Below are 72,089 nucleotides of genomic sequence, written 5' to 3' on the forward strand. Positions count from 1 at the left end.
CTGGACCAGCACGGGGCGCTGTGGGACTGCCCTGTGGTCCCTAAGCAGCTCATTAGTGAGAAGCATTCAAACAGCCTGGGCCTTGAGGCCTGGCACAGTGCTCCCTGATGGGACTCAGCAGTTGTGTCCCCTCTGTCTGGCAGAGACTCCCCAGGGGACTTGTGTGTTGTCTCAGCAGGTGCTTCCTCCCAGAGCTCTCCCCAGGGCTGAAGCCACCTCCATCCTCCTCAGTGTGTGGTGTGAGCCAAGCTCCAGCACCAGGGCCCAGGGAGGGGCTGGACAGTCAGTGGGTGGAGCGTATTTACATGGGCAGCCCCTCCTGTGGCAGAGGGTGGAGGAGAAAAGGAGGCATGTGGCAGCCCAGTCCACTGTGGGGACCTTGGGGCTCTGGCACCATGGTCTGAAAGCCTGTTCTCTTTGTGTTCCTCTCTTACTGCACAGGTAGGGTCAGACCTCGGGGATTATACTGAATCACCTCTGTTTCAGAACCTAGAGAAAATTTACTCTATCTCTATATAAAGGGGATCCCTGGGTGACTCAGCAGTTGAGCGCCTGCCTGCAGCCCAGGGACTGATCCTGGAGTTCTGGGATCAAGTCCCACGTCACGCTCCCTGCATGCAGCCTCCTTCTTCTCCTTCTGCTGTGTCTCTGCCTCTCTCTGTGTGTCTCTCATGAATAAATAAATAAAATCTTAAAGAAAATAAACCTATGTAAAATCCCATGTGTGTCTGTATCTGCAGGTTCCTGGTCCCAGCCAGTGCTGACCCAGCTGCCCTCCTTCTCTGTATCTCTGGGAACAACAGCCAGACTCACCTGCACCCTGAGCAGTGTTGGCAGCTACTAAACATCCTTTTCAAGGAGAAACCAAGGAGCCCCCCACCCCGGTATCTCCTATACTACTATTCAGACTCAGATAAACCCCAGGTCTCTGGGGTCCCCAGCCACTTCTCTGCATCCAAAGACTCCTAGGCCAATGCAGGGCTCCTGCTCGCCTCTGGGCTGCAGCCTGAGGATGAGGCTGACTATCACTGTGCTATAAATCATGACAGTGGAAGTAGTTCCTGATACTCACAGTGTCTCAGATAAGTTTAGAAGTGAAGGATCTTGTCTCTTAGCCTCTGTTCAGTAAAAAATAGTAATATAATTATCTGGAGATACAGAGCAGAGTTTTCTCTTCCCCGTGATGATCTATCCTTCCACAGGAAAGAAAAGCAGTCCTGTAATGCACTTAGAGTGAGTGAGTGAAAATGGGACATCGTAGGAGACAAAGAGATGAGGTAACAGCCCAGGGGCACATCGCCACTCACTGCGGAGAAGATGAATGGGAATACCTACCGTGTCTCCAGCTGAACCTGAGGCCCAGCAAATGTTCATCCCCACATCAGTTTTACCATCTCATTCCATAAAACGGGACCTTTGTAGTGACCCAGTTGTGTCACTACTGATGTATCCACAGCTGGTACATTGACCATAGCCCTGGTCACAGACACAGTCTCCTCTGTGAACCACCTCCACGTGACCTTGGACCAGGTACTGCAGACTTCCTGACAACAGCCCCACCCCGTCCCGCATCTTCTCCCCTCTGCTCCCATCCCTTAGGCTTTGGTCTGTCTCTGGTTTTTCAGTTCTGAACCCTGTCTCCACCTGAGGATTTCAGAAAAAAAAAAACAACAAAAACAAAAACAGAATTATCTTGCTGTAGGTGCCAGTCCCCAGGATCCACCTATGGAGAGCTGAATGACCAGAAATTCAGGCTGCAGGAGAAACCCTCAGGGTCTCCCTCCTGTTTCTGTCACCCGACAAGACCTGCACGTCTGATTTAGGGACGTGCTTACAGATCTGCTCTCATATGAGTCCTCACAACCTGAATCAATCCTGCCCCAGGGAGAAAGTCTTTGAAATACTGACCTTGAAATCTGAGGTTCAGGTCCTGAGATAAAGCGCAATCCCTCAGTGTGTGGAGAAGGCATAGAAGGGACTGAGGGTCACCGGGTCTCGTTTTGGGACACACACACACACACACACACACACACACACACACAGCTCTCTCCTCTCTGAAGGTAAAGTGCTTCACTCTGTAGTTTCTATGTTTCCTGTCCCTTCAGAGGCGAGGCTCAATCTCAGCTCACCCAGCTGTCCTCCAGGTCAAAGTCTCAGAGACAGAATGCCCATTAGAAGAGACCCCCCAGGACGTCGAATGTGACTGCATTCCTGTCACCAGAGTGGCCAGGATGTGCCCTGAGCACCTGCTCCCCTGGAAGGAGGCTGATGCTCAGGATTCCCCAGGGGAAGTCTCTGTCCCCATGGACAGCTCAGCTCCCGACCATCTCTGGGCTCCAGTCACTGCCTGAGGCTGATCAGTACATTGACTCTGGGACCCCAGCCTCAGCGCTGCTCAAACAGAGCTCAAGGCTCCTGGTGACGTGGGACACCCCCTCCCTGTGCTCTCAGGCTGGATGTCACTCCTTCAGTTCACTCCAGGGAAGCCTCGAGCCAGGCTGAAACTCTGCTAAATATTCTGTCTCAAGTAAGAGCCACAGGATCTGTGACCTCAGGGACTGGGTCCCCTCATCTCCACCTTTCTACAACTCAGAGGTAACCTTTGACAGAAAAATCTTGGTTTAGGTGTCTTTTGCCAATAGAACTTCATTCTCCTACTCATGGTTGTCTAAATGAGCAATTGCTCTGTCCTCAACATACTGGGCATATGTGCCTGGACCTCAGCTGTGCCCACCTCAGGTATGAGCGGGACCTTGAATTGCTCATCCTGGAAGCTCGTCTATCTATGGGAATTCCAACACTCAGATGGCTCTGAAATTCATACAACAGGGTCCTCATGGGGCCTCATGGGCACCACTTCAGGCTTTCCTACCTGCATGATCAGACCCATGATACAATCTTAAGGAAAAAAATAAGACAAGGAATTTTATTTTATTCATTTTTGTGGTGTTTTTTTTATTGTTGTTTTTATAATAAATTTATTTTTTATTGGTGTTCAATTTCCCAACATACAGAATAACACCCAGTGTTCATCCTGTCAAGTGCCCCCCTCAGTGCCCATAAACCATTCACCCCTCACCCCCCACCCTCCTCCCTTCCACCACCCCTAGTTCTTTTCCCAGAGTTAGGAGTCTTTATGTTCTGTCTCCTTTTCTGATATTTCCTACCCATTTCTTCTCCCTTCCCTTCTATTCCCTTTCACTATTATTTAATGAATGAGAATGAATGAATGAGAACATATAATGTTTATCCTTCTCCAATTGTCTCATTTCACTCAGCATAATACCCTCCAGTTCCATCCACGTGGAAGCAAAAGGTGGGTATTTGTCATTTCTAATGGCTGAGGAATATTCCATTGTATACATAAACCACATCTTCTTTATCCATTCATCTTTCGAGTTAAAAATAGACCTGCCTCCTGACCCAGCAATTGCACTGTTGGGGATTTACCCCAAAGATACAGATGCAATGAAATGCCAGGACACCAGCACCCCAGTGTTTCTAGCAGCAATGTCCACAATAGCCAAACTGTGGAAGGAGCCTCGGTGTCCATTGAAAGACAAGGAATTTGGGATCCCTGGGTGGCGCAGTGGTTTGGCGCCCGCCTTTGGTCCAGGGCGCGATTCTGGAGACCCAGGATCGAGTCCCACGTCGGGCCCCCGGTGCATGGAGCCTGCTTCTCCCTCTGCCTGTGTCTCTGCCTCTCTCTCTCTCTCTCTGTGACTATCATAAATAAATAAAAAAAATTAAAAGAAAAGACATTCTTTAAAAAAAAAAGAAAGACAAGGAATTTTAGTAAATGTTTTTAAATATCTATTCAAATGAGAGCCGAAGTCATTCCATTTTCCTTGTTCTGTGCTGATGTTTTAGCCAAAACTCCCATGCACAATCTCCCTCCAATAGTCAAAGATCAATATACTAGTGATTCTACCTGCATCTTTACAGTGGCATCATCATTGAGTGTTAATCAGTGTGATTGAGAAGCATTTATAGAAAAAAACATTCATCCAAGTGCACAAATGGCCAAGGAGGTGACCTATACGGAAAGTCCTCTACTGGAATCTTGTCAGAACTTCTGCAGCTGTGACACTGTCCTTCCTATAACTGCCAGCAGGTCTGCCCCTTGTGCTCTGAGGTCAGTGGCACATACAGACTCACATGGCAGGGTTTCTGCAGACTTGTGTCCATGTGCTGGGAGGACAGATCCTAGGAAGGAGTCACTGCCCATAGGATAGGGAGAATTATTATTTTAAATAGTATAAAACAATGAGAGATGACAACGATGTTCAGTGTGTAATCTTTCCAGGAATGCACACAAGGGCTTCTACCCACAACCTGGAGAATCTCACACTCTGGCTCTTCAGGATTTCAGGAAACTCAGAGAAGGGGAAGGGCTGGAAGCAGAGGGATCATATAGGAGGAAGGTCTCAGCATCTCGTGCAGAAGAGGCAACGTGTACATGGGTACCAGTCACTTCTCTGGATGTGACAGTGATGTCAGAAGAGTTGGTATATAGACATATCTCTGTCCTGAATGGCCCATGATCAGCCAAGGGAACTGTGGATGGTTTCACACCGAGCAATTAGAGTGAAGCCTAAAGTCAACACTGTGTGATAGGAGGCCACATGATGGTCACATGTCTTGATCACAAAGGAGGAGGAGAGTGGATAGAGGTCTGCAGGCAGTACCTGTGTCCTCTGGCCATTTATCCCCATGTCATGCATGCTGAAGTGGTTTCTAGATGCCACATGAAGCTGGAGGCTTATTCCTGAGGGATCAGGTTTTCTTAGAGTTAGGAACACCACATGGCATTGCCTGTGCCCTCTGATCAGTGTTCACAGCTGAGACCTCTCCAACCCCTGGTCCCACACAGCCTCTCCCCTGCCCATGCCAGGTCAGCCTCAAGCAGATGGACCTGGCCCAGAGCCAGGGAGGGTCAGAGAGCAGGGGGGTGTCTCATTTGCATGGACCACCCCTTCCTCTTCCAGAGGATGAAGAGTGGAAGGGAGAGATGAGGGGAGGCTCTGCTCAGCTGTGGGGCCACAGAGGCAGGATCAGTGATGACCTCCACCATGGCCTGGTGCCCTCTTCTCCTCACCCTCCTTACTCACTGCACAGGTGACTGGATTTGGGGATAGTGGAAGGGGCCCTGGGCTGCCACATGGGATCCTGCATTCTCCTCTTGTCTCCAGACCCCAGCATGACCCTCTCTGTGTCTCTCTCCCTTGCAGGGTCCTGGGCCCAGTCTGTCCTGACTCAGCCGGCCTCAGTGTCTGGGGTTCTGGGCCAGAGGGTCACCATCTCCTGCACTGGAAGCAGCTCCAACATCGGTGGAAATTATGTGAGCTGGCACCAGCAGGTCCCAGAAACAGGCCCCAGAAACATCATCTATGCTGATAACTACCGAGCCTCGGGGGTTCCTGATCGATTCTCTGGCTCCAAGTCAGGCAGCACAGCCACCCTGACCATCTCTGTGCTCCAGGCTGAGGATGAGGCTGATTATTACTGCTCAGTGGGGGATGATAGTCTCAAAGCACCCACAGTGCCCCAGGCCTGTGGGGAAGTGAGACAAAAACCTATTTAGTCGTCTACAAAGTGAGTGAGCACCTCAGCAGCTGCCAGCTTAGGCTACCCATGGAATTCATTTTTTAAAAGTTTTAATTAATTTATTCATGAGAGAGAAAGAGAGAGAGAGAGGTAGAGACATAGGCAGAGGGAGAAGCAGGCTCCATGCAGGGAGCCCGATGTGGGACTTGATCCCAGGACCCCAGGATCATGCCTGAGCTGAAGGCAGACGCCCAACCCTTGAGCCACCAAGGCCTCCCAACCCTGTGGGATTTTATTTATTCCTTGGCTGATGCCTTAGGCCCAGATCCAGGTCAATCTTGGGGACCCTTCTGGAAATGTAAGCTCCTTCATCGTTTCTGAACGATAGTCACAGAGAGAGAGAGAGAGAGAGAGAGAGAGGCAGAGACACAGGCAGAGGGAGAAGCAGGCTCCATGCACCGGGAGCCCGACGTGGGATTCGATCCCGGGTCTCCAGGATCGCGCCCTGGGCCAAAGGCAGGTGCCAAACTGCTGCGCCACCCAGAGATCCCAAATCTACTGATTTAATTCTTTTTTTTTTAATTTTTATTTATTTATGATAGTCACAGAGAGAGAGAGAGAGGCAGAGACACAGGCAGAGGGAGAAGCAGGCTCCATGCACCGGGAGCCCGACGTGGGATTCGATCCTGGGTCTCCAGGATCGCGCCCTGGGCCAAAGGCAGGCGCTAAACCACTGCGCCACCCAGGGATCCCTACTGATTTAATTCTTAATCTAATTTGAAATATATATTCACAGAAACTCTGAGAATCATGTGTGACCAAACATTTATCTCTGTGTATGTACGTGTATATTTATATATTATATATTATATATATTATATATATATTTGAGAGATAGAGGAAATGCATCTGTGTTTATATATTATCATGCATAGTATTTATGAATATACATATATATTCATATATATATATATATATATATATAATCAAGAATCAAACATCTTCACACACACAAGATCCAAGCCAAGAGGAATCATGAGAGGTTCTAACAAATATGCTAGAAAAAATTTCTGAAATGTTATATAGTGTGTGGCCAAATTTCATTTCCTGTCCTAGAAAATCCATGTCACACAACCCAACATGAACAGTATGGCATGGAAAAATTTAGAATCACTTTATTTGTTTTTTTGTTTTGTTATGTTTCATTTTGTTTAGGCTCCTACTTTTTTTATTGGAGTTCAATTTGCCAACATATAGAATAACACCCAATGCTCATCCCATCAAGTGCCCCCCTCAGTGTCCATAACCCAGTCACCCCAACCCCCGCCCACCTCCCCTTCCACGACCCCTAGTTCGTTTCCCAGAGTAAGGAGTCTCTCATGTTTTGTCTCCCTTTCTGATATTTCCCACTCATTTTTTCTCCTTTCCCCTTTATTCCCTTTCACTATTTTTTATATTCCCCAAATGAATGAGATGAAAATTCTTGAGCATATAAGAAAGAAGTATTCTTTTTTAAGATTTTATTTATTTATTCACGGGAGACAGAGAGAGGGAGAGAGGCAGAGACACAGGCAGAGGGAAAAGCAGGCTTTCTGCAGGGAGCCCAAAGTGGGACTCGATGCCAGGACTCAGGATCATGCCGCGGGCTGGAGGCAGGTGCTAAACCACTACGCCACCCAGGGATCCCCATATAGAAGTATTCCTAATCTACATGAGACTCCCTTTGATGTCAGGAAGGAACTGGACTAGAAGCAGGAGCTTTGACTCTGGAGGAGAGCTTACATGGATGGGAGCAGCTCCAGAAGGGAAGACATGTTGAATCATATGCAGGTGCCCCAAGGACAGTCTTGGACACTGTTCAGGCAAGAGTTCCTGAACACACTTTGGGAGAGAAGGATGGAGTTACTGGAAACACTGCAATGGGACCCATGATATGTCAGCCCATGGAGGTAGCATCCACCTGTATCATTGTTGTGGGATAGAAAGCACATCCCAGGGACAACTGGGTGGTCAGTGTTTGGGCATCTGCCTTTGGCTCAGGGAGAGATCTTGGAATCCGGGAATCCACATCAGGCTCTCTGCATGGAGCCTGCTTCTCCTCTGTCGGCCTATGTCTCTGTCTCTGTCTCTGTGTTTATGTGTCCCTTGTGAATAAATAAATGAAATATTAAAAACAAAGGACATAAAAAAAAAACAAAGAACATCCCAAAATATGCTCTTATCCAAGTCAGACTACACTTGCAAGAGCCACTAGGGAAGGTGCTTTTACTCTGTGCTTCTCCCTGCATTTCCATGGGAACCTGAATCCCTAAGTTCCTCAGCAATATCCAGTTTAGTTCTTAGTCCATTACCAGGGTGGTGAGGAAGGGAAGAGGTGTTTATCTTGGTACACAGTTTCTGTTTGGGATCATGGAAAATTTAAGACAAGTGTTAGCAGTAATGGTTTCATAACATTTTAAATTTGCTTAATGCCATGGAATCCAACACTAAACAATGATTCAAAAGGGACCCCTCTTACAATGTTGGTGGGAATGTGAAAAGGTGCAGCCACTCTGGAAAACTGTGTGGAGGTTCTTCAAAGAGTTAAAAATAGATCTGCCCTACGACCCAGTAATTGCACTGTTAGGGATTTACCCAAAAGATACAGATGCAATGAAATGCCGGGACACCTGCACCCCGATGTTCATAGCACCTATGTCCACAATAGCCAAACTGTGGAAGGAGCCTCGGTGCCATCGAAAGATGAATGGATAAAGAAGATGTGGTTTATGTATACAATGGAATTTTACTCAGCCATTAGAAATGACAAATACCCAACATTTGCTTCAATGTGGATGGAAATGGACGGTATTATGCTGAGTGAAATAAGTCAATTGGAGAAGGACAAACATTATATGTTCTCATTCATTTGGGGAATATAAATAATAGTGAAAGGGAAGAGAAGCAAAGGGAGAAGAAATGTGGGAAATATCAGAAAGGGACACAGAACATAAAGACTCCTAACTCTGGGAAATGAACTAGGGGTGGTGGAAGAGGAGGAAGGCGAGGTGGGGGTGAATGGGTACAGGCACTGAGGCACTTGACAGGATGAGCACTGGGTGTTATTCTGTATGTTGGCAAATTGAACACCAATAAAAAATAAATTTATTATAAAAAAACCAAATGATCCATTTTAGGTATGTCTATCTTGCTATAACTACAGAATCACTTGTCCAAACTTCAGAACTATATAAACAAGTTATACTGCCAAAATGTCCTTTCCGTCTTTTTATATATACTGTATTTTAACTTACCTTTATCAGAACAATTTATGCTAATTCTTGGTGCTATCGACTGAATTATGTCCTGCAAATAATTAATGCAATGATCTCTCACCTCAGTGTGACTATATTTAGAGACAGAATTCAAGGATGTGTGGTAATTAAGGGTCAGTGAGGTCACAATTGTGGGATCCGACTCCCATGAGATGGAGACCACATAAGAAGAGGAGAGTCTGTAGAGTGTGTGTGAGGGGAGAAGAGGTCATAGGAGGGAAAGGTGAGGAGCTGGCCATCTGCCAGCAAGGAGAACTGACTTGGAAGAAGCCAACCTGCTGCTACCATGACCTTGGACTTCCAGCCTCCAGAGCTGTGAGAAAACACATTTCTGTTGTTTTAGCCACTTATTCTGTACAATTTTCTTATGGCTGCTGCCAGGTTGCTACACCATTTGTCCTTCTGTATTATTATTATTATTATTATTATTATTATTATTATTTTCAAGCATAAGCATAGATAGCGACTCTTCTTTTGTAAGAATAGTGTCACCTGCAGTGACAGTGATATTTTCCCTTTAGTGGAATTCATGTGCTTTCCTTTCTCTCTGAATCCCAGGACACTTAACAACTTCCCCTCACCTACCTCTGCCACCATTTCTTACTGCCATATTTCCAGACCAAATCCATGGGACTCCCCACATTGGAAACTGAGACCAAAGCTCTGGAGAGGCCAGGGATGTTTCCAGAAAGCAGCACCAGGCTCTGGCTTCAGGGAAGGTGTCCTCACAATCTGATTTGACATGTTTCCGAACTCCAGGGGCCTGTGGTGGCTTAGGAGGGTTAATAACCTGAGGGATGCTGGCAATGTCAATGTTCCCACAGGCCTGTGTGGGGCAGGACCCTGCTCAGATCTGTCATGTGTGTAATCTGACATCTGTGACCAGTCGTGTTTGGTGCTTTCCTGACTGGAGAGCACAGGGACAGTGAGTAGGAACTACATCCCTGCTTCATAGTGTCAACAGTCATACCTGACACCTGTGATGTTCCACGCCATGGCCTGTCTTGAGAGGCACAGAGCTGGGGGTCTGCTCTGTGACCAGAAGTGTCTCCTCTCCCTGAGGAGGGCAACTCTCCACATGAATAGCTAGTTGTAGGGAGTGAGTCTTGGGAAGGACTGAGTGTCAATGGGGTAGAACTGGGTCATCTGCTTCCCTTCTTACCCTAGAGCAAGGTTGGGGATGGCCCGAGGGAGGCATATCATAGGTGTCTGCTAAGTGAGAATTGAAGTACTCTGCCATGGAAGATGAGAGCTGCAACAGGGCCTGGGACAAGCTCCAGGGTAGTGGATCATGGGGGAACACAGGAGGGCAGGAGTCCTGTGGGGACACCTGAGAAATATGAAGTGGGGCTTTTCAAAGACTTGCATGTGAGTCACATAAACAGGCTGTGGTCCAAGCACCACAGGACCTAGGGAAGCCTTGTCTGTGTGTGAGAGATAAAGTTCATGTGCAGCCATGAGAGAGAAGCACAGGCTGTGAATCCCAGAGAACTTACTTCTCAGTCTGTACTTCCATCGCTATCAAATACCAACCTTGGAGGGAGCAGACGTGCATGAATGTGCCAGCGCATCTCAACACTGTGCTGAGGGTATGAGACCTGGGATCTCAGCCTCAGTATGGGACCTGAGAGACTTTGTGCTTGTGTCTCCACTATCCTTGGAGTCCTCTTCTCCCTCCTCCATATAGACACAGGTTACATCAGGAGATTGGGCACTGTGTCCACAAGGAACTCTCAACTCCCAATCCTTTCCCCTGGCCAATCCCCTCCAGCAGTTTATCACCTGCCTCTTAACTGGAACCCTAATAATAAAATCTTTCCTTTTAAAATTTTATTTATTTAGGGATCCCTGGGTGGCGCAGCGGTTTGGCGCCTGCCTTTGGCTCAGGGCGCGATCCTGGACACCCGGGGTCGGGTCCCACGTCGGGCTCCCGGTGCATGGAGCCTGCTTCTCTCTCTGCCTGTGTCTCTGCCTCTCTCTCTCTCTCTCTCTGAGTGTGACTATCGTAAATAAATAAATTAAAAAAAATGTTTAAAATTTTATTTATTTATTTATTTATTTATTTATTTATTTATTTATTTATGAGAAGATGAGGTGGGGATTAGCAGACTTTGCTCAGTGGGGAGGCAAACACAGGGCTCTATCTCTGGATACCAGGAACCTGACCTGAGCTGAAGGCAGATGATTAACTGACTGAGCTACCCAGACACAGCCCTCCACCCCACCCGTGCAATTGAAAATCCTTCATCCAGATTAAAAATGAGAAAATTTTTGGATAGGACACAGGAGTAACTCTGTATTCCTATTGCTGTGGAATGTCAAAAATATGTGTAATCACAGATTCACCCAAGAGCTGGGCTCAGGCCCTATGAGGCTCTTCACCTCTGTCCTTGTCTGTGGATCGTGGGTTCTGCTTGCCTTGCTCCTCCCAGACTTTGCCCCAAGGGTGTGTTCTTGAGATAGTGATGTGGTGTACACATGCCTCAACCTAGTAAAGATGTCTTCATAAACTAAGATTTAGTGGATGTGTGTGAGGATCTATTCATCTTGCTGCTGATACAAAGACTTGTATGCATGTCCCCTTTGCTTATTAGTCATCTACTGACCTAGTGTGGCCTTCCTCTTTCTGTCTTTCCCAGCTCTTTGAGAACTGGGGCCAGTTTCAGCTCACATGTAGGAGCTTCCAAAAGTGTTCAAAACCAACACCAGGTGGGCAGGGCTGGGCACCTGTACTGAGGAACCTAGAATGGAGCAGGGAGGTGTGAAGCGCAAGGGCATGCTGTGGAGAGAGCATGGAAAAGGTTACTGTTGAAGTTCTGTAGGAGGTGAGGGAGTCTCCATAGGCAGTGGCTCCAGATAGCCAGGGTGATCTCATGTTGGGTAGCATCAGCAACATGGAGACACTTCTCTGAGTCTGTCTTCACTGTGTGTCCCACATTTGAGATTTTTCCTTTTGTGTATGTGTTATTACTGAAGACACATAGAAGAAAACCCACTGTGATACGAAAGACAAATTCAACACCAGCTTGTTGAATACATTTGTAAATTCATCTCAATAGGAAATCCCTGAAGAGGAATAGATCTGTGGCAAAAAAAAAAAAAAAAAGATTTATTCCTGTGGACCTTTCTATATTTGGAGGTCTGATTTGATTGGAGAGGAGTTGTGAACTAAGGAATTGATATTAGGACAGAGGACAAGAGAAATACATAGACTTCAGTCTTGGGGAGGGTGACATACCCATGGACTGGATTCCATTTGTTCATGTGGGGAAGAAGAAAGGACCTGAATAGCCTCCAGCTACTGGTTGAAGAAAAAAGAGAGAACGGCTGAATTGTGGAGAACATTCTGAGCACAGAAGACAGAGTCCTTGAGAAAATGAACTGCAGTGTGCGGGTCAGCTGTATGAAAATCTGCTAACATTTCACTTAACTCAGTACCTGTAAGATTGGCATTTGTCTACATAAGGATGAACTTTGTAAAACACATTATAGGATTACAAAATTGTCGTATTTACCTCCTCATCCAAAATTGCTTGAAGAGACCTCATGGTCTAGTGGCAAATCTATTGAAGAATGATGGTGTGTGAGTTCAGTATTCACAGAAGAGAAGGTTCTTCACATAGAGAAGGGGAGGACGGAAGCCAGTAAATAAATGCTTGAGAATTTATACCCCCATTGCTTTTTATTTTTCGACAGTGTGACATGCTGTAAACATAGAATCTGCAAAATGACATACATGATGCTACTGTCACAATACCAATTAGAGCAAACTTTCATTTATGACAACATGAAGCTGTGCAACACAATGTAATTTTTTTACAGTAGGTAAAAAACTCTTTTTTAAATAATAAATTTATTTTTTATTGTTGTTCAATTTGCCAACATACAGATTAACACCCAGTTCTCATCCCGTCAAGTGCCCCTCTCAGTGCCCATCACCCATTAACCCCCAACCCCGCCTTCCTCCCCTTCCACCACCCCTAGTTCGTTTCCCAGAGTTTGGTTAAAAACTCTTATTTTGATGCATAATAATTGGAAAATTAACAATGAACTTGTAACCAAAATCACAGGCCAATGAAATGATACAATGTGTGCAGTGTCTTCTCTGGAGGAAAAATATCTTAAGGGCAGGCCCTGTTGCCCAGCGGTTTAGCGCCACCTTCCGCCCAGGGTGTGATTCTGGAGACCTGGGATCGAGTCTCAGGTGGGGTTTCCTGCATGGAGTCTGCTTCTCCCTCTGCCTGTGTCTTTGCCTCTCTCTCACTCAGAAATAAAAAAAAAAATCTTTTAAAAAATATCTTAAGTTGCCATTGATGTACATTCCTGAAACTCCAAAAGATTGGGACACCTCCCAAGAGGTAGATAGAACAGAATCAAGTACAATATATTAGTTATACCATCTTTAGAAATCAGATCAGAAATCGGTGAATAGACAGGGACCTGGAAATTTGCAGAAACTAGCTGGACTCAGGTCTTTTTGCCAGGGTGAGTGTGTGCTTTGCAATCAGCAGGGGGCGATGAGGGACTTCCCTATGGTCCCTACTCAACTGTTTACTGAGAACTATTGACACTATGGAGCCTAGTCCTTGGGTCTGGGACCCGTGCTCCCTGCTGGGGACTCAGGCCTGGCAGAGATTTCTGTGGGATGTCCAGTGTATAATCCTCTACAATGCACATGACAGCTTCTACCCACAGCCTGGAAAGAGTGCTCCCTTGTCCTCAGTGCTGAAGGAACTTCTGGGAGAGGAGAACTGTGGAAACCAGAGAAGATTCAGGTAAGTGGAAAGAAATCAGTCCCCTTCAAAAAACCGGCCATGGGTCCATGTGGACTCCTCATTACTCTGGACTTGATCCTCATCTATGTGCTTCTACAAGAGACATCATCTCAGTCTTGTCCCATGAATAGCCCAAAGATCTGTGGACAGAGTCACTATGTGGAGTGTGAATACAGTAAAAATGTGTCCTGTGGGGATGGGAGGCCACAAAAGGGGACACCAGGCCTGGCCCAAGGAAGTTGACAGTGGACAGTGTAGTGGGGGGGGAGGAGTTATCTCTAATGGATGAATTGTGTCACCACGTCGTACAATGCTGTGTCTAGGCCTGGACCCAGGGAGCACCCTTCCCCTGTTTCCGAAGGGGGGGGACCTGCACCCCGATGTTTATAGCAACAATGGCCACGATAGCCAAACTGTGGAAGGAGCCTCGGTGTCCAACGAAAGATGAATGGATAAAGAAGATGTGGTTTATGTATACAATGGAATATTACTCAGCTATTAGAAATGACAAGTACCCACCATTTGCTTCAACGTGGATGGAACTGGAGGGTATTATGCTGACCGAAGGATAAGGGTTGATCAGAGCAGGAAATTTGCCCTGCTACTGCCTGTGTCAGGGCTCACGGTGGGACCTCCCCACCCCCTGGCTTATTCAGCACTCCCAGTCCCACTCCTTTAATACCCTCAGGTAGTCTTCCATGTTCCCAAATGAATGAGACCATATAATGTTTGTCCTTCTCTGATTGACTTATTTCACTCAGCAAAATACCCTCCAGTTCCATCCACGTCAAAGCAAATTGTGGGTATTTGTCGTTTCTAATGGCTGAGGAATATTCCATTGTATACAAAGACCACATCTTCTCTATCCATTCATCTTTCTATGGACACTGAAGCTCCTTCCACAGTTTGGCTATTGCTATAAACATGGAAGACTCCTAACTCTGGGAAACAAACTAGCAGTAGTGGAAGGGGAGGAGGGCAGGGGGTGGGGGTGACTGGGCGGTGGACACTGAGGTGGGGACTTGACAGAATGGACACTGGGTGTTATTCTGTATGTTGGCAAATTGAACACCAGTAAAAAATAAATTTATTATTAAAAAACAGGAAAAAAAATAATATCCTCAGGTAATGGGACCTGGGGTCTCATTTGCATACATGACCCCTCCCTCTCTCAAAGGATGAAAAGGGGAAGGGAGAGATTAGAGGAGGTCTGCTCAGCTGTGGGGCCACTGAAGGCAGGATCAGTGATGACCTCCACCATGGCGTGGTCCCCTCTCTTCCTCACCCTCCTTGCTCACTGCACAGGTGATTGGATATGGGGATGAGAGAAGGGGCCCTGGTAGGATACATGTGCCTTGATTTCTCCTCTTGTCTAAAGAAAAGAACATCACTTTCTCTGTGTCTCTCCCCCTTTCAGGGTCCTGGGCCCAGTCTGTGCTGACTCAGCCGCCCTCAGTGTCCGGATCTGTGGGCCAGAGAATCACCATCTCCTGCTCTGGAAGCACAAACAGCATTGGTATACTTGGTGTGAACTGGTACCAACTGCTCTCAGGAAAGGCCCCTAAACTCCTCGTAGATGGTACTGGGAATCAACCCTCAGGGGTCCCTGACCGATTTTCTGGCTCCGAATCTGGCAACTCAGGCACTCTGACCATCACTGGGCTTCACCCTGAGGACGAGGCTGATTATTATTGTCAGTCCATTGAACCCATGCTTGGTGCTCCCACAGTGCTCTGGGCCTATGTGGAAATGAGACACAACACTGCTGTCCCTAGAACAATGGCACTGCCTGTGAAACCCTGGCCTTAGGGCAAAGTCAGCTGCTTCTTTGATATGAACTGAGTTCTGAGATCCATCTCACTGAATTTGTTTACCCAAGTCTTTCCACATTCTTTGACATTTCTCCTTGAAGCCTATCCTTGGGAGCTAGGTACTGTGTGATTTTCTTGAATTGAGCACAGATTCCTGGGTGTCAGGGTCAGCTGCCCTGAGGACAGATTCCATGACAGATTAGGGCAGAATCAGCGACCCTGAATACAGGTCTTTCTGAGTCAGGACGCATCAGAAGTGTCCAGTATGTGTCCTAGTGCAAACAGCTCCATGAATGGGCAACCAAATCCTCATCTATTATGATGGTTAGACCTTCTGTGGACCCTGATCCATTCTCTGGCTCCATTTCTGGTGATATAATTCCCTGACCATCGCTGGGCTGAGGCCCGAGGAGGAGGCTGCTCCTCACAACCTCTCCTATGACAACATCTCAGGGCTCACACAGAGCTCCAGCCTTGTGGGAACTGAAATCAGAACCCCTTTCTCATCTGTTCAGGCTCAGCCTGTAGCTTCTGTTTCTGCAGCTCCTGCTTCCCCCAACATGGGTCCAGGTCCTTCCAGGGGAACAAACTGAGAGGAAGGAATCCTTCTTCCCTCTGTCCCTAATGTCATTCAGCTATTTCCTAGACAAAGGGGCAAAAAGGACAAAGAAAGGTCATCTCCCCCATCAGGATGGTGCACAGAGATTCTTTGGACTGAAGTATGTGGATTGGAGAGTGAGAGATTCCAATCTCTCATCTCTCCCACCTGACCTCTGATGAATCTAGGATCTCCATTCTTGGTCATTTATCTATTTCTGGAATTTTGCAGACCCATGTAACACTCTTAGTAGTCTTCAATAGGAGGGTCTGTTCTTTTTGCTCATTGGGGTTATTTCTCCTGTCACTGCTGCACCAATCCTAGAGAATCTATGGCTGAATTACATATTTGGGTCTTTTGAAATAATTCTTGACCATTCCCTAAATGCTGTGATGTAACCAGTAATTTTTCTTTTTCACTTGTGTTGCTAATACTTGAAGAAAGATGTTGAATTGTAATGGCAATTAAGTTACACTTGCTAGTTTCTGAACTTGTAGAAATGTACTCCCCCCACCACCTCCCTGAATAATACCCTAGCTGTGGGTCTGAATTCTTTGTGTGTGGGAAAGAGTGTATTAAAACTGTATAAATATCTTTGTTTCTGTTTTTTTTATATTTTATTTATTCATTTTACAGAGAGAGAGAGAGAGAGAGAGAGCAAGAGCAGAGAGTAGCAGATAGGGAGGGAGAGGGAGAAAATCTGAAGCAGATTCCATGTGCAGTATGGAGCCCCACATGGGGCAGGTGGCCCAAAGCCTGTGAGATCTCGACCTGAGACAAAACCATGAGCTGGATGCCTAACTGACTAAGCCACTCAGGTGCCCATCTCTGTTTCTATTTTGTGTGATTATATTAAGACTTATCTTTCTTTTTTAAAAAATATCCCATTTATTTTATTTTATTTTATTTTATTTTATTTATTTTATTTTATTTTATTTTATTTTTTTATTGGTGTTCAATTTACCAACATACCGAATAACCCCCAGTGCCCGTCACCCAATCACTCCCACCCCCCGCCCTCCTCCCCTTCTACCACCCCTAGTTCGTTTCCCAGAGTTAGCAGTCTTTACGTTATGTCTCCCTTTCTGATATTTCCGACATATTTCTTCTCCCTTCCCTTATATTCCCTTTCACTATTATTTATATTCCTCATATGAATGAGAACATATAATGTTTGTCCTTCTCCGACTGACTTACTTCACTCAGCATAATACCCTCCAGTTCCATCCACGTTGAAGCAAATGGTGGGTATTTGTCATTTCTAATAGCTGAGTAATATTCCATTGTATACATAGACCACATCTTCTTTATCCATTCATCTTTTGATGGACACCGAGGCTCCTTCCACAGTGTGGCTACTGTGGACATTGCTGCTAGAAACATCGGGGTACAGGTGTCCCGGCATTTCATTGCATCTGTATCTTTGGGGTTAATCCCCAACAGTGCAATTGCTGGGTCGTAGGGCAAGTCTATTTTTAACTCTTTGAGGAACCTCCACAGAGATTTCCAGAGTGGCTGCACCAGTTCACATTCCCACCAACAGTGTAAGAGGGTTCCCTTTTCTCTGCATCCTCTCCAACATTGGTGGTTTCCTGCCTTGTTAATTTGCCCCATTCTCACTGGTGTGAGGTGGTATCTCATTGTGGTTTTGATTTGTATTTCCCTGATGGCAAGTGATGCAGAGCATTTTCTCATATGCATGTTGGCCATGTCTATGTCTTCCTCTGTGAGATTTCTGTTCATGTCTTTTGCCCATTTCATGATTGGATTGTTTGTTTCTTTGGTGTTGAGTTTAATATGCAGAAGAATGAAACTAGACCACTCTCTTTCACCATACACAAAGATAAACTGAAAGTGGATGAAAGATCTAAATGTAAGACAAGATTCCATCAAAATCCTAGAGAAGAACACAGGCAACACCCTTTTTGAACTCGGCCACAGTAACTTCTTGCAAGATACATCCACAAAGGCAAAAGAAACAAAAGCAAAAATGAACTATTGGGACTTCATCAAGATAAGAAGCTTTTGCACAGCAAAGGATACAGTCAACATAACTAAAACACAACATACAGAATATGAGAAGATATTTGCAAATGACATATCAGATAAAGGGCTAGTTTCCAAGATCTATAAAGACTTATCTTTCAATTAGTCAAAGGATCTTTCAAGTTCCAATGAGATCATGTGATATTCGCCAGTTGATTTACTAACATGATTTCTTATTTCAGAGGATTGATCATTATGCAACTCAAATCTATATCTAAAATAAATCACTATAGCCACAGGGTATGAATATATCAATCTGATAATGGAATCTCACTGTTGATATTTTGTTTAGCATCAATATTTCTTAATACTCTGCAATTTCCCTTTTTCTGTATTTTATGTAACAAATATATGTGTAACTGCTACATTTATTCCCAGAAGAGTTTAAGCATTCCAAACGTTTTTTTATAAATTTATTTTTTATTGGTGTTCAATTTGCCAACATACAGAATAACAACCAATGCTCATCCCATCAAGTGTTCCCTTCAGTGCCCATGACCCAGTCAACCCCATCAATGCCCGCCTCCCTTTCTACCAGCCCTAGTCCGTATCCCAGATTGAGGAATCTCGCATGTTCTGTCTCCGTCCCTGATATTTCCCACTCATTTTTCTCCTTTCCCCTTCACCCCGATGTTTATAGCAGCAATGTCCACAATAGCCAAACTCTGGAGCCTCGGTGTCCATCAAAAGATGAATGGATAAAGAAGATGTGGTCTATGTATACAATGGAATATTCCTCAGCCATTAGAAATGACAAATACCCACCTTTTGCTTCAATGTGGATGGAACTGGAGGGTATTATGATGAGTGAAATAAGTCAATCGGAGAAGGACAAACATTCTTTTGGGGAAAATAAAAAATAGTGAAAGGGCCAGGACCACACTGTCTAGATGACCACAGCTTTGTAATACAACCTGATATCTGGCATTGTGATATCCCAAGCTATGGTTTTCTTTTTTAAAATTCCCCTGGATTTTTGGGGTCTTTTCTGATTCCACACAAATCTTAAAATAATTTGTTCTAACTCTCTGAAGCAAGTCCATGGTATTTTGATAGGGATTGCATTAAAAGTGTAAATTGCCCTGGGTAACATTGACATTTTCACAATTTTAATTCTGCCAGTCCATGAGCATTTTTCCATCTCTTTGTGTCTTCCTCAATTTCTCAGAAGTGTTCTGTAGTTTTTAGGGTATAGATCCTTTACCTCTTTGGTTAGGTTTATTCCTAGGTAACTTATAGTTTGGGGTGCAATTGTAAATGGGATTGACTCCTTAATTTCTCTTTCTTCAGTCTCATTATTAGTGTATAGAAATGCCACTGACTTCTGGGCATTGATTGTGTATCCTGCCACACTGCCAAATTGCTGTATGAATTCTATCAATCTTGGGGTGGAGGCTTTTGGGTTTTCTATGTAGAGTATCATGTCATCGGCGAAGAGGGAGAGTTTGACTTCTTCTTTGCCAATTTGCATGCCTTTAATATCTTTTTGTTGCCTGATTGCTGAGGCTAGGACTTCTAGTACTATGTTGAATAGCAGTTATGAGAGTGGACATCCCTGTCTTGTTCCCGATCTTAGGGGAAAGGCTCCCAATGCTTCCCCATTGAGAATGATATTTGCTGTGGGCTTTTTGTAGATGGCTTTTAAGATGTTGAGGAATGTTTCCTCTATCCCTAAACTCTGAAGAGTTTTGATCAGAAATGGATGCTGTATTTTGTCAAATGCTTTCTCTGCATCTATTGAGAGGATCATATGGTTCTTGGTTTTTCTCTTGCTGATATGATGAAGCTGCGGTCATCAAGACAGTGTGGTAATGGAACAAAACACACACATAGAATAATGGAACAGAATATAGAATCCAGAAGTGGACCCTCAACTTTATTGTCAACTAATATTTGATAAAGGAGGAAAGACTATCCATTGGAAGCAAGACAGTCTCTTCAATTAATGTGCTAGGAAAATTGGACATCCACATGAAGAAGAATGAAACTAGACCACTCTCTTTCACCATACACAAAGATAAACTCAAAATGGATGAAAGATCTAAATGTGAGACAAGCGTCCATCAAAATCCTAGAGGAGAACACAGGCAAAACTCTTTTTTAACTCGGCCACACGGGATCCCGGGGTGGCGCAGCAGTTTGGCGCCTGCCTTTGGCCCAGGGCGCGATCCTGGAGACCCGGGATTGAACCCGCATCGGGCTCCCGGTGCATGGAGCCTGCTTCTCCCTCTGCCTGTGTCTCTGCCTCTCTCTCTCACTGTGTGCCTATCATAAATAAATAATAAAAAAAATTTAAAAAAAAACTCGGCCACAGTAACTTATTGCAAGTTACATCCATGAAGGCAGGAGAAGCAAAAGCAAAAATAAACAAGATAAGAAGCTTTTACACAGCAAAGGATACAGTCAACAAAACTAAAAGACAACCTACAGAATGGGAGAAGATATTTGCAAAAGACATATCAGATAAAGGGCTAGTTTCCAAGATCTATAAAGAACTTATTCAACTCAACACCAAAGAAACAAAAAATCCAATCATGAAATGGACAAAAGACATAAACAGAAATCTCACAGAGAAAGACATAGACATGACTAACACACAAATGAGAAAATGCTCTCTATCACTTGCCATCAGGGAAATACAAATCAAAACCACAATGAGATACCACCTCACGCCAGTGAGAATGGGGAAAATTAACAAGGCAGGAAACCACAAATGTTGGAGAGGATGCGGAGAAAAGGGAACCCTCTGACACTGTTGGTGGGAATGTGAACTGGTGTAGACACTCTGGAAAACTGTGTGGAGGTTCCTCTAAGAGTTAAAAATAGATCTGCCCTATGACCCAGCAATTGCACTGCTGGGGATTTACCCAAAGATACAGATGCAATGAAATGCTGGGACACCTGCACCCTGATGTTTCTAGCAGAAATTTCCAGAATAGCCAAACTGTGGAAGGAGCCTTGGTGTCCATCAAAAGATGAATGGATAAAGAAGATGTGGTTTATGTATTCAATGGAATATTACTCAGCCATTAGAAACGAGAAATACCCAGCATTTGCTTCGACGTGGATGGAACTAGAGAATATTATGCTGAGTGAAAGAAGTCAATCGGAGTAGGACGAACAGTATATGGTCTCATTCATTTGGGAAATATAAATAATAGTGAAAGGGAATATAGGGGAGTAGAGAAGAAATTGGTAGGTAATATCAGAAAGGGAGACAGAACATCGAAGACTCCTAACTCTGGGAAACAAACTAGGGGTGGTTGAAGGGGAGGAGGTCAGGAGGTGGGGGTGACTGTGTGATGGCCACTACGGGGGGCACTTGATGGGATGAGCACTGGTGTTATTATGTATGTTGGCAATTTTAACACCAATAAAAAATAAATTTATTATTAAAAAAATAAAATAAATAAAAATAAAAATAAAAAGTAGGGAAAAGGAATAAAGGGGAAAGATTTCCAAAGTCATCAGCATCAGTTTCCACTACCTATGGGCCCAGCCCTGGCATTTCTCTCACCACACCTGTCCTTCAAATACACAGAGCCCTCTGGTTCTTGACTCTTCTGCATTTTCTCCGACAGCCCTTCCTGTCTTCAATTCCTTCCTGACCAGCACACACTCCATGGTCCACTACTTCAATTCTCTTGGCAACTACAGTTTTCTTGCCCAGGAAGGCTAGCTTTGTCAGCAAAACTCCAGCCCTAAGGCAGTCCAACTACTCACCTTTTCCATTGGGGCTCATTGATTCACTTATCCTTGCACTAAAATTTTGCTCAATGCCCAAAGTATTCAGTCGTCATATAAAGTAATAGTTTGTTCTGTTTTTGAAATCTGTGATCACCTGCTCTTAAGGACCTCATGGCTGAGCCATAAAATGCTAAGTTTTTTTTTTAAAGTAAGCACAGGACACTATGGATGCATGGAGAAGAGGATCTTAACTCTGTCTGGAGTAAAACAAGATTAGGAAAAGCTGCTGGAGGAGATATCTCAGATGAGTCAAAGAATAGTGAAAAAGAAGTAGACAGATAAAGTGGAGGGGGTGACATTACAGGCAGAGTAGATAGCCTAAGCAAAGGCCAGGAAGTGAGAACAGCATAGCAGGTGTGGGATGTGAAAAAGCAAGTCCATGTTGCTGAAGCATAAAGTCCATGGCATGGAGGGGTAATAATATTTCCAAACAAAAACTCAGGGTATATGGCCCCACTGAAGTGTAATGTTGCAAATCAGGAATGTCTCAGAAAATGCCAGGGATGATGTCACCAATATACTAGGTAGTTAGGGTACAATCTACTGCTTCTTCTATATACTTCTGTCCCTACACAACCTTTGACTCTTTGCTCAAAACCACCAGAAAACAAAACTCACATTGCAAACTTTTTAGAGACCCTCTCATGTTTAACCAAGTAGTATTTGTAACCATGAAAAATAAAAAATAATCTCATCATCCAACAGTAGGAGAGTGGTTAAATCAATGTGGTGCATTCAAATACACTATGCCATCATATTAGACTTTATTTAACAATAATAATATGAGAAAATCTTTGCAACCTAAAATAATTTTAGGTAAAGCAAGAGTGACTTCTATTTATTTAAAAAATAAGTCTTCATATATGTAGTAATGCAATATGGTATCATCATAGAACACATAAATAGAAATAGTTTCTCTAAAAAATGAAACTATGATCTCTGAAGATTTCTTACTGTTGTTTTTTGTTGTTGTTAATTTTTATTTTTATTACATACTTTTTAATTGGAGTTCAATTATCCAACATATAGCATAACACCCAGTGCTCATTCTATCAAGTGCCCCTTCAGTGCCTGTCACCTAGTCACCTCCACCCCCCACCCACCTCCCTTTCCACCACCCCTTGTTCATTTCCCAGAGTTTGGAGTCTCTCATCGTCTGTCTCCCTTTCTGATATTTCCCACTCATTTTTCTCCTTTCCCCTTTATTCCCTTTCACTATTTTTATATATATATATTTTTTAATTTTTATTTATTTATGATAGTCACACACAGAGAGAGAGAGAGAGAGAGAGGCAGAGACACAGGCAGAGGGAGAAGCAGGCTCCATGCACCGGGAGCCCGACATGGGATTTGATCCCAGGTCTCCAGGATCGTGCCCTGGGCCAAAGGCAGGCGCCAAACTGCTGCGCCACCCAGGGATCCCTATATTTTTAATATATTTTAAATAAATTTCCAAACCTCTAAAGAGTTAACCAAAAATGAATAAGCACACAAATACATATATAATACATATATATGTTGCATAAATGAAAGAAAGAAAAAGAAAGAAGAAAGAAAGAAAGAAAGAAAGAAAGAAAGAAAGAGAAAAAAAGAAAAAAGAGAAAGGAGAGAGAAAGTGAGAAAGGGGGAGGGAGGGAGAAAGGAAGGAAGGAAAGGAGGGAGGACTAGAAAATAAATTCATCAAACTAAGTAAAAGGAAACAAACCACCTGAACAAAAATTGGATCAAAGTCATTCCCAGACATTTCACAGGAGATGTGCAGATGGAAAGTAAACATGATCTTCTGTTCCATACAAAATATCATTTGGGAAAAGCAAATACAAACATCAAGGAGCTACCACCACACCCCTATCAGAATGGACAAAGTGTTGGTGGGAATGTGAACTGGTTCAGCCACTCTGGAAAACTGTGTGGAGGTTCCTCAAAGAGTTAAAAATAGACCTGCCCTATGACCCAGCAATTGCACTGTTGGGGATTTACCCCAAAGATTCAGATGCAATGAAATGCCAGGACACCTGCACCCCGATGTTTCAAACAGCAATGTCCACAATAGCCAAACTGTGGAAGGAGCCTCGGTGTCCATCGAAAGATGAATGGATAAAGAAGATGTGGTTTATGTATACAATGGAATATTCATCAGCCATTAGAAACGACAAATACCCACCATTTGCTTCAACGTGGATGGAACTGGAAGGTATTATGCTGAGTCAAGTAAGTCAATTGGAGAGGGACAAACATTGTATGTTCTCATTCATTTGGGGAATATAAATAATAGTGAAAGGGAATATAAGGGAAGGGAGAAGAAATGTGGGAATATCAGAAAGGGAGACAGAACATAAAGACTCCTAACTCTGGGAAATGAACTAGGGGTGATGGAAGGGTAGGAGAGCGGGGTTTGGGGTGAATGGGTGACGGGCACTGAGGGGGCACTTGACGGGATGAGCACTGGGTGTAATTCTGTATGTTGGTAAATTGAACACCAATAAAAAATAAATTTATTATTAAAAAAATTAAAAAAATAATAAGCACAGGGTTTCTTTCTAGGGTGATGGCAATGTTCTAGAATTAGATAGCAGTGATGGTTACACAATACTGTGAAAATACTGAAAACCATCAAACTATATGGTGAATTTTGTGTTATTTGAATTTTATCTCAATAAAAAAAATTGCAAATTAAAAAAAAAAAGAATGGCCAAAGTGCAGTACACTGGGACACTTGGGTGGCTCAGCAGTTTAGCACCTGTCTTTGGTGCAGGGCGTGATCCTAGAGTCCTGGAATCAAGTCCTCAGTTGAGCTCCTTGCATGGAGCCTGCTTCTCCCTCTGCCTGTGTCTCTACCTCTCTCTCTCTCTCATGAATAAATAAATAAAATCTTTCAAAAATCCAGTACACTGACACTAGCTGAAGTATGACAAGAAAATGAATTATTCATAATAGCCCCCAAATATATACCCTCTTCTCCACATGATCCAGATTTACACCAGTCATAAATTGTGTTAGTATTATACATTTTCTCCTATGAAGCATTATAATAGACCAGTCCAACTCTGTGTTATATATCCCCAAAATCCACAACCTTAGTATGATCATGAGAAACATCTGATAACTTAAATTCTGAGACATAATACCACACCAAGAATCTTCAACATACCCAAAGTCAAGAAGAACAAAGGAAGCCTGGAAAACTCACACACCGTAGGATGTATGTTATGCAACGTGGCTACTTGACTTGGATCTCAGAAGAAAAGAATGACAATGGCAAAACCCCGTGAAACCTGCCTAAACTCTGCAATCTCATTAATATTCAATGGACTGCAGTCCAGTTCTTTTTAAAATAGTACTACTGCGGTTATGCAAGGTACGAATAATCTGAGTGAAAGGTATGTGAGCATTCACTATACTGGATTTATATTTTTTTCCTGTAAATGTAAAGTTATTACAGAATATAAGTTTCAACCACAAACACATGAAAATAAAAGGATAAAAACATATCCTGTTCCCTTCTCTGTGTTTGCAAACCCCAAAGTTAACATTTGTGCTCTGATGAGTCCCAGCCCTGACTCTACAATTTTTCAAAACCAGTCCTTTGTCATTCAGTATTTTTTATTATTCTGTAAAGACAAGTATGAAAATAGTAATCACATGACCTGTCTTTCATGTAAATAGCTTATGGGTCTGGATGAATGACCTCCACAAGAGCAGCTAAGTAGGATCTCCAACATCTTATTATTATTAGAGAAAACCATTCAGAGTAGGCACAATGATGATCTCCAGTTCTGTCCAACATGACGTGCTTCCATTCATCCTGGTCCTCTCTCTGACAACTGAAATGTCCTACACACCAGACAACAAGCAAGTAGAGGCAGACTCCAGAAGGTATAAAAAGAAGGAAGACTTTCTACAAACCGCGACCATTGAAGAAAACACAGCAGTGAGTTTTCTGGGTTCCTTTATTTTTTCATTTTGTCCCTTAATGTAAAACAGGATGCTATAGAAGCCTCCAACTTCCAGAATGGGGAAAAAAACTCCCCCAAACTTAAAAAATGTCAATGATCGAGGTCAGAGAATCTGGAGATAAGTTGGCATGAGCAGAGGAAATATTTTGACAAACTTGCCCATCACCTACCCTCACACACTAATGAATTCCCCAACTGTGCAAATCTGCAGGTCTCTCAGCAGTAGTGAGCAAAGACTTGGTGTTTATCTCCTTCTTAGAGAAGCAAACAGTTCCCTACTACTCACTGCGTGTTGTGTTACTGGTTCAGGGGGGAGCTGAGCCTCAATCTCATGGGAGTATCAAGAAGTCTGGTCAAAGTGAGGCCAGTTGGAATAGTTAGCACTCCAGTTCTTCCCACCTATAATTATGGCAGTCCCTGGGAGAGTTCACCTCAACACCATCCTTCAGCCAGGAGACTGAATGGAATTTTACCAGAGAAAACTGGTCTGCGCTCCTGTACTCAGTGCTGGTGTCAGTGGTGCCACAGAGCAGCTGAGCCTGGACACCCACCTGGCATTAACACACTGAATAAGGGACTGAGAGGGAGGGGAGTTATTCAAGTAGTTGACCCCTAGTGTCAACGAGGCCAGGAAGCCCAGTGAGAAACTGAACATCCATTCTATGTGGCAGGGCTTCTCCATTCAGGCCTTTGCATCCCTCTGTGGGGTCAGCAGGGACCTTGTCTCACTCCCTCACCTGATGTGATATAGGAGGTGATGGTCATTGCCCTATTTCCCTAAAGATGGAATCAGCAGCACAGAGAAGTGGAAATTAATGCTCCACATTCTCTGGGGCCACTGGGAAGCTGATATACACACTGCCTGGCCTCCTACTGCCCCCCAATGGGAAGATTCAAAGATAGGATTCAAAGGAAGAAAACTGGGGACCCAGGATCTCACAATATAATACTCCCAATCTCCAGGATCCAGTAGAAATGATCAGATATCAAGTTGAGAACCAAGAAAATCCAATCCTGAATGAGGAAGAAGATCCACTGCCTCTACACAAGGGCTACTCAGTTGTTGAAATGATAGGATAGATATTTCTAGGCAGCAATCATAAAATCCATCTGATGAGTGGCTACAAACACTCTTGGAATGAATGGAAAAGATAGAAATGCAGAATTGAAAGAGAAGTCATCAAAACCAATCTGAATGAAAAGTATAGAACTAAAAAATACAATAGATGAAATGGATACAGAAAAGTCTCTGCACAAACTCAAGAATAGGGATCCCTGGCTGGCGAAGCAGTTTGGTGCCTGCCTTTGACCCAGGGCGCGATCCTGGAGACCCGGGATCGAATCCCACATCAGGCTCCTGGTTCATGGAGCCTGCTTCTCCCTCTGCCTATGTCTCTGCCTCTCTCTCTCTCTCTTTCTCTCTCTCTCTGTGACTATCATAAATAAATAAATAAAAATAAAAAATAAATTAAAAAAAACAAACTCAAGAATTGGTCACACTTATTTGTTGTTTGTTTATTGAAAGCACAAATGGGCTACATCCCTTCTGCATAATTACTACCACCATGAATAGTCTCCTGATTCTCTCACCAGGGGGAGCTGTGCACCTGCTCAGAGCTGGCAAGGCCTGAGACCAACTGAAATGGTTCCACCTGACTGGATTCTGCACCCCTGCTCACTGCCTGAGTGAAAGGTGACAGCAGCTGCTTCCTCCCAGGAGACAAACTCAGAGGCCTTACCAACCCCAGATGTCCTCCTGGGAGGGAAACTACTAGCTGGGCTGAGGATCCAGAATCAAATGGAGTTAGGTGCCCATATTTGTGTAATGAATGATCAATCACATCCTTGGAGGATATCACATACTTTGTAAGGATCATTAACCAATATAAACATTCTGGAAAAGGTTCTCCTTCTCTAACATTCTAGGTAAAATCATGTCACACCCAAAGAAGGTCTGTTGAGGTTCTAACCCACAGGAATCAAGAATATGACTTTATTTGAAAATAGGATTGTTACAGATGGAATTAGATATGATGAGGCCATCCTGGGGTGGGCTGGCCTCCTAACCCAATATGACTGGTGTCATTCTAACAGGTCAGCCCTAGGGAGACAAGGAGGTCTCCATGGGAAAAAGACGGCAGAGGTTAAATTTTAGGGGTAAGATAGGGAAAGTCTTCAAACCTCTAGTAGACATGTAAAAGACAAGAAAGAACTCCCCTACTGGTTTCAGAAGGAACATGGACCTACCCTGTAAGTTTTGAACTTCCAGCTTCTAGGATGGGAAGATGATACATTTCTGCTGTTAGGACATCTAGTTGGTGCTGCTTTGTTATGGTACCACTAGGGCAGTAATACCCTAAACAATAATATGGGTAAATATGGAAAATATCCATAATAAGTGCAGAAATACAAATTGAAAATGCAATTATTTCTCTGGAAAACTGTGTGGAGGTTTCTCAAGAATTAAAAATAGAACTATCCAATGACCCAGCAATTGCACTGCTGGGGATTTACCCAAAAGATACAGATACAGTGAAACGGCAGGACACCTTCACCCTGATGTTTCTAGCAGCAATGTCCACAATAGCCCAACTGTGGAAGGAGCCTCGGTGTCCATCGAAAGGTGAATGGATAAAGAAGGTGTGGTCTATGTATACAATGGAATATTACTCAGCCATTAGAAATGACAAATGCCCACTATTTGCTTCGACGTGGAGGGACCTGGAGGGTATTATGCTGAGTGAAATAAGTTAATCAGAAAAGGACAAACATTATATGGTCTCATTTATTTGGGAAATACAAAAATTAGTGAAAGGAATAAAGAGAAAGGAGAGAAAATGAGTGAAAATATCAGTGAGGGTGACAACACATGAGAGACACCTAACTTGGGGAAATGAACAAGGGATAGTGGAAGGGGAGGTGGCGGTTTAGTGTGACTGGGTGATGGGCACTGAGGAGGGCACTTGGTGGGATGAGCACTGGGTGTTATGCTATAAGTTGGCAAATTGAAATCCAATAAATAAAAATTTAAAAAGATGTGGTCTATGTATACAATGGAATATTACTCAGCCATCAGAAACAACAAATCCCCACCATTTGCTTCAACGTGGGTATTATGCTAGGTGAAGTAAGTCAGTTGGAGAAGTACAAACACTATATGGTTTCACTCATACAGGGAATATAAAAAATAGTGAAAGGGATTATAGGGGAAAGGGAGAAAATGAGTGGGAATATCAGTGAGTTTGACAGAACATGAGAGACACCTAACTCTGGGAAACAAAAAAGGGGTAGTGGAAAGGGAGGTGGGTGTGGTGATGGGGTGACTGTGTGATGGGCACTGAGGGGGGCACTAGACAATATGAGCACTGGGTATTACGGTATATGTTGGCAAACTGAACTCCAATAAAAAATACAAAAAAGGTAAATATTAATATCAATATATTATCTGCTATCATGTGTGGTTAAATAGGATGTCTTATACATTGAGGGTGAAATGACAAATTGGTGAAACAATTTTGGAACATAAATTCTAATTTTTATCAAAATATTAAATACATACATAGTTTGCCTCAGGATTATATTTTCAGAATTCAATTATTAAAGAAATATTTCTAACTCACACATTTAGGAATGAATATACAGGTATGTCAAGTTCAGAGTTCTTGACAATAAAAAATAATTAAAATCCAGATGAATATTTCTGATTAGAAAAGAGGTCAAATTGGGGCACCTGGTTGGTGTGATCTGTTGAAGTCTGACTCTTGGTTTTTGACTCAGGTCATGATCTCAGGATCTTGAGATCAAGTGCCATGTTGGGCTCTGCACTCACTATAGAGTCTTCTTACGATACTCTCTCCCTTTCATCTGTCCCAGCCACTCATGCTCTCTCTCTCAAAAAAAAATAAATACATATTTTTTAAAAGTTGCCAAATATAGGATATTATCCTATGGAATAAAGATGAGTCAAAATGAGAGACACCACATGTACTGGGAAAGAATGATCACTAATTATATTTTCTATGTAAAACCTGGACACGGTGCAATGGAACACAAAAAGTAAGATATAACTATATAATAATGTGTGTTTGTGTGTATTTAAAAATTATTACAGCACGTCATTTAGAGTTTTTCATTCAGGAAGGAAGTGGCAATCCTCTGTAGGAGTGAACTGTCAGTCAGTGGATGAAATATTAATTATATAGACAATTTATATAAATGTTACTTAATATGAGGGCTGGTACTGGGATGATTTATATAACTAGACTAAAATATCTTAAATATAACAGAGAACCAATAAAAAATTGGGAGAATTAATATTGTGAAAAATGTCAATGTTACTCAGGGAAATTTACACATTTAATGCAGTCCCTATCAAAATACCATGGACATTCTTCAGAGAGTTGGAACAAATCATCTTAAGATTTGTGTGGAATCAGAAAAAACCCTGAATAGCCAGGGGAATATTAAAAAAGAAAACCATATCTGGGGGCATCACAATGCCAGATTTCAGGTTGTACTACAAAGCTGTGATCATCAAGACAGTGTGGTACTGGCACAAAAACAGACCCACAGATCAATGGAAGAGAATAGAGAATCCAGAAGTGGACCCTCAACTTTATGGTCAACTAATATTCGACAAAGCAGGAAAGACTATCCACTGGAAAAAGGACAGTCTCTTCAATAAATGGTGCTGGGAAAATTGGACATTCACATGCAGAAGAATGAAACTGGACCATTCTCTTACACCATACACAAAGATAAACTCAAAATGGATGAAAGATCTAAATGTGAGACAAGATTCCATCAAACTCCTAGACGAGAAACAGGCAACACCATTTTTGAACTTGGCCACAGCAACTTCTTGCAGGATACATCATGAAGGCGAGAGAAACAAAAGCAAAAATGAATTATTGGGACTTCATCAAGATCAAAAGCTTCTGCTTAGCAAAAGAAACAGTCAACAAAACTACAAGACAACCTACAGAATGGGAAAAGATATTTTCAAATAACCTATCAGATAAAGGGCTAGTATCCAAGATCCAAGATCTATAAAGAACTTATTAAACTCAACAGGAAAGAAACAAACATTCCAATCATGAAATGGGCAAAAGGCATGAACAGAAATTTCAGAGGAAGACATAGACATGGCCAACACGCACATGAGAAAATGGTCCTCATGACTTGCCATCAGGGAAATACAATTCAAAACCACAATGAGATACCACCTCACACCAATGAGAATAGGGAAAATTAACAAGACAGGAAACCACAAATGTTGGAGAGGATGTGGAGAAAGGGGAACCCTCTTGCACTGTTGGTGGGAATATGAACTGGTACAGTCACTCCAGAAAACTGCGTGGAGGTTCTTCAAAGAGTTCAAAGTAGACCTGCCCTACGACCCAGCAATTGCAATGCTGAGGATTTACCCCAAAGATACAGATGCAGTGAAACGGCAGGACACCTGCACCCTTACGTTTCTAGCAACAATGTCCACAATAGCCAAACTGTGGAAGGAGCCTCGGTATTCATAGAAAGTTGAATGGATAAAGAAGATGTGGTCTATGTATACAATGGAATATTCCTCACCCATTAGAAATGACAAATACCCACCATTTGCTTTGATGTGGTTGGACCTGGAGGGTATTATGCTGAGTGAAATAAGTCAATTGTAGGTGGACAAACATTAAATGGTCTCATTCATTTGGGGAATATAAAAAAATAGTGAAAGGGAATGAATGGGAGAAGAGAGAAAATGAGAGAAAATATCAGAGAGGATGACAAAACATGAGAGACACCTAACTCTGGGAAACTAACAATGGGTAGTGGAAAGGGAGGTGGGTGGGGGTTGGGGTGATTGGGTGATGGGCACTGAGGGAGGAACTTGGCAGGATGAGCATTAGGTGATATAAGTTGACAAATTGAACTCCAATAAAAAAATTAAATGCCATAATGCAGAAATAATGCAGAAATAATTATTCAGGGGTAAATGAAAGTCCAGAAAAGTGATCAAGGACAAGACATGTTGTCCTGACAGTATGGTATTCTCTTGTCAAGGACAGAGATAAGAAGCCAAGATACGTATCACAGGAGCTGGTCAACCTAACAGAAGACCAACCTAACAGAAGTGTCTTATGTCCCATTAATGAAACCAGGGACAAGGTAGAAGTAAAGTTAGATAATCAGGAAATCCTGAAATATCTCATAAAATAAAGGTCTCAGTTGTCTGAGGGCATTGGTGACCTGGAAAAATGAGTGGCTCAACCCTAAACTCTACAGAGCTGACTACCCTAGGTGGTGACATAAGAAAAGTCCAACTGCAAAAGTCAGATGCCCTTCTCGGAAGGCTGGGGAGTGACACAGGCTGGGGGGCATGGAGTCTGAGGCTAGCATGGAGTCTGAGGCTAGCAGGGGGTGCAGGTGGGGTGCTCCCAAGAGTCAGGGTCTTGGTCAGGAATATCAGGAAAATCTATAGCTGACTCCTGCACACTAGAGTAAGCAGGGTCCTCACGATAGTTGACTACCCTGCACCTGGGTCCCCAGGAGCCACATGAGCCTTCAGCTCTGAATCACACAGGCCTCATATTTCGTCCTCCACTGCATCATGGAGGAAATCATCTAGACCTGATTTTCACAGAAAGATAGGTGGACAGGATGATTCTACGACAAATATAAATTTGCTTCCTGAACTCAAGCTGCAGTGATCCCTGGCACCTGGTACCTGGAACTGCCTGTGGCCTGGGCTCAGGGCTCAAAGCTGGGACTTCCCCAAGCCCTGGCCCCACATAACCCCTCCACTGCCCACCCTCTGACATCCTGAGGCAGAGGGACCTGACCCAGGACCAGGGAGGGGTAAGAGAGCTGGGGTCTCATTTGCATGGATGGGCCCTCCCTCTCTCAGAGGATGAAGAGGGGAAGGGAGACAGGAGGGAAGGCTCCATTCAGCTGTCGGACCACAGAGGCAGGATCATTGATGACCTCTACCATGGCTTGGTTCCCTCTCCTCCTCACCCTTGCCACTCACTGCACAGGTGACTGGACGTAGGGACAGGGGAAGGGGTCTTAGGAGTACATGTGGGGACATGCTTCCTCCTCTTTTCTCCAGACCCCAGCATCACCCTCTCTGTTTCTCTCCCCATTGCAGGGTCCTGGGCCCAGTCTGTGCTGACTCAGCCAGCCTCAGTGTCTGGATCCCTGGGCCAAAGGGTCACCATCTCCTGTACTGGAAGCACAAACAACATCGGTGGTGATAATTATGTGCACTGGTACCAACAGCTCCCAGGAAAGGCACCCAGTCTCCTCATCTATGGTGATGATAACAGAGAATCTGGGGTCCCGGAACGATTCTCTGGCTCCAAGTCAGGCAGCTCAGCCACTCTGACCATCACTGGGCTCCAGGCTGAGGACGAGGCTGATTATTATTGCCAGTCCTACGATGACAGCCTCAATACTCACACAGTGCTCCAGTCCAATGGGGAAGTGAGACACAAACCTGTTGTCTCCACAACAATGGAGTTTCCTCTGCAGCCCCTACTCCTTGGCCTGCAGCTGGTTCTTTTGTTTATTTGGTATAAGCTGGAGTCTGAGATACACTCCAGGGAAGTTTGTATACAAAACCTGACCCCATTCTCTTAAATTCAGCTCCCAAAGCCTGTTCTTGGCATGAACACACGATACAATTTCACCAAATTGGGCAGACATGCCTTGGTTCCAGGGACAAGCTGCCCCAGGGAGTGACTTCATGTGGGTCAAGCCAGAAACAGGCATGCAGGCTTTCTGAAACATGGTAACCCTTAGTGTACACTGTGCCCTGGTTCCAATGCTCTCACAAATGGGTCCTGAAATTCTCCTCTATAATAATGGTTAGTCTGTTTGTGGACCCCAATTAATTCTCTGGCTCCATGTCTGGCAACTCCAGCTCTCTGACCATCACTGGGCTGAGACCAGAGGGTGAGGCTGCCCTTCACAGCTCCTCCTGTGACAGTATCTAAGGGCTCACACAGAGCTCCAGGGATCTGAGACCAGATCCCCTTTCTCATCTGGTGGGAGCGAGGCCCCAGAATCTGCTCAGGCTCAACCTGTAGCTTGTTTCTGCTTCTCCTGCTGCTGCCACCATGGGCACAGTTCCATCCAGGGGCACCACCTGGGAGTGAGGGCTCCTCCTTCCTTTCCATCTCCCAGTTACTCACAGTTGCCTCTTCCTTGACAAAGGGCTGCAGAGGACAGAAAGGACATCCTGCATCGGGTTGGGACACATAGTATCTTTGCACTGATGTCCATGGACTGGGACTGGCAGGTCCAGTGTGCTGTCTCCCACCTGACATCTGAGGCATCCGGGGTCTCCATCCTTGCTCATTTACTGGCCTCTAGAATTTTCCACAGCTGTGCCATATTCTCATTAGTCCTAATAGGAATTTTCTGTTTTTGTGCTCACTGGAGAGATTGTTCTGTCAGTTCTGTTCCACAGGCATATTTGAACATTCAGGTGGCTTGACTACCAGTTTGTTCCAATCAATGCTGAGATCTAACCTTTTTTTTTCTTCTCGAATTGCAGGTGAAGAATGTTGTTGAGTATTAATGGAGTTAAAGGTCACTTTGGCCTGTTCATGATCTTGTAGGAACGTTCTCCTGGTTCACCCCATTAGCTGAAGCACTGGCTGTGGAGCTGAGTTATATATGTGGCAGAGAGTGTGTTACCATGGTATACATGTCTCTATCTTCTTCTAGTTTACGTGTTTTTTATGAGAATTTAAAAAACAAGTGGTGGGCAGCCCTGGTGGCGCAGCGGTTTAGCGCCGCTTGCAGCCCGGGATGTGATCCTGGAGACCCGGGATTGAGTACCACGTCAGGCTCCCTGCATGGAGCCTGCTTCTCCCTCTGCCTGTGTCTCTGCCTCTCTCTCGCTCTCTCTGCCTCTCGTGAATAAATAAATAAAATCTTTAAAAATAATACAAATAAAAATAAAAAACAAGTTGTGGTCAAAGAATCTCTCAAATCTATTGAGATAGTATAATTTTAGCTATCAAACTATTAACATGATGTCTTATAGTAAAGGTTTATCATTGTAAAACTCAACTTGTATTCCTTGAATAGATCACATATGGACACAGAGTATTAATATATTAATCAGGTACTGTAATCTCTTGTTGGTAACTTATTTAGAATATTTACCTCAATATTTCATAGTATTGGTCTGCAATTTTTATTTTCTTTTAAAAATTATGTGTTTATTTACTTATTTGTTTATCTGCAATCTTTTTTTGCATATTGTCTGTATTTTATTTTTCTGGTATAGGTACCACCATTATATTTGCTTTCTATAAGAATTTAAAATTTCCAGTTCTTTCAGCATTTTGTAATATATATTTGAATTAAAAGCCAAAACAGAGATCCCTGGGTGGCTCAGCGGTTTAGTGCCTGCCTTTGACCCAGGGATTGATTCTGGAGTCCTGGGATCACGTCCCACATCAGGCTCCCTGCATGGAACCTGATTCTCCCTTTGCCTGTGTCTCTGCCTCTCTCTCTCTCTCTGTCTTATGAATAAATAAATGAATTCTTTTTTTAAAAAAAGCCAAAACATAGAATCATTTGACATCTGAAAGCTTGACATCTGAAAGCTTGAGAGTGTTTCCTGAAAAATGTATGCTTTTTTGTGGGATAGTTCCAATATAAGATTTTCCATTTTCTTCTAAGTCATTAGTCTGTTTAGTCAGCTCTTTCTAATAAAAACACTTTTTTTCTTCCTAGGAAAGTATGCTTTTTACCTTTTATCACTGGAGGTTAACAGTGACTTTTTTTCATATTTCATTTTCTTCCACATGCCATTTCTTATTTCAAACATTTGCACATTATCCATTTTCATTCCAAAGATAATAAGTGGTTATTCTATTCTCACATTTGAGAACATGCTTTCATTATGTCCATTGGAATTACTGGTTTTCTATAATCTTCCTTCTTTATTTTCACATTATTTATGATGTGGTAATATTTCTTATTTCTCATTTTTTCTTTTCTTGTATATGACAGAATAGTACATTCTCCATCTTGATTGTGTTTTTCTTTTTTTTTTTTGATTGTGTTTTTCTTTATAAAATGGTTCCACAGAGCACTTATTTTTCCCTTTTTTGAATATACTTAATGTTTAAGAGATGCTTCAGGTTTATAGCAAACTTGAGTGTGAGGTACACAGATTTCCCAAAGGTGGTAGCAAAATGATCTTGCCTTAGCACCAAAACCAGGGAGCTCTTCCCAATATCTTCTGAGATTCTACTCAATCTCAAATATGGATCCCAGCTGATTTTCAAGATCCAAAGATACATTGAGGAATTCAATATATTTTATAAATTGTGGCCATCATTCCAGTAATAAAACTGATCAATCCTGTAAGATATGCTCTGACAGAGGCACTGCTCACACTCTGCTCCACATCACTGGGGAAGCAGGGTGAACCCCTCTGCTTGTTCTGCCTCTGCTCTCATGAGGTCCTCACTGCCAGGAACAACAGCCAGCATTTGGGTGACAACTCCAGGCATGTATGTCCCATGACTGAGTCTATGCGGCACTGACATGTAGCTGTCACTTAGAAAATATCTACCAATTCCTAATAGGACATTATCAGCTTTTTCATCTCTACATGGCATTAATGGTTTTTCAGGAATCCTTCTAAAATGACAATACTAGGCATTATTAGGACTCTTACATGGCAGGGACATTTATACACTAAAATGATTCTATTGTGTTGATTATACTTAAGAAGTATTACACAGAAACCCCGTGGGAAATATCTGACTGATCCAAAATAAGATGATTTTGGTGAACATTTCAAAAAAGGAAAATTGATGAATTTGTGGGCATGTGGAATGTCCAATGAAGAATGAAAACCATGAACTAGTAATAGTGGAGCCATTGATGTGTGTGCAGGAGGTCACAAGAGTAAGGTGGGGATGATGCAGGCCAACTGGCAATTCCTCCAAATTAAGGTGAGTCTTTTTGAAGTGAGTGTTCTAAGAACTTTTAAGCACTTGTCCTATGCCAGCAACTTTGCACTTTGGCGTCCAAGATTTCCCTTACCAACAGCCAGGAAAACACATTATAGTTTATCCAAACTGATCTCAGTTTTATGAGAACTATGAACTCATCGATCTGTGGAGCGAATCCAACAGAAGACTTTTAGTACATTTATCAGCCATCTGCCCCATAGTAATTCCCTTATAGGACACATGACACTAGAGACACAGAGAAAAACAAAGGCTATTGCTGGGAGGAAATGGATCAATAACCAAGAATTACTTCATTTTTACCAAGAGTTACTAAGCCCAAGGAACAAACTGGTTCCACAATATATTCTCCTGCTAATCTAAATTTAGAAAGAGAGAAAAAAAGGCCTCTTGTCACACTTGCCTTCATCAGAATCAACAGACAGAAATTCTGGGGGGCTATAAACTTAAGAAATCTTAACTTCTGCTGACTTAACTTCATCTGATTATGTCAGATGTCCCAGGATCTCAGCTCTTGCCTCTGAGTCAAGCCACGTCCAGCAAGTTCGAGTGTCCTGCCCAGTATGCCACCTGTCAGGGAGGAAGAATTTCCTTGGCTCTTCATGGTTCTTCAGGCTGGAAGAAGAATCAAACTGACAAGGAACAGATGAACAGGACATTAACAAATTTAGTTTCATATTGATGAGGAATCCACACACATTTGAAATTCAAAAGACAGTCATACAACAGGAAGCTTATCTGATATCCTGAGCAAAGGACAAGGAAAGGGGTCTGGGGATACAATGGAAGGAAGTCCATCAGCAGGTATGTGAGAAGAGATGTATGGAAAACAGATGATGCCCTGTTATGCAGATATTTTTATTAGGTAAAGAGAGATCTCTGCTAATAGCTCTGTTCTTGATACAAACAGGTAGTAGAGGGGAATAGAAAAGCTTTTGCTGGGTTGCTGGAGTAGTGAACACTTTTATCTCAAAATAATTTCCAAGGCAAAGGAGACCATCTTGGGGTGGGCTGTTCTTAACCCTATCTCATCAATTTGATGATGAGGATGATTTCATGTGTCTCTACATCTCTCAAAATGTATCAAGTTAAAACATTTAAAAATGTGCAGTTGATTCTAAGTTGCTTACAACTCAGTAAATCTACCATAAATAGCTTCCAATCTCTTCAATAAAAGTGTCTTTCTTACCATCTTTCCATGAAAACTCTCACTTTCCAGCTGTTTTTCTCATGTGAATATGGAACTTTTTTCCAGAAGCAACTACATACTGGGTCACAAATCAGGACTCAATTGATACAAAAGATTGGGATTGTCCCCTGCATATTTTGAGACCATAATACTTTGAAACTTGAACTCAATCACAAGAAGAAATTTGGAAGAATTTGGTTAAAGACCATCCTGATAAAAGATGAAAGATCAACCAAGAAATTAGAGAAGAATTCAAAAGATTCATGGAAACTAATGAGAATTAAGATACAACCATTCAAAAAGATTTTTAAAAAGGATACAACGATTCAAAATCTTTGGGATAGAGTAAAAGCAGTCCTAATAGGAAAATGCATTGCAATACAAGCATCCCTAAAATAAAACTGGAAAAAACTCAAATACATAAGCTAACATTGCACCTAAAGGAACTGGAGAAAGAGCAGCAAATAAACCCTACACCCAGTAGAATAAGAGGTCTAATAAAGATCCGAGCAGAACTTAATGAAATCGAGACCAGACGAACTGTAGAACAGGTCAACAAAACCAGGATTTGGCTCTTTGAAAGAATTAATAAGATCCATAAACCATTAGCCAGCCTTATTAAAAAGAAGAGAGAGAAGACTCAAATTAATAAAATCATGAGTGAGAAAGGAGAGATCACTACCAACACCAAGGAAATACAAACGATTTTAAAAACATATTATGAGCAACTATATGCCAATAAATTAGGCAATCTAGAAGAAATGGACGCATTCCTGGAAAACAACAAACTACCAAAACTGGAGCAGGAAGAAATAGAAAACCTGAACAGGCCAATAACCAGGGAGAAAATTGAAGCAGTCATCAAAAACTTCCCAAGACACAAAACTCCAGGGCCAGATGGCTTCCCAGGGGAATTTTATCAAACGTTTAAAGAAGAAACCATACCTGTTCTACTAAAGCTGTATGGAAAGATAGGAAGAGATGAAATACTTCCAAACTCGTTCTATGAGGCCAGCATCACCCTAATTCCAAAACCAGACAAATACCCCACTAAAAAGGAGAATTATACACCAATATACCTGAGGGACATGGATGAAAAATTTCTCAACAAGATACTAGCCAATAAGATCCAACCGTACATTAAGAAGATTATTCACCATGATCAAGTGGGATTTCTCCCCGGGATGCAAGGCTGGTTCAACACTCTAAAAACAATCAATGTTCATGTCTTTTGCCCATTTCATGATTGGATTGTTTGTTTCTTTGGTGTTGAGTTTAATAAGTTCTTTATAGATCTTGGAAACTAGCCCTTTATCTGATATGTCATTTGCAAATATCTTCTCCCATTCTGTAGGTTGTCTTTGAGTTTTGTTGACTGTATCCTTTGCTGTGCAAAAGCTTCTTATCTTGATTAAGTCCCCCAAAGATACAGATGCAGTGAAACGCCGGGACACCTGCACCCCGATGTTTATAGCAGCAATGGCCACGATAGCCAAACTGTGGAAGGAGCCTCGGTGTCCAACGAAAGATGAATGGATAAAGAAGATGTGGTTTATGTATACAATGGAATATTACTCAGCTATTAGAAATGACAAATACCCACCATTTGCTTCAACGTGGATGGAACTGGAGGGTATTATGCTGAGTGAAGTAAGCCAGTCGGAGAAGGACAAACATTATATGTTCTCATTCCTTTGGGGAATATAAATAATAGTGAAAGGGAATATAAGGGAAGGGGGAAGAAATGTGTGGGAAATATCAGAAAGGGAGACAGAACGTAAAGACTGCTAACTCTGGGAAACGAACTAGGGGTGTTGGAAGGGGAGGAGGGCGGGGGGTGGGAGTGAATGGGTGACGGGCACTGGGGGTTATTCTGTATGTTAGTAAATTGAACACCAATAAAAAAATAAATAAATAAATAAAATAAAAACAATCAATGTGATAGATCATATCAACAAGGGAAAAAACAAGATCCTCTAAATAGATGCAGAGAAAGCATGTGGCAAAATACAGCATCCATTCCTGATCCAAACTCTTCAGAGTGTAGAGATAGAGGAAATATTCCTCAGCATCTTAAAAGCCGTCTATGAAAAGCCTACAGAAAATAACATTCTAAATGGGAAAACACTGGGAGCCTTTCCCCTAAGATCAGGAACAAGACAGGGATGTACACTCTCACCACTGCTATTCAACATAGTACTAGAAGTCCTAGACTCAGCAATCAGACAACAAAAAGAAATAAAAGGCACTTAAATTGGCAAAGAAGTCAAACTCTCCCTCTTTGCAGATGACATGATACTGACCATAGAAAACACAAAAGACTCCACCCCAAGATTGCTAGAACTCATATAGTAATTTGGCAGTGTGGCAGGGTAGAAAATCAATCCCCAGAAATTAATGACATTTCTATTCACTAAGAATGAGACTGAAGAAAGAAGTTAAAGAGTCAATCCCATTTAAAATTGCACCCAAAAGCATAACATACCTAGGAATAAACCCAACCAAAGAGGTAAAGGATCAAAAAAAAAAAAAAGAGGTAAAGGATCTATACCCTAAAAACTATAGAACGCTTCTGAAAGAAATTGAGGAAGACACAAAGAGATGGAAAGATACTCCTTGCTCATGGATTGGAAGAATTAATATTGTGAAAATGTCAATATTACCCAGGGCAAATTACACGTTTAATGCAATCACTATCAAAATACCATGGACTTTCTTCAGAGAGTCGGAATAAATCACCTTAAGACTTGTGTGGAAGCAGAAAAGACCCCGAATAGCCACAGGAATATTAAAAAGGAAAATAAGAATTGGGGGCATCTCAATGCCAGATTTCAGGTGGTACTACAAAACTGTGATCAATAAGACAGTGTGGTACTGGCACAAAAACAGACACATAGATCAATGGAACAGAATAGAGAGCCCAGAAATGGGCCTTTAACTCTAGGTCAACTAATATTTGACAAAGGAGGAAAGACTATCCACTGGAAAAAGGACAGTCTCTTCAATAAAAGGTTTTGGAAAGTTGGACAGCCACATGCAGAAGAATGAAACTAGACCATTCTTTTACATCATGCACAAAGATAAACTCAAAATGGATGAAAGGTCTAAATATGAGACAGGAATCCATCAAAATCCTAGAGGAGAACACAGGCAACACCATTTTTGAACTTGGCCACAGTAACTTCTTGCAAGATACATCCATGAAGGCAAGGGAAACACAAGCAAAAATGAACTATTGGGACTTCATCAAGATAAGAAGCTTTTGCATAGCAAAGGGTACAGTCAACAAAACTAAAAGACAACCTACAGAATGGGAGAAGATATTTTCAAATGACATATCAGATAAAGGGCTAGTATCCAAGATCTATAAAGAACTTATTAAACTCAAGAGGAAAGAAACAAACAATCCAGTCATGAAATGTGCAAAAGAATTTTACAGAAGTTTCATAGTGCAAGACATAGACATGGCCAACATGCACATGAGAAAATGCTCCACATACCTGCCATCAGGGAAATACAAATCAAAACCAAAATGCGATACCACCTCACACCAGTAAGAATGGGGAAAATTAACAAGAGAGGAAACCACAAATGTTGGAGAGGATGTGGAGAAAAGGGAACCCTCTTGCACTGTTGGTGGGAATGTGAACTGGTGCAGCCACTCTGGAAAACTGTGTGGAGTTTCCTCAAAGAGTTAAAATAGATTGCCCTATGACCCAGCAATTGTACTGCTGGGGATTTACCCGAAAGATACAGATGCAGTGAAATGGCAGGACCCCTGCACCCTGATGTATATAGCAGCAACGTCCACAATAGCCAAACTGTGGAAGGAGCCTTGGTGTCCATCGAAAGATGAATGGACAAAGAAGATGTGGTCTATTTATAAAAAGGAATATTCCTCAGCCATTAGAAACAACAAATACCTGCCATTTGCTTTGACGTGGATGGAAGTGGAGGGTATCAGGCTGAGTGAAATAAGTCAATCAGAGAATGACAAATATTATATGGTGTCATTCATTTGGGAATATAAGAAATAGTGAAAGGGATTATAGGAAAAGGAGAGAAAATCAGTGGGAAATATCAGAGAGGATGACAGAGCAGGAGAGACTCCTAACTCTGAGAAAACAAGGAGTAGTGGAAGGGGAGGTGGACAGGTTGTTGGGGTGACTGGGTGAGGGACACTGAAGGGGCAATTGAAGAGATGAGCACTGGATGTTATACTATACATCGACAAATTGAAATCCAACAAAAAAATTAAAAAAAGAGAAGTGGCATCATTGTTAGGAGAGATGATAGATAGATAGATAGATAGATAGATAGATAGATAGATAGATGATAGATAGATAGATGATAGATAGATCGATAGATAGATAGATAGATAGATAGATGATAGATAGATGATAGATAGATGATGATAGATAGATAGATAGATAGATAGATAGATAAATAGATAGATAGATAGATAGATAGATAGATAGATAGATAGATAGATAGATAGAGGGCAGCCTGCCCGGGTGGCTCAGTGGTTTAGTGCAGCCTTGGGCCCAGGGCCTGATCCTGGAGACCCGGGATTGAGTCTCATGTCGGGTTCCCTGCATGGAGCCTGCTTCTCCCTCTGCCTGTCTCTCTCTCAAATAAATAAATAAATAAATAAATAAATAAATAAATAAATTATTTTTTAAAAAAAGATGATGATAGATAGATAGATAGATGATAGATAGATAGATAGATAGATAGATAGATAGATAGATAGATGATACTGTCACCAGAAGAAGCCAGATAACACTCCCTGGTTTCTTCTGAAATTCAAACTAGAGTCATATACACTTATACACTCCAGGGATCCTTGATCACCTGTTTTTTTCTGGATCAGAAGATGCTTTGGTTAATTCAAGTGTTGAGGTATCACTGACCTCCAGCAGGAGGACACATACAAGGTGACTATTGCTGTTAGATATGCCAAGATAGTGCTAAAGCTTTTGGAGTGTTCTGGACCCATGGAGAATTGAGACAAAATCTCTTTTTCCACTCTCTTGGCCTGGGGACATCACCTTTGATGTTACTCAGGGGCTGACTTCTATTGTAAGATCTCTAAAGACCCTTACTTTTCCTGGAAACAGATGATTTGACAGTGTTGTATCTTTTCCTTTTGTTAAATTTTTGACTTGATAAACTATTCTCCCCATGTTCATGTTTTCAAAGGTAGACTCTCAGAGATAGAAATTACTCAGTGGAGATGTCAGAGGACCAACATTGTTGATTCCACCTCTTGCTCTAGGAATTGATAACAGATGCTTCTCATGTAAGTGCTTCAATCTGGGCTTCAGGTTATAAAGACAATATTCAGAAATAAATGACATTCAGTAGAGAAAAAACAAACCACCAACATTTATATATATATATATATACTTAATCTCATTTGAAACATATATTCACAAAAACTCTGAGAATCATGGTCCACCAAACACCTGGCTCCCATGCCTACATAAGCTACACAGAATTTAACCATCACAGCCCCAACCCTTTCCTCAGGATGTGGAATTGGGTAAGAGATATGAGGCAGGTGTGTCCTAGTTGGGGCTTTAAGGCTCAAAATTTCAGATTGTACCAACCACAACCTGGACTCCCCTCATCCTCCTGGACCTTACTCACCAACCAGATAAATGGTTCTTGAGCTCTGGCAGGGGTTCCACCCCAGTCCTGCCCCAGTCCATGTAATGTGGACCCTGCCCCTTGCTCACAGATCTCTTCATGTCACCCAACTGATCCAGCCTCCATCAGGGACTGGGATCCCAAGACAAAAAGCCACCCTTTACTGCCTGGAAGGAGCAACAGCAATGGACAGAATGGTGTGACTTTGACACATCAGTGTTGGGATATTTCCTCCAACCCTGGGCTTGTTGGCACAACCATGCACTCTGGGATCCAGGTTCTCTTTCTGTCTGTGCCTCACACTGCCTCAACAGCTCTTGTTATCACCTGAGACTCAAGCCAGACATCCCTGGCCCACAAATCCCTTGGAATCCAGGGCTCTCAAAGCCCCAGGCCTGGGGATATGAGATCCCACCTTCTTAGGCTCCCATAGTGAATAATCTCTAATCTGCAGTACTAACAAATTTGACTTATCATTCTGACTACTAAATCTTCAGAGCGTTTCCTCATCTGGTCACATGAGGACATGATAAATGAATTGGTCACCCATGTCCTTATAGCCCCCCCCCCACCACATAGTATAGAGACATCCTGGCTTTCTTCTCAGTTTATGTTCAGATATAGTGGCTCCCAAACTCGATGAGTCTCTTTACTGAACTTATCTCATCTAACCCTGCTGGGGGTCCTGGGCTTTGTACTCCGAATCCTCACATGACTTAGGCTTTGAACAAGGTGAGCAGGGACCCTAAATCTTCTCTCCGCCTATTTTTTCTATCTTGTAGCTTCCTGTTTCCACACTCTGAAGACATGTCCATCCACCATGTTGGGGCCAGACTTCAAGAACTATATCCTCTAGAGAAGAACAAGCAGCAACACAGAAACAAATAGTGTGTCCTGGCAAGAAAAGCACCCAGGAAGAAGCCCCAGAAATGTGGCCCTGGGAATTCTTGTCCTATAGCATCCCAGAAAGAACCTCTGGTTTCAGGTCTGTCAGGGAATGAATGCTTCCTGAGGGGATCCTGTCCTAAGATGAGGCTGACCACAGAGAGTAGATATGGAATGATCTTGACCCAGTGCTCCATACCCTGAAGGAATGAAGACTCAGCCCTCCTCCATCCAACTACTGCCAGCCTCTCACTCTGTCCATTGCCTGCCTGTGGCTAACATCACATCCAGGGTGACCCTACTCTTATCTGGGGCACCACCATTTCAATGATCTGTGGCTCTGAACATGGCTGGACTGTTTCTAAAACATGTTTATGGATCCAACTGTCTAGAAATTCCATATATTGGCAAAAGATAAATAATTCACATTTAGCTTCTACTACTACTGATACATGGAGAAAGAAAATATAGGTAGGTATTTTCTTTAAATATGAACACATTTTATGACCCTCTAACACAAGAAAATTTGACACATATAGCAGAAACCATAAACCTAACAACATTGAGTCAATACATAAAATAGAGAAATATATTACACTTTTCACAGTTCAATGTGAGGCCTACCAAAGCCATTATTGATACTATTGCTATTACTATCATGATTATTTTACCAATTACTCAATCAAAAGTAATTCCTATCAAAACCATAAATGTACAAACTGCCTTTTAATTGTACCTGCATGTTCTCGTTAGCATTATTGGAATTGAATCAAATTTATATAAAATAGCACTCCAGTTTATGTGCAAGGTGGCTCAATTGTGACTAATACATAATTTTTGTCACTCAATCCCTGTCAGACCTTCTGCAGTTGTTTTTTCCTGCCTTCATAGAACATCCCAAATAGTTACCTCTTGTGCTCTGAGTTTAATGCCACACACAACCTCAGGTAGCGGGGTTCCTGTAGACTTGGGGCCTTGTTCTGGGAGGACCAATCTTAAAAGGCAATCACTGCCCACAGTGTTTGGAGAACTGTCGATTCAATGAGGAGGAAAAAGTGACAGATGACAAGGATTTTCCTAACAGATGAAGCTAAAATTGAGGCCCCATTAGCTGAGTTCTGGAGATATCTCCTGATGACCTGGATACTTCTCCCTTTCACCCTCTTCAGTCACTGGACAAGGGGTCCTTTTGGCAAATGAAAGGATGTGAGGGGCACCTTTTAACACTTCTCCTTCTGTTATTCAGCACAAGTGGTCGGGCATCTCATTTTTTCTACTCCCTTCTTTCCCTGCTTCCATGGTCTGGCCCCTACATTACAAAACTTAGATGGCTATGAATGAAAGTAGAATACATCTATGTGTGTGTGTTCTCTCTCGGTAGATGACAGATGGATAGATATATAGATAGATAAATAAGATAGATAGATTAGATAGATAGATATAGATATATACACAAGGAGAGAGGAAATGCATCTGTGTATATACATTCATATATGTTTGTATAGCTTTGGGATGCCTGGGTGGCTCAGCAGTTAAGCATCTGCCTTTGACTCAGGTCAGGATCCCCCGGGATCAAGTCTTACAACGGGCTCCCTGTGAGGAGCCTGCTTCTCCCTCTGCCTGTGTCTCTGCCTCTCTCTCTGTTTCTCTCATAATAAATAAATAAATAAATAAATAAATAAATAAATAATAAATAAATAAATAAAATATTTTTTAAAAAGAAATGTTTGTATAGCTTTGTTATAAATTGATATATGTGTGATATATGTGATATATGTGTATATAGGTGTATATATTATATTATAATGCAGTATATATATATATATATATATATATATATATATATATATACACATACATACATACATATACAGGGATCAAACATCTTCACTCATACAAGGTCAAAGCCAGAAGACATCATGAGAAGTAATAACAAATATGCTAGAAAAATCCTCTAAAATTTTACATAGCATGTGGACTAAACTTATTTCTGGTCCTAGAAAATCCATGTACACAACCCTACATTAACAGTATGGCATGGGAAAAATTAAGGGAGATGTTCTCTACTTTGTGCTACTCCCTGCATTTTCCTGGGCACCTGGATCCCTGGGCTCCTCATTTAGTCCTCATTCCATTACAGGAGTGGTTGGGAGGGGAGGAAGGGGTATCCTTTCATGGTACACAGTTTCTGTTTGGGATGATGCAAAAGTTCAGACAGGTGGTAGCGGTAAACATTTGAATGTGCCTAATGCCATGCAGCTGAACACTAAGCAATGATTCAAATGATCCATTTTAGGTTATGTCTATTTTGTTACAACTACAGAATTACTTATCCAAACTCCAGAACTATATAAACAAGTTATACTGCAAAAAATGTCCTCCCCATCTTTATATATTTTATCATATTTTAACATAACCTTATCATTAACAATTTATGCTAATTCCTGGTGTTATTGAACATATTTGTGTCCTGCTCACATTTAATGCCAAGACCTCTCATCCCAAATGTGAGTATATTTAGAAATAGATTTCAAGGAGGTAATTTAATTAAGGGTCCATGAGTTCAAGAATAGGATCTGGCTCCCATAAGGTGTTGATCATATGAGAAGTAATAGGACAGTATGGTGTGTGCACAGGGAGAAAAGACCATGGGAGGAAAAAGTGGGGAGCTGACCATCTGCAACCCAAGGAGAGGTGACTTGGGAGAAACTAAACATGCTGCCACCATGACCTTGGGTTTCCAGCCTCCAGAGCTCTGAGAAAACACATTTCTCTTGTTTCAGCCACTCATTCTGCGTAATTTTCTTATGGCAGCTGCCAGACTACAATACTGTCCTACTGTGATGATGATGATGGTGATTACTATTATTATTATTACTATTATTTTCAAGCATAATGGCAGACAGAATGACATTCTTACACCATTTGTCAGAATGCTGTCACCCGCACTGACTATGATATTTTAGTTCAGTTCATGTGTTTTCCCTTCCCTCTGAATCCCGGATCTGTTCACAACTTGCCCTCACCTACCACAGCCAACTTTCCTGACTGCCATGATTCCAAACCAAAGCCATGGGATTCCCCACATTGGAAACTGAGACCCACAGCTCTGAAGAGGCCACGGATGTTTCCAGAAAGCAGGACCAGGCTCTGGCTTCAGTGCAGGAGTCCTCACAACCTGAGGTGACATGTTTCTGACCCCCAGGGAACTGTGTGGGCTCAGGAGGGTCAATAACCTGAGGGGTGCTGGCAATGTCAATGACCCCGCAGACCTCTGTGGGGCAGGACCCTGCTCAGATCTGTCAGGTGTGTCATCTGACAACATCTGTGACAAGTCGTGTTTGTTGCCCTTGCTGGAGAGCACAGGGACATCGAGTAGGAACCACAGTCCTGCTTTACAGTGTCTAAAGTCATGCCTGACACCTGTGGGATCCACATCAGTGCCTGTCTTGAGAGACACAGTCCTGGGGGTCTGCTCTGTGACCCCCAGGGGTCACAGAAGTGTCTCCTCCTCCAGAGGTGGGCACATTCCAAATGAATAGTTAGTTGTAGGGAGTGATTCCTGGGAAGGACTGAGGGTTCATGGGGCAGAACTGGTATGTCTGTTTCCCTTCTCACCCCAGTGCCAAGGATGGTACTGGCCCAAGGGAAGTACATTGTTGGTGTCTGCTGAGTGAAAGCTGAAGGACTCTGCCATGGAAAATGAGAACTTGGATAGGGCTTGGGGTAGGCTCCAGGGTAGTAGAATCAGGGGGTGCATTCTATGGAGGGACAAGAAGGGCAGGAGTCCTGTGGGGACACCTAAGAAATATGAAGTGGAACCAGAGGAATTTCAAGGAGTTGCATGTGAGTTACATAAACAGGCTTTGGTGCAGGAACCGGGGAGTCCATATCTGTGTGTGAGAAGTAGGGTCTATGTGCAGCCATGAGGGCGAAGCATATGCTGTGAATCTGAGAGAACTGACTTCTCAGTCTGTGCCTTCATCTTTGTCAAATACCAAACTTGGAGGGAGTAGATTAGACGTGCATGAATGTGCAAGCCCAGTTCAACACTATGTTGAGGGAATGAGACCTGGGATCTCAGCCTTGGTTTGGGACCTGAAGGACCAAGTGCTTCTGTATGGCCTGGGCCCTTGTATCTCTCCTCCACGTCATCACAGTTCATGTAAGGAGAGTGGTCCCTGTCTCCCCAGAGACCAGCACCTACCTCCCAGGCCATATCACTGCCCCTTCCCCTCCAGCAGTTTATCACCTGCCTCCAAATGGAGCCATAATCAGAAATTCCTAGTAAGGATTTATTTTTTTTTTTTTTTTTTTTTTTTTTTTTTTTTTTTTTTTTTTTTTTTTTTTATGATAGGCACACAGCGAGAGAGAGAGAGGCAGAGACACAGGCAGAGGGAGAAACAGGCTCCATGCACCAGGAGCCCGATGTGGGATTCGATCCCGGGTCTCCAGGATCGCGCCCTGGGCCAAAGGCAGGCGCCAAACCGCTGCGCCACCCAGGGATCCCCCCTAGTAAGGATTTAAAATGGGAAAACTATGGACAGAACACAGGAGGATCTCTGCATGGCCATGTGCCAAGGAATGCCATCCAAATGATGTGTCCACACCATGCCCCATGAATTTGACCAGAACACTCAAGGGATCCCCAGCCCCCTCTTGTCTGTGGGTGGTGGCTTCTGCTGGTCTTTCCTGCTCCTATAGTCTGCTTCAAGGTTAGAGCCTTGAGATAGTGATGTGGTGTTTATGTGATGTATACAGGCCTCAACCCAGTGAAATCCTCTTCATAAGCTCATGATTTATTGGCCATTTATGAGCATCCTTTTGTTGTGCTGCTGCCCAAGAGAAGCCTCATATGTAAGTCCCCTTTGTTTATGAAAACAACCACCTACTAACCTAGATAGAGTGGCCTGACTCTTTGGTTCCTCCCTGCCCTGTGAGAACAGGGGCCAGTTTCAGCTCATACCTCAGAAGCTCCCTAGAGTGTTGGAAACTAACAGCAGGTGAGCAGAGCTGAGTACCTGCACCCAGGCACCTGGAATGGAGCAAGGAGGTGTGAAGGCCAAGGGCAGGCTGTGGACCGAGAGAGCATGGAGAAGTTCAGAGTTGAGGTGATGGGGTCTCAGCAGTCATCAGTTGGCTCCATATTCCCAGGTTGATCACTGGCCTGGTAGCATCAGCCACATGGACTCATTTCTCTGTAACTGTCTTCACTGTGTGTCTAACACTTGATATTTTCCCCCACTTGTTTATGTGTATTACTTACCTACAAAGCTCAACAGCCAGCCTGACACCAAAGAGAAATTCAACACTGGTTTTGTTGAATGAATATATGAATTCACCTCAACACAAATTCCGTGAAAAGGAGTAGATCTGAGGCAAATGTAACGATTTCTGCTTGGGTACCTTGTTATTTTTGGAGGTCTGAGTTGATTGGAGAGGAGATGTGAGCTAAGAACCAGATATTGGGACAAGAGAAATTCTTAGGGCAGCCCTGGTGGTGCAGCGGTTTAGCACCGCCTGCAGCCCAGGGTGTGATCCTGAAGACGCTGGATCGAGTCCCACATCAGGCTCTCTGTATGATACCTGCTTCTCCCTGTAACTCTGCCTCTCTCTCTCTGTCTCTATAAATAAATAAATAAAATCTTAAAAAAAAAGAAAGTCTTAGAATTTCCTTGGGAAAGGTGACAGTATCATGGGCTGGATTCCATGGGTTCACGTGAGGGATGAAGAATAGGACATGATTAGCTTCCAGCTACTGGATGAAAAATCCAGAGGGAGCAGCTGGAACATAGACAACTAACGGAGTACAGAAGACAATTCCCTTGAGCAAATGAACATCTGCTAACGTTTCACTACTCAGTTTCAGTACAACTGTCATTTGTTTATATAAGGCTGAATTTTGTAAAACCCATCTTAAGGTTAAGAAATACTAATATGTACCTCTTCAAGCAAACTTCTTTGAAAAGATCCCATAGTGGCTAATCTATTGTAGAATGATGGAGCAAGACTTCCGTTTTGACACATGGTAAGGTCCTTCACGTGGAGAAGGAGAAGATGGAAGCAGTAAATAAATGTCTGAGAATGGAGTCTCTCATCGAACTGTATTTTTTTCACAGTTTAACATGCTGTGAACACAGCAACTGCAAATGACATGCGTGATGCTTCTGTCATGATACCGATTAGTGCAACCATTTATTTTGCAACAAAATGAAGGATTGAAACACAATGCAATTTATGTGACAGTAGGTTAAACTCTTATTTTAATGTGTAATAGTTTAAAAACTTACAATGAATGTGTAATCTATGTTACATTCCAATGAAGTGATATGATGTTTACTGTATTTTCTCTGGGATTTAAGTAATTTAAGCTGACATTGATGAACATTCTTGCATCTCCCAAAGATGGGGACACTTTCCTGGAATGAGATACCAAAGTAATTGGGCACTTGTACTGGAATCATTGTATTTAGAAATTATGCAGAATTATGTAAATAGACAGGGACATGTTGAGATACAGAAACCAGCTGTGATCTCAGGTTTTAGGGCTACATGTCCTGCAACCAGCAGGGGCAACGTAGGACTGACCTGTGGTCCCTAGTCAATGGCTTAGGGAGGACCATTAATTCAAAGGAGCTCAAGCCTGAGGGCTGACCCTTGTGCTTCCTGCTGGGACTCAGCAACTATGTCCTCTCTGGTCCAGCAGAGTCCCCTGAGCAGGGACCTGTGTATGGTCTCAGCAGGTGCTTCCTCCCAGGCCTCCCCAGGGTGAAGGATGCTTTCATTCTCCTCAGTGTGTAGTGTGAGCTGAGCTCCAGCACCAGAACTCAGACGGGCCTGAGCAGTCACACGATGGAGCCTTTTTGCATGGGCAGCCCCTCCTGTGGCAGAGGGTGGAGGAGAAAAGAGGGCCTGGGGCAGCCCAGCTCACAGTGGGACCAGAGGCAATGTGACCATGGCATGGATTCCAGTATTCCTCTTGCTCGTCTTTCACTGCACAGGTAGATAAAAAACTCTGGGGACACAGGAAAGCCCTCCAATCTGTGTAGGAGCACTGCTACTATTTTGGAGGAAAATTACTTTTTCTTCCCCATCACCCATGAGTGTCTGTGTTTGCAGGTTCCCTGTCCCAGCTTGTGGTGACCCAGCCGCCCTCCCTCTCTGCATCCCTGGGATCATCCGCCAGACTCACCTGCACCCTGAGCAGTGGCTTCAGTGTTGGCAGTTATTCTGTAACTTGGTTCCAGCAGAAGCCAGGGAGCCCTCTCTGGTACCTCCTGTACTACCACTCAGACTCAGATAAGCACCAGGGCTCCAGGGTCCCCAGCCGCTTCTCTGGATCCAAGGACACCTCGGCCAATGCAGGGCTCCTGCTCATCTCTGGGCTGCAGCCTGAGGATGAGGCTGACTACTACTGTGCCTCCGCTCATGGCAGTGGGAGCAACTACCATTACTCACAGTGTCTCAGATGATGAGTAAGTGAGACAAAATCTCCTGGTCCACACGCCTTGTCTCCGATTTTTCATTTTTCAGTGAGACACTAATTTTTAAACACATTTGGGGGGCACTGTTCTGCAGAATGACCTGCCATTAAACTAAGGAATAAGAGACACTCATGTTTGAATGGTAAGTGAGGCAGCATATAACATCCCAGGAAGACAGGACAGAGGAGGTATCAAAGCCCAACTGCACATCCCCTTGGGGTCTGGCCAAGATAAGCAAGGATAAATTGGCTAGAACCCTAGTAACAGACACAGTCTCCTCTCTGAACCAGCTACACATGAGCTTGGACCAGATCCTGAAGACTCTCCGTGACAACACACCCACCTCTCTCTCCTCTTCTCCCATCTACTCCCCTGTCCCTCAAGCTTTGGTCTCCCTCTAACACTACAGGTCTTATCTCTAACTCCATGTCAGTATTTCAGAGGAAGCCAGAAATGATCTTGCTGTAGTTTCCAGGCGCCATGGTCCATCTCTGGGGGTAGAATGACCAGAAAGTAGAGCTGTAAGCAACCTCTCATATTCTCCTCCTGTTTCTGTCACTCAATAAGACCTGGACTTCTGATTCAGGGACATGTTAAGGGGTCTGCTCTCTAACGATTTCTCATTGCCTAACCAATCCTCCCCCATGGAGAAGGTCTTTGAGAAACTGGGCTTAAAATCCAGAATCCAGGACCCTAGATATGGAAAAAGATCCCTGAGAGTGTGCAAAATCCACAAGAGTCCACTTGGCCTCATTTTTGGTCAAACACACAGAGAGACACACACAAACACAGGTCTCTCTTCTCTCTGGATGTATAGTTTCCTGGACTCAAGTTTCTGGACTTCTCTGTTTCTCCAGAAGTCAGTGTCAACCTGTGCTCACACAGCAGTCTACGTTACAATATCCAGGTTGCATAATCCCCATTAACTGGAAACCCCAGAGACATCAAGTGTGACTGGGGCCCATCCCCAGGGCAGCTAGGCTGTGCCCTAAGCAACTGTTTCCCTGTGATGAGGCTTATTCCAGGAATCCCAGGGTGGGTCTCTGTCCTCATGGGAAGCTCAGCCTCCAAACATCTCTGAGCTCCAATCATTGCCTGAGACTGATCAGTACCCTCATGTTTGGACCCCAGCCTCAGTGCTGCTCCCATGGAGCTCAAGGCCCATGAAGACATGGGACACACCCTCCCTGTGCTCTCAGAGCTGGGCTGTCACTGCCTCAGTCATGCCAGGCACACCTCTGGCCAGGCTGGACCTCTGCTGGAAAGTCTGTCTTTTGGGAAGACAAAGGGTGTATGATCTCAGGGACACTGTCCCTCTTATCTCCACCTCTCCATCACTCAGCTGTGGGGCATTAGACAGAACCTTCTGGATAGAGATGATCTTGGGTAACAGAAACTCATTCTAGTCATTGGTGACTGAATGAGCACTTCCTCTCTCCTGAATATGCTGTACACAAGGCAAAGGAACTTCAGATGTGTCCATCCCAGAGAAAAAAATCTGACCCCAAGTAGTTCCATCCTAAAATCTATTCCTGGTAATTCCATGAATGTGATGGCTATAAAGTTCATAGGAACAGGCCTTTCATCAGGTTCCACTGGGAAAGATGTGATGCTTTCCTACCTGCAGGGTAAGACCCATTAAAGAAAACTCATTAATTAAATAATATTAATATGAATATTAATGATAATAATAATAAATAAGATGTTTTTAGAAAAAGAGTGTAAACAACTATTCACTGAGAACAGAAAATTCTTTTCCATTGTTTTTCTCTCCATCCATTTAATGACAAATTCTACTTTATATTCTCCCTGAAATAAGCACAGATATCTGAAAAATATATGCATGATAGTACTTGCATCTTCATCTTGGCATTGATTTTAAATCCATCTTGCTGAGCTGAATTTTGTTTAATAACATGCATCAATTTTAAGTACACTGTAGGCTCAGTGATGACTAATACATACACTCTGTCACTGGCTCCCTGTCAGAGCATCTGCAACTGTCACAACTACCCTCCTAGATGTTCCAGCATTTGTCCCTCATGCTCTGAAGTTGGTAGCACACACAGCCTCACGTGGTAGGGCTCCTGCAGCCTTGTGTCTGTGTGCTGGGAGTACAGATCCTGGAGGGAATCACTGCCCACAGTGTGTGGGGAGAACTTCTGCTTCAGCAGTTGGGACTAGTGACAAATGAGAAAGATTTTTAGTCCGTGACTCGTTAGCCTCCAAAGTCACCTCAAAAGAATTGTTTTTGTCTCCTCAAAGCAACTGGAACTTCAGAGGAAGGAGAGCTCTGCAAACCAGGGAGGACTCATATTAATTGAAAGACCTAGCGGGATCCCTGGGTGGTGCAGCGGTTTGGCGCCTGCCTTTGGCCCACGGCGCGATCCTGGAGACCCGGGATCGAATCCCACATCGGGCTCCCGGTGCATGGAGCTTGCTTCTCCCTCTGCCTGTGTCTCTGCCTCTCTCTCTCTCTCTCTCTGTGTGACTATCATAAATAAATAAAAATTATAAAAAAATAAAAATAAAATAAAATAAAAAGAAAGACCCAGCATCCTACATAGAAAATACCATGTGTCCCTAGGGTTCTGGCACTGTGCTGGACTTGAACCTGATCTAAAGAGGAGTTTTTTATATAATTTTTTTAAGATTTTGGGATCCCTGCGTGGCGCAGTGGTTCGGCACCTGCCTTCGGCCCAGGGCGTGATCCTGGAGACCCGGGATCGAGTCCCACGTCCGGCTCCCGGTGCATGGAGCCTGCTTCTCCCTCTATTTCTCTGCCTCTCTCTCTCTCTCTCTATCATAAATAAATAAAAATTTAAAAAAATTTTAAGATTTTAATTATTTATTCATGAGACACACACACACACACAGAGGCAGAGACATAGGCAGAAGGAGAAGCAGGCTCAATGCAGGGAGCCCGATGTGGGACTTGATCTCAGGACTCCAGGATCATGCACTGAGCCAAAGGCAGATGCTTAACCATGGAAACACCCAGGAATCATTAAAGGAGTTTGTATAAGAGATCCCAACTCAGTCCTCATCCATGAAAACCAAAGAAGTCATGGGTAGACTCAAACTGAAGAGTCTCAGTAAAGCATAAACTCTGTCCTCAGGGGAATGGGAGGCCACATGAGGAGACACCGGCCAAGCCCCTAAAGAAAGGGACAGAGATCAAGCAGTGGAGTGACAGTAGTCATGCCTGATGGGGTCTAGTCACCATTTCACACAATGGTATGTCTGGATATGACACCAGGGGTAAGATCATGGCCATTTCCTGAACACTGAGGAGTGATAAGAGCTGGGACCTGCCACCTGCCACCACTGTGTCCTCTTCTCAGGATTCAGCTGTGATCTCTGGATCTCCATCACTTTGTCTAACACAGCTCCTCCCCTTGCCCATCCCCCAGTCATCCTCAGTCAGAGGGACCTTACCCAGGGCCAGGGAGTGTCAGGGAGCTGAGGTCTCATTTGCATGGATGGCCCCTACCTCTCTCAGAGGATGAAGAAGGGAAGGGAGAGATGAGGGGAGGCTTTGCTCAGCTGTGAGACCACAGAAGACAAGATCAGGGATGACCTCCACCGTGGCCTGGTTCCCTCTCCTCCTCACTGCACAGGTGACTGGATATGGGGACAGGGGAAGGGGCCCTGAGAGGTCGTGTGAGTCCCTGCTTCCTCCTCTTGTCTCCAGACCCCAGCATCACCCTCTCTGTGTCTCTGCCCCTTGCACGGTCCTGGGCCCAGTCTGTGCTGACTCAGCTGCCCTCAGTGTCTGGGGCCCTGGGCCAGAGGGTCACCATCTCCTGCTCTGGAAGCAGCTCTAAACTTGGGGCTTATGCTCTGAACTAGAACCAACAATTCCCAGGAACAGATCCCAATTTCCTCATCTATGATGATAGTAATTGATCTTTCTGGATGCCTGATTAATTCTGTGGCTCCACATCCAGCAGTTCAGGCTCCCTGACCATCACTGGGCTCTGGGATGAGGACAAGGCTGATTATTACTGCCAGTGCCATTACCATAGCCTCCGTGCTCACACATCCTCCAGGCTTGTGGGGATGTGAGACAAAATGTGCTGTCATGGGGTGCCTGAGTGGCTCAGTCGGTTGGACGTCCAACTGTTAGTTTCTAAAGGGAATGTCCTTTGTCACAGCTTCCTACAGACCTGTGTCCTATGCTTGCAGAAGTGATTCCTAGGTGTAAGTCCCTAAGTTAAGAACTATGTGGATGACAGTAGTGCACAGATGTGATGACACTGACAGCCAAAGAGGCTAGCCCAGCATCACTCACTGAGACTCCCCCCAGGGCCCTTTCCATGACCTCCTATTCCAAGAGAGCATATCCATCTCTCTTCAGTGCTGCAGGAGTTCAGATGGAAGGGGATCCATGGTCACCGGTGTCCCATATGAGAGGAAAGAATGTGAAATCCAGAACAAAAGGGGACATTTGTTCATCTGGACCTATCACTACTCTGGATGTGATCATGATCCTCATGTTGTACAACATACATATACATATTATTTCTTAGTCATACCTCATTATATCTGTAAGATACAATTCTTGGAAATTTATTTTAAAACCTATATTTTTATGGGCTCAGTTGGTGAAGCGTCTGCCTGCCTTCAGTTCAGGTCATGATCTCAGGGTCCTGGAATAGACCCCAATCGGGCTGCGCATCTATGCCATTAGTCTGATTCTCCTCTGGCTCTGTCCCTCCTCACTGTTTGTTCTCTATGTCTCTATCTCAAATAAATTAATAAAATCATTAAAACTTATTTTTCAATTTCTAAAAAAATCTCAAATTCTTTAAATTCTCCACTCATTCTATACATCCCCTTCTACTCTGTATCAGGTCATTCTCTGTACTGAGTGACCTCTCTCCCTATGAATTCATGATCAATCTCTGTTATTGAGAGATGTCTCTTGGGATCCCTGGGTGGCTCGGCAGCTTAGCTCCAACCTTCGTCAGAGGGCATGATACTGTATTCCCGGGATCGAGTCCCACATTGGGCTCCCTGCATGGAGCCTGCTTCTCCGTCTGCCTGAGTCTCTGCCTCTCTCTCTCTCTCTGTCTCACTCTCTCTGCCTCTCATGAATAAATAAATAAAATCTTATAATATGAGAGGTGTCTCTTCACTGAGAAAGTTAGAAAGGTATATCAAGATATTTCCACAATGCATTTTTGATGTGAAGCATGACATGGATAAATAAACAAACCAACCAATAAATAAACAAATAAAAAGCATTGTAATTACTTCTAAATTGAATATGTTACATAATCCCCAAAATATAAGACTAAATGTGTTTGGCTTAATAATTTGGCCCCCAATCATGCATATTTATTGGTGAACACATGTAATATTTACAAAACAAGTAACAATTTTAGAAAAAAAATGAGAGGTGCCAAGTTTACAGCAAATGTAGTGGATTGTGATTCATGTTATTATATGTTACACATGCTTATGAAAAATGATTCAGCCCACATGTTTGTTTGTTGTGAATGTGTATGTGTGTGTGAGAGAGAGAGGTGCAGAGTCACAGAGAGAGAGGTAGAAAACAGTGTACTTTTCTGATGTTTTCCATGAGAGAGTTTGGTGTTGTGGACATTCAGGGGAAGCTGTGCAGGTCCACAGGCCTCTCCCTGACACCTCCTCACAACAGCCCATCCAAACTAATGGGTGGTCCAGGTCATGTTCTGACACGTGAGACTCCCAATGGGGACAGAAGACAGCGTGAAACCCCTTTCCCTGGGTTTCAGCCTTGTCCTCAGCCCATACAGCCAGACTGGATCAGCCACTGAAAGTCTATTTCTGGGGTCTCCTGGACGCCCCATAAACTACTTCCATTTAGTACTGAGTCTTTCCTTCCACCATGTTCCCCTCCACCTTGACTCCTGTTTTCTCATGGAGACCCCTCCCCATCAGATCTAGTCACAGCCTCAGTTCCTGCAGGGAGAGGGGTGCTGAGAAGTGGGTCCCAGGGTGCCAAACGCTTTCTTTTTGATAATAAAAGGAGGCTTCTTCTGAATCCCTTCCTTCATGTTACTGAGTCATTTCACACTTGAACAATGTTTAAGGCTCAAATTTCCCCAGAGGATCCACATTGGATCGACCCTCGTAATTTTGTTGGCCTGGATTAACTTTACAGGTGAGTTATTAGATATTGTTTATGTTGTCAGGGTCTCCTTTTAGATTCCCCAGCCCCTGGTACCTAACCTGGCTTCTTTAAAAAAAATATATTTCATTACATCTGTATCTTTCGGGTAAATCCCCAGCAGTGCAATTGCTGGGTCGAAGGGCAGTTCTATTTTTAACTCTTTCAGGAACCTCCACACAGTTTTCCAGAGTGGCTACACCAGTTCACATTCCCACCAACAGTGTAAGAGGGTTCCATTTTCTCCGCATCCTCTCCAACATTTGTTGTTTCCCGCCCTGTTAATTTTCCCCATTCTAACTGGTGTGAGGTGGTATCTCATTGTGTTTATTTTTTACTTATTAATAATAAATACCACTTATTTCATGTTTAGTTGAACCTATTTTAGTCCCCTATTTTTTTAATAATAAACTTATTTTTTATTGGTGTTAAATTTGCCAACATACAGAATAACACCCAGTGCTCATCCCATCAAGTGCCCCCCTCAGTGCCCGTCCCCCATTCACCCCCACCCCCTGCCTTCCTCCCCTTCCACCACCCCTAGTTTGTTTCCCAGAGTTAGGAGTCTTCCATGTTCTGTCTCCCTTTCTGATATTTCCTACCATTTCTTCTCCCTTCCATTCTATTCCCTTTCACTATTATTTATATTCCCCAAATGAATGAGAACATATAATGTTTGTCCTTCCCCGATTGACTCATTTCACTCAGCATAATACCGTCCAGTTCCATCCACGTCAAAGCAAATACTGGGTATTTGTCATTTCTAATGGCTGAGGAATATTCCATTATATACATAAACCACATCTTCTTTATCCATTCATCTTTCGTTGGACACCGAGGCTCCTTCCACAGTTTGGCTATTGTGGACATTGCTGCTATAAACATCGGGGTGCAGGTGTCCTGGCATTTCACTGCATCTGTATCTTTGGGGCAAATCCCAGCAGTGCAATTGCTGGGTCATAGGGAAGTTCTATTTTTAACACTTTGAGGAACCTCCACACGGTTTTCCAGAGTGGCTGCACCAGTTCACATTCCCACCAACAGTGCAGGAGGGTTCCCTTTTCTCCACACCCTCTCCAACATTTGTGGTTTCCTGCCTTGTTAATTTTCCCCATTCTCACTGGTGTGAGGTGGTATCTCATGGTGGGTTTCATTTGGATTTCCCTGATGGCAAGTGATGCAGAGGATTTTCTCACGTGCTTGTTGGCCATGTCTATGTCTTGCTCTGTGAGGTTTCTGATCATGTCTTTTGCCCATTTCATGATTGGATTGTTTGTTTCTTTGGTGTTGAGTTTAATAAGTTCTTTATAGATCTTGGAAACTAGCCCTTTATCTGATATGTCATTTGCAAATATCTTCTCCCAGGTTGTCTTTTAGTTTTGTTGACTGTATCCTTTGCGGTGCAATAGCTTCTTATCTTGATGAAGTCCCAATAGTTCATTTTTGCTTTTGTTTCTTTTGCCTTCGTGGATGTATCTTGCAAGAAGTTAGTGTGGCCAAGTTCAAAAATGGTGTTGCCTGTGTTCTCCTCTAGGATTTGGATGGAATCTTGTCTCATATTTAGATCTTTCATCCATTTTGAGTTTATCTTTGTGTATGGTGAAAGAGAGTGGTCTAGTTTCATTCTTCTGCATGTGGATGTCCAATTTTCCCAGCACCAATTATTGAAGAGACTGTCTTTCTTCCAGTGGATAGTCTTTCCTCCTTTTTCAAATATTAGTTGACCATAAAGTTGAAGATCCACTTCTGGATTCTCTATTCTGTTCCATTGATCTATGTGTCTCTTTTTGTGCCGTTACCACACTGTTTTGATGACCACAGGTTTGTAGTACAACATGAACTCTGGCACTGTGATGCTCCCAGATATGGTTTTCTTTTTCAAAATTACCCTGGCTATTCGGGGTCTTTTCCGATTCCACACAAATCTTAAAATAATTTGTTCTAACTCTCTGAAGAAAGTCCATGATATTTTGATAGGAATTGCATTAAACGTGTAAATTGCCATGAGTAATGTCTTCCTCTGTGAGATTTCTGTTCACATCTTTTGCCCATTTCATGATTGGATTGTTTGTTTCTTTGCAGTTGAATTTAATAAGTTCTTTATAAATCTTGGATACTAGCTCTTTATCTGATACATCATTTGCAAATATCTTCTCCCATTCTGTAGGTTGTCTTTTAGTTTTGTTGACTATGTCTTTTGCTGTGCAAAAGCTTCTTATCTTGATGAAGTCCCAATAGTTCATTTTTGCTTTTGTTTCTCTTGCCTTCATGTGTGTATCTTGCAAGAAGTTACTGTGGCCAAGTTCTAAAAGGGTGTTGCCTGTGTTCTCCTCTAGGATTTGTTTTTTTTTTATTTTTTAAATTTATTTTTTCAAAAAAAATAAAAATAAATTTATTTTTTCTTGGTGTTCAATTTACTTACAGAATAACCCCCAGTACCCGTCACCGATTCACTCCCACCCTCGCCCTCCTCCCCTTCTACGACCCCTAGTTCTTTTCCCAGAGTCAGCAGTCTTTACGTTCTGTCTCCCTTTCTGATATTTCCCACACATTTCTTCTCCCTTCCCTTATATTCCCTTTCACTATTATTTATATTGCCCAAATGAATGAGAACATATAATGTTTGTCCTTCTCCGACTGACTTACTTCACTCAGCATAATACCCTCCAGTTCCATCCACGTTGAAGCAAATGGTGAGTATTTGTCATTTCTAATAGCTGAGTAATATTCCATTGTATACATAAACCACATCTTTATCCATTCATCTTTCGATGGACACCGAGGCTCCTTCCACAGTTTGGCTATCGTGGCCATTGCTGCTATAAACATCGGGGTGCAGGTGTCCCGGCGTTTCATTGCATTTGTATCTTTGGGGTAAATCCCCAACAGTGCAATTGCTGGGTCGTAGGGCAGGTCTATTTTTAAGTCTTTGAGGAACCTCTACACAGTTTTCCAGAGTGGCTGCACCAGTTAACATTCCCACCAACAGTGTAAGAGGGTTCCCTTTTCTCCGCATCCTCTCCAACATTTGTTGTTTCCTGCCTTGTTAATTTGCCCCATTCTCAGTGGTGTGAGGTGGTATCTCATTGTGGTTTTGACTTATATTTCCCTGATGGCAAGTGATGCGGAGCATTTTCACATATGCATGTTGGCCATGTCTTTGTCTTCCTCTGTGAGATTTCTCTTCATGTCTTTTGCCCATTTCATGATTGGATTGTTTGTTTCTTTGGTGTTGAGTTTAATAAGTTCTTTATAGATCTTGGAAACTAGCCCTTTATCTGATATGTCATTTGCAAATATCTTCTCCCATTCTGTAGGTTGTCTTTGAGTTTTGTTGACTGTATCCTTTGCTGTGCAAAAGCTTCTTATCTTGATGAAGTCCCAATAGTTCATTTTTGCTTTTGTTTCTTTTGCCTTCATGATGTATCTTGCAAGAAGTTACTGTGGCCGACTTCAAAAAGGGTGTTGCCTGTGCTCTTCTCTAGGATTTTGATGGAATCTTGTCTCACATTTAGATCTTTCATTCATTTTGAGTTTATCTTTGTGTATGGTGAAAAAGAGTGGTCTAGTTTCATTCTTCTGCATGTGGATGTCCAATTTTCCCAGCACCAATTATTGAAGAGACTGTCTTTTTTCCAATGGATAGTCTTTCCTCCTTTATCGAATATTAGTTGGCCATAAAGTTCAGGGTCCACTTCTGGGTTCTCTATTCTGTTCCACTGATCTATGTGTCTGTTTTTGTGCCAGTACCACACTGTCTTGATGACCACAGCTTTGTAGTACAACCTGAAATCTGGCATTGTGATGCCCCCAGATATGGTTTTCTTTTTTAAAATTCCCCTGGCTATTCGAGGTCTCTTCTGATTCCACACAAATCTTAAAATAATTTGATCTAACTCTCTGAAAAAAGTCCATGGTATTTTGATAGGGATTGCATTAAACGTGTATATTGCCCTGGGTAACATTGACATTTTCACAATATTAATTCTGCCAATCCATGAGCATGGAATATTTTTCCATCTCTTTGTGTCTTCCTCAACTTCTTTCAGAAGTGTTCTATAGTTTTTAGGTTATAGATCCTTTACATCTTTGGTTAGGTATATTCCTAGGTATCTTATGCTTTTGGGTGCAATTGTAAATGGGATTGACTCCTTAATTTCTTTTTCTTCAGTCTCATTGTTAGTGTATGGAAATGCCATTGATTTCTGGGCATTGATTTTGTATCCTGCCACGCTACCGAATTGCTGTATGAGTTCTAGCAATCTTGGGGTGGAGACTTTTTGGTTTTCTATGTAGAGTATCATGTCATCGGTGAAGAGGGAGAGTTTAACTTCTTCTTTGCCAATTTGAATGCCGTTAATGTCTTTCTGTTGTCTGATTGCTGAGGCTAGGACTTCCAGTACTATGCTGAATAGCAGTGGTGAGAGTGGACATCCCTGTCTTGTTCCTGATCTTAGGGGTAAGGCTCTCAGTGCTTCCCCATTGAGAATGATATTTGCTGTGGGCTTTTCATAGATGGCTTTTAAGATGTCGAGGAATGCCCATTTCATGATTGGATTGTTTGTTTCTTTGGTGTTGAGTTTAATAAGTTCTTTATAGATCTTGGAAACTAGCCCTTTATCTGATATGTCATTTGCAAATATCTTCTCCCATTATGTAGGTTGTCTTTTAGTTTTGTTGACTGTATCCTTTGCTGTGCAAAAGCTTCTTATCTTGATAAAGTCCCAATAGTTCATTTTGCTTTTGTTTCTTTTGCCTTCGTAGATGTATCTTGCAAGAAGTTACTATGGCCGAGTTCATTGCATTTGTATCTTTGGGGTAAATCCCCAACAGTGCAATTGCTGGGTCATAGGGCAGGTATATTTTTAACTGTTTGAGGAACCTCCACACAGTTTTCCAGAGTGGCTGCACCAGTTCACATTCCCACCAACAGTGTAAGAGGGTTCCCTTTTCTCCTCATCCTCTCCAACATTTGTTGTTTCCTGCCTTGTTAAATTTCCCCGTTCTCACTGGTGTGAGGTGGTATCTCATTGCGGTTATGATTTGTATTTCCGTGATGGCAAGAGATGCAGAGCGTTTTCTCATATTACCCCAAAGATACAAATGCAATGAAACGCCGGGACACCTGCAACCCGATATTTATAGCAGCAATGGCCACGATAGCCAAACTGTGGAAGGAGCCTCGGTGTCCATCCAAAGATGAATGGATAAACAAGATGTGCTTTATGTATACAATGGAATATTACTCAGCTATTAGAAATGACAAATACCCACCATTTGCTTCAACGTGGATGGAACTGGAGGGTATTATGCTGAGTGAAGTAAGTCAGTCGGAGAAGGACAAACATTATATGTTCTCATTCATTTGGGGAATATAAATAATAGTGAAAGGGAATATAAGGGAAGGGAGAAGAAATGTGTGGGAAATATCAGAAAGGGAGACAGACGTAAAGACTGCTAACTCTGGGAAACGAACTAGGGGTGATGGAAGGGGAGAAGGGCGGGGGTGGGAATGAATGGGTGACGGGCACTGGGGGTTATTCTGTATGTTAGTAAATTGAACACCAATAAAAAATAAATTATAGAAAAGGAAAAAAATAAGATGTCGAGGAATGTTCCCTCTATCCCTACACTCTGAAGAGGTTTGATCAGAAATGGATGCTGTATTTTGTCAAATGCTTTCTCTGCATCTAATGAGAGGATCATTTGGTTCTTGGTTTTTCTCTTGCTGATATGATGAATCACATTGATTGTTTCACGGGTGTTGAACCAGCCTTGTGTCCCAGGGATAAATCCTACTTGGTTATGGTGAATAATTTTCTCAATGTATTGTTGGATCCTATTGGCTAGTATCTTGTTGAGAATTTTTGCATCCATGTTCATCAGGGATATTGGTCTGTAATTCTCCTTTTTGGTGGGGTTTGTCTAGTTTTGGAATTAAGGTGATGCTGGCCTCATAGAACGAATTTGGAAGTACTCCATCTCTTTCTATCTTTCCAAACAGCTTTAGGAGAATAGGTATGGTTTCTTCTTTAAACGTTTGATAAAATTCCCCTGGGAAGCCATCTGGCCCTGGACTCTTGTGTCTTGGGAGGTTTTTGATGACTGCTTCAATTTCCTCCCTGGTTATTGGCCTGTTAAGGTTTTCTATTTCTTCCTGTTCCAGTTTTGGTAGTTTGTGGCTTTCCAGGAATGCGTCCATTTATTCTAGATTGCCTAATTATTGGCGTATAGCTGTTCATAATATGTTTTTAAAATCGTTTGTGTTTCCTTAGTGTTGGTAGTGATCTCTCCTTTCTCATTCATGATTTTATTAATTTGAGTCTTCTCTCTCTTCTTTTTAATAAGGCTGGCTAATGGTTTATCTATCTTATTAATTCTTTCAAAGAACCAACTCCTGGTTCTGTTGATCTGTTCCACAGTTCTTCTGGTCTCGATTTCGTTCAGTTCTGCTCCAATCTTTATTAAATCCCTTCTTCTCTTGGGTGTAGGATCTATTTGCTGTTTTTTCTCTAGGTCCTTTATGTGTATGGTTAGCTTTTGTATTTGAGTTCTTTCCAGTTTTTGAATGGATGCTTGCATTGCGATGTATTTCCCCCTTAGGACTGCTTTTGCTGCATCCCAAAGATTTTGAACGGTTGTATCTTCATTCTCATTAGTTTCCATGAATCTTTTTAATTCTTCCTTAATTTCCTGGTTGACCCTTTCATCATTTAGCAGGATGGTCCTTAACCTCCACGTGTTTGAGGTCCTTCCAAACTTCTTGTTGTGATTTAGTTCTAATTTCAAGGCATTATGGTCTGAGAATATGCAGGGGACGATCCCAATCTTTTGGTATCGGTTCAGACCCGATTTGTGATCCAATATGTGGTCTATTCTGGAGAAAGTTCCATGTGCGCTTGAGAAGAATGTGTATTCAGTTGAGTTTGGATGTAAAGTTCTGTAGATACCTGTGAAATCCATCTGGTATCATTTAGAGCTGTCGTTTCTTTGGAGATGTTGTGCTTAGAAGACCTATCGAGTATAGAAAGAGCTAGATTGAAGTCACCAAGTATAAGTGTATTATTATCTAAGTATTTCTTCACTTTGGTTAATAATTGATTTATATATTTGGCAGCTCCCACATTCAGGGCATATATATTGAGGATTGTTAAGTCCTCTTGTTGGATAGATCCTTTAAGTATGAGATATGAGATAGTATCCCTCTTCATCTCTCACTACAGTCTTCAGGGTGAATTTTAGTTTATCTGATATAAGGATGGCTACCCCTGCTTTCTTTTGAGGACCATTCGAATGGTAAATGGATATCCAACCTTTTATTTTCAGGCTGTAGGTGTCCTTCTGTCTAAATTGAGTCTCTTGTAGACAGCAAATAGATGGGTCCTGCTTTTTTATCCAGTCTGAAACCCTGCGCCTTTTGATGTGGTCATTAAGCCCGTTCACATTCAGAGTTACTATTGAGAGATATAAGTTTAGTGTCATCATGATATCTATTCAGTCCTTGTTTTTGTGGAATGTTCCACTGAACTTCTTCTTCTTTTTTTTTTTTTGAACTTCTTCTTAAAGGGGAATTTTAAGAGTTCCCCTTAAAATTTCTTGCAGAGCTGGTTTGGAGGTCACATATTCTTTCAGTTCCTGCCTGTCTTGGAAGCTCTTTATCTCTCCTTCCATTTTGAATGAGAGCCTTGCTGGATAAAGTATTTTTGGTTGCATGTTCTTCTCATGGAGGACCCTGAATATATCCTGCCAGCACTTTCTGGGCTGCCAGGTCACTGTGGAGAGGTCTGCTGTTACCCTAATGCTCCTCCCCATAAAGGTCAGGATTTTCCTCTCTCTCGCTGCTTTAAGGATCTTCTCTTTATGTTTGGTATTTGCAAGCTTCACTATTAAATGTGGAGGTGTTGAACGGTTTTTATTGATTTTAGGGGGGGATCTCTCTATTTCCTGGACCTGAATGCCTGTTTCCCTTCCCAGATTAGGAAAGTTTTCAGCTAGAATTTGTTCAAATACATATTCTGGCCCTCTGTCCCTTTCGACACCCTCGGGAACACCAATTAAACGTAAGTTTTTCTTCCTCAGGCTGTCGTTTATTTCCCTTAATCTATCTTCATGGTCTTTTAATTGTTTGTCTCTTTTTTCCTCAGTTTCCCTCTTTGCTATCAACTTGTCTTCTAGGTCACTCACTCGTTCTTCCACCTCGTTAACCCTCGTCGTTAGGACTTCTAGTTTGGATTGTGTCTCATTCGATTGATTTTTAATTTCTGCCTGATTGGATCTAAATTCTGCAGTCATGATGTCTCTTGAGTCCTTTATGCTTTTTTCTAGAGCTACCAGTAGCTGTATAATAGTGCTTCTGAATTGGCTTTCTGACATTGAATTGTAATCCAGATTTTGTAACTCTGTGGGAGAGAGGACTGTTTCTGATTCTTTCTTTTGAGGTGAGGTTTTCCTTCTAGTCATTTTGCTCAGTGCAGAGTGGCCAAAAGCAAGTTGTATTGGGAAAAGGAGAAAAAGAGAGGAGAGAAAGAAGGAAAGAAAAGAGAAAGAGGAAAAAACAGGAAGAAAAAAACGAAAAAAAAGAAGAAAAAGAGAAAGAAAAAGAAAAAAGGAGAAAATAGGCGGGTGGGGGAGAGAAACAAATCAAAAAGCAAAACAAACAAAACAAAATAAACAAACAAACAAAAGAACCACGGGGGAGTATCTTCTGATTTTGTGTACTCTAAGTCCCTTGGCTTCTCCTGGAAGTTGTCCGTCTAGCTGGTCTTCTGGGGGAGGGACCTGTTGTGCTGATTTTCAGGTGTTAGCAGTTGGGGGAGCTGCTGTGCCCCTGCCTGGTGCAGGGCTCAGTGGGGGTTGTTTACCCCGTGAGGCCCCAGGAGCAACAGCCCTAGTGGCGGGGCCAGTTCTGGAGCCCTGGATTCAGCTCCGGCAGGAACTCCAGAGGTCTCCATTGCAGGGCCTGGAGGCTCCGGGGCGGGGCCGCTGATCTGCTCAGCTCGGGGCAGGAGCGTCCTTGCGGTCCTGGGCCCTCCCGGCCTCTGCCTGTCCCGGGGGAGACCGGATCCTGGGGTGTGTCCCGGCGCCCTGTGCTCCGGGGCCTGCGCTGTTGGGTTCGCGCTCCTGCCCCACAGCCCCCTCCGTGGAGCCTCCGCCCGAGCCCCTCCGAGCTGCCCCGGTCCCGCCAGGTCCCGCCGTGCGCGCTGCAGCCCTTAGGGAGCTCGGCGCACTCTCCTGGGCGCGCAGTTGCTCTGTTACTGTCCCAGGGAACCCGAGGGCATCCTCCCCCTTCTGGGTCCTGCTCCACCTCCCTGGGCGCCCCTTTCCGCCCAGGAAGGTTGGTGCAGCTCCTGCTTCTCCGGGACGGGGCTCTCCTGTCCTGGGGACACTCGCCCCGGCCTCAGCCTGGCTCCTCGCGGGGCCCCTCCCCCTTGGAGGCCTTTTGTGTCTTTATTTCTTTTTCCCCGTCTTCCTACCTTGATAGAAGCGCAAACTCTTCTCACTGTAGCATTCCAGGTATTCTCTCTTTAATTTTCAGGCCGAATTCATAGATTTTCAGGATAATATGAAGGTTTTCTAGGTAATTTGGTGGAGACAGGTGATTTGGAGACCCTACTCTTCCACCATCTTGCCCCTCCCCCCTCCTCTAGGATTTGGATGGAATCTTGTCTCACATTTAGATCTTTCATCCATTTTGAGTTTATCTTTGTGTATTGTGAAAGAGAGTGGTTTAGTTTCATTCTTCTGCATGTGGGTGTCCAATTTTCCCAGCACCATTTATTGAAAAGACTGTCTTTTTTCCACTGGATAGTCTTTCTTCCTTTGTAGAATTTTAGTTGACCATAAAGTTGAGGGTCCACTTCTGGATAAAGAAGATGTGATTTATGTACACAATGGAATATTACTCAGCCATAAGAAAAGACAAATACCCACCATTTGCTTCGACATGGATGGAACTGGAGGGTATTATGCTGAGTGAAATAAGTCAATCAGAGAAAAACAATCATTATATGGTCTCATTCATTTGGGGACTATAAAAAATAGTGAAAGGGAATAAAAGGGAAAGGAGAAAAAAATGAGTGGGAAATATCATGGAGGGAGACAGAACATGAGAGACTCCTAACTCTGATAAGGGAACTGGGCATGGTGGAAGGGGCGGTGGGTGAGGTTGGGGGTGATTGGGTCACGGGCACTGAGGGAGGCACTTGACGGGATGAACAGTGGTTGTTATTCTATATGTTGGCAAATTGAACACCGATAAAAATAAATTTATTAAATATGTATATATATTATTTATTTATTCATGATAGAGAAAGAGAGAGACAGAGAGACAAGGAGAGAGAGAAAGACAGAGACACAGGCAGAGGGAGAAGCAGGCTCCATGCAGGGAGCCCGACGTGGGACTTGATCCCAGGACACCAGGATCATGTCCTGGGCCAATGGCAGGCACTTAAACCACTGAACCACCCAGGCTTCCCCCTATCCTGGCTTCTTATCATTGTCTTTGCCATAAAAATAGCATAGCATCAGGGACATCATGTCTTTTGTCCTCTACTACTTTGGTGGGCTCTCATTTATCATTAAGTAATATTTTTATCATATTTATTGTCTAGGACTCTCCAATATACTTAAGATACCAAGTTTACGGGATCCCTGGGTGGCGCAGTGGTTTAGCGCCTGCCTTTGGCCCAGGGCGTGATCCTGGAGACCCGGGATCGAATCCCACATCGGGCTCCTGGTGCATGGAGCCTGCTTCTCCCTCTGCCTATGTCTCTGCCTCTCTCTCTCTCTCTTTCTCTGTGTGACTATCATAAATAAATAACAATTTAAAAAAAGATACCAAGTTTACCTTTGTAATTATTCTTTGTAGAGAGACTAATATTCAAAAAATATTATTATAAATGGTCTGTAGAATTAACATGATACCATCCACTGACAACACTCTCCCTTCTTCCTCTTGGGACCAAAGTATCCTTAAAATGGAACCTTGGGAGACAGAGGCCTGTGGAGTCTCCACCACGTCCTGGAGTCTCTCTTTCAGTCTGCTATATAGAGAGGCCTTACCAGATTTTAGGAAAAGGAATCCCTGAGATCACACAGGGTCTGCCCTCTCCTGAGTGCATCAAGAAACAGGTGTAGTAGCAATGTCCACAATAGCCAAACTGTGGAAGGAGTCTCAGTGTCCATTGATAGATGAATGGATAAAGAAGATGTGGTCTATGTATACAATGGAATATTACTCAGTCATTAGAAATGACAAATACCCACCATTTGCTTCGACATGGATGGAACGGGAGGGTATTATGCTGAGTGAAATAAGTCAATCAGAAAAGTACAAACATTATATGGTCTCATTCACTTGGGGAATATAAAAAATAGTGGAAGGGAATAAAGGGGAAAAGAGAGAAAATTCGTGGGAAATTTCAGAGAGGGAGACAGAACATGAGAGACTCCTAACTCTGGGAAATGAACAAGGGGTGGTGGAAATGGAGGTGGGTGGGGGGTAGGGGTGACTGGGTGATGGGCACTGAGGGTGATGGGCACTTGATGGGATGAGCACTGGGTGTTAAGGTATATGTTGGCAAATTGAACTCCAATTTAAAAAAAATTACAAAGGGTGCACTGCAAAAAAAAGAAGAAAGAGAAGGAAAGAAAGAAAGAAAGAAAGAAAGAAAGAAAGAAAGAAAGGAAAGAAAAGAAAAGAAAAGAAAGAAAAGAAAAGAAAAGAAAAGAAAAGAAAAGAAAAGAAAAGAAAAGAAAGAAAAGAGAAAGAAACAGGTGTAGTGGCACCAGACTCACACCCATGTCTTGGTGTTTGGTCACTTGGACAAAGGTCTCCACTTTTTGCCCCAGAAATCACAGCAGTTTGTTTTATTCTGACTCTGAAACGCAAGCCCCATAAAGGTGGTGATTGCTGTCACTTCTGATGCAGCCTGAGGGGAGGCAGATGATCATCTCAGATCTGGGGTCAGTGCCTTACACCTTCCATGTTGCTCTTCTCCACCTGGGCACATGGACCAAGAACTCTTCTCTGCTTCCCTTGTTCCCTCTGTCACTCCTCTTTCACTAAGTGTAAGCAGTACTAGGTCACAGTGAATGACTAGTCACTAACTGGGGAGATCTCTGGGATCACTTACTTGTATCCCATCTAAGGCCACAAGTTCCACTTGGATCTTAAGATTGACCACCTATCCTTTCCCATCAGTGATGAGTCATTACCATTGATTTTACTTTTTTCATTGCATTTTCTGATACTTGCAAAATAATGTTGAACAATAATGGAAGTAATGGTCACCATCAATTCATTCTGAACTTTACTATCCCATGAACTGAGATGCTGGCCTCAGGAAAACATCATAAGTGTGCAAGACAGAATGTGTATTACCACATTGAAAAAGGTATCTGTTTCTTTGTATATTATTGTGCCTTATATTAGGATTGAGTGTTAGATTTTGTCAAAGGCTATTTCAGGACCAACTGGGATAATATGATCAGATTGTTGGATGTAAGAATTTGGAGTGGAATATTAAAATATTTCTCAATATGGAACTGGAATTATACCATTGCAATTGATCATACTCATAATGGCATATCAATTTATTATCAGGAAATGATAAAAAAAGAAAATGATGGTCACTTTCTAATATTTTATATACAACATTTGTATTGATATTTAATGTTATTGGTTTGTAATTTCCTTTTTTTTTATTTTATTTATTTTTTTTATTGGTGTTCAATTTACTAACATACAGAATAACACCCAGTGCCCGTCACCCATTCACTCCCACCCCCCGCCCTCCTCCCCTTCTACCACCCCTAGTTCATTTCCCAGAGTTAGCAGTCTTTACGTTCTGTCTCCCTTTCTGATATTTCCCACACATTTCTTCTCCCTTCCCTTATTTTCCCTTTTACTATTATTTATATTCCCCAAATGAATGAGAACATATAATGTTTGTCCTTCTCCGACTGACTTACCCCCAAAAGCATAAGATACCTAGGAATAAACCTCACCAAAGATGTAAAGGATCTATACCCTCAAAACTATAGAACACTTCTGAAAGAAATTGAGGAAGACACAAAGAAATGGTTTGTAATTTCCATTCTCACATAGTTTATCTGGAAGGTGGATTTATCACTGTTATAGGACTTTTAAAAGAACTAAGAAATATTCCATTCTTTTAGATACTATGGAAAATACATGAAGTACATAAATTGGAATCATGTGTTCTGAAGTTATTGTTAAAAATAAAATATTTCATTTTTTCTTTTAAATTGCTCTATTCACTCAATTTATTCTAGTAGAGTCAATTTTGTGTCTTCTTAGGGAATTCTAGAATTCATCTATTTTCAGTAACAGTCATCTCAGACTATTTTCATTTTTCCACATAGAACCAGAAGGCAGCACTGTGGGACTTCCCTGAGGCTCTACACAGCTGTTCCATGAGGACCACTGACTCAAAGGAGCTCAAGAATCAAGACTGGGTCCTGTGCTACCTGATGGGGCCTCAGCATCTTTGTCCTCTGAGGCTTGGAAGAGTCTGCTGAGCAGCGACCTGTGTGTGGTCTCAGCAGGTGCTTCCTACCAGCACTCTCCCCAGAGCTGAAGCCAATATCCATCCTTCTTAGCATGTAGTTTGAGCTGAGCTCCAGCACCAGGGCTTCAGGACAGCCTAGGTAGTGACTGGGTAGAATCCAATTGCATGAACAGCCCGTCCTGTGGCAGAGGGTGGAGGAGAAGAGGAGGTCTGGGGCAGCCCAGCCCTTGGAGGGGACCAGTGTCTATGTCATCCTGGCCTGGGTACTTCATCCTTCATTCTCTCCTGTTACTGCACATTTCAGGACTGGTCTCAGGAACACAGAGCAGCCTGTGAGTCTATGTCTGCTGGTCTAGCTTAGAGGTTTGAGGAGATTTAGTTGAGCCCCTGATTCATCACCAC

The 72,089-nt window shown here is 42.9% G+C and overlaps 4 gene segments (V, D, J or C); all 4 read left to right on the forward strand.

Annotated features, from left to right (window-relative positions):
• The first annotated feature begins 4,974 nt into the window (after window positions 1-4,974).
• LOC125753771 (immunoglobulin lambda variable 1-47-like) lies at window positions 4,975-5,584 on the forward strand. The segment is given in 2 exon segments: window positions 4,975-5,118; window positions 5,232-5,584. Coding segments are annotated over 2 exon segments (411 nt in total).
• Window positions 5,585-14,857: 9,273 nt separating this feature from the next.
• On the forward strand, window positions 14,858-15,614 carry LOC125753694 (immunoglobulin lambda variable 1-40-like). The segment is given in 2 exon segments: window positions 14,858-14,941; window positions 15,054-15,614. Coding segments are annotated over 2 exon segments (450 nt in total).
• Window positions 15,615-32,668: 17,054 nt separating this feature from the next.
• On the forward strand, window positions 32,669-34,369 carry LOC125753772 (immunoglobulin lambda variable 1-40-like). The segment is given in 3 exon segments: window positions 32,669-32,822; window positions 32,936-33,270; window positions 34,346-34,369. Coding segments are annotated over 3 exon segments (513 nt in total).
• Window positions 34,370-51,469: 17,100 nt separating this feature from the next.
• Window positions 51,470-51,986, forward strand: LOC112676344 (probable non-functional immunoglobulin lambda variable 5-48). The segment is given in 2 exon segments: window positions 51,470-51,515; window positions 51,634-51,986. Coding segments are annotated over 2 exon segments (399 nt in total).
• Window positions 51,987-72,089: the final 20,103 nt, after the last annotated feature.

Source organism: Canis lupus, chromosome 26, assembly GCF_003254725.2.
Source record: "Canis lupus dingo isolate Sandy chromosome 26, ASM325472v2, whole genome shotgun sequence".
Taxonomy (NCBI): domain Eukaryota; kingdom Metazoa; phylum Chordata; class Mammalia; order Carnivora; family Canidae; genus Canis; species Canis lupus.